Genomic DNA, 72,089 nt, shown 5'->3' with positions numbered 1-72,089 from the left:
TAATCCTTAACTATGACCGCTACTATAAATTTCTTCTTAAATGTCTTAGTCTCCGTTCATCTAAATTTACGTTGTTCTTATAAAAAAAAAAAAATCATAAACATAAACCCAAAAAATCTAAAACATTGTCTCTTATCCATATTATTGACCAATAAAATTCAACTATTGTTTTGAGCACCAATGGCCAAAAATCATTTACACTACCACTTCCAATAGTTTCAAATACCTTCAAGCTTGCCTTACTTTATTTGTTAAATTGCTCTATTGAGAGTCATAAGGTTTACCTCATGTTGAATTAGAAATGTTGGACCAATCACAAGTTGTTACGTCATTTATTAAATTAATGACAAAATTTTAAATCATTAAATTTGGGTCCAATTAGAAATTGATATATGTACCAAACTAAAGTTGAAGACAAATTTCGGTGAGCCACGTGGTTTTATCATGACCGTTGAATTAGATAAAATTAATTTGACCCAGTTTGATATTATTATTTGGGTCAAAGTCCAACTAAGCCCAAAAATAGGTTGAATTTGACCCAAATGTCAAATCAGACCTAAATCTAATTAATTGGGCCCAAAGGCCATGCCCATGGACCAATCAAGCCCAAACCCATGGAGTAACCAGGCCCAAGCCCATGAAACCCATCAGAGAGCCCTATAAATAGAGGCACTCTTCTCATTTCAGGGGAGGATTTTTCTACATTCAGAGAGCCCAAAGAATTCATCAACAAGCAGAAGACTCCCAAGACTCTTGAAACTGCACTCTTAGAAGACAAAAGACCCTTGAAGACACAAAGACTCTTCCAAGACTTCTACTTCAAGAACGTTCGGTGCTTTTCTTCTTTAAGTCAAACACATTCACCCAACTGAGAGAGAATCAGAGGATCAAGTACTAGAGATTGAACCACATCGCATCAAATCAACTTCAACATCAACACTAACTCCAGTTCAACTCCACGAAACGCATTTCTTAAGAAACCTCGTGTGAATAAATTGTCACGCTCGGTGGGACATCTCTACCTCTCATCTCTCTCTCAGCATCCAAGCAAGGCAAATGACACCTAAGAAGATGACATCCAAGGCTTCCTCCACAAACGGCTAATATATGGGACCTGTCACTCGTAGTCGCTCATGAGAAGTCATGCAGGAGCAAGAGCAGAGCTCCCTCATCGCCCACAACATCTTGAGGTAAATGATGGAATCCCCACAAGGCTGGATTATCATCAAGGAAAACCCCCTATTTGATAACTCTATTTCCGCCTCCAGTAAGCCGAAAAGAGATTCACCGCCAGACGTGATCTCTGTCATGATGGCAGATGTGACTGCAGAAGCGGCCATGGCAGAAATGGAAAGGAAGATTAGCTTTCTGATGAAATCCATCGAGGAGCGAGACCATGAGATCGCTGCCCCGAGAGAACAAATGCAATCTCGAGAAGCTACTGAATCAAGCCAAGCGCCCATGGTCAAAGTAACTGACAAGGGGAAGACTGTGCTACAAGAAAATCAACGACAACAATCAGACTCGGTGGCCTCTTTGTTGGTCCAACAACTGCAAGACATGAACATGACCTCCATAAGAGCTCAATATGGAGGGCTGACTCAAACTTCCTTCATGTATTCCAAGCTATACACCCAGAGGATTGACAATCTGAGAATATCTGCAGGGTACCAACCCCCAAAGTTCCAACCATTCGATGGAAAGGGCAACCCAAAGCAATATATCGCCCACTTCGTAGAAACATGCGAGAATGCGGGAACAAGGGGAGATCTACTAGTCAAACAGTTCGTCAGAACCCTCAAAGGAAACGCATTTTACTGGTACGCAGACTTAGAGCCTGAGGTGATTGACAGCTGGGAGCAACTTGAAAGAGAATTCTTGAATCATTTCTACAGCACTAGGCGCATCGTCAGCATGATGAAGCTGACAAACGCCAAACAACGGAAAGGAGAACCGGTCGTCGACTATATCAACCGATGGAGAGCTTTGAGTCTGGATTGCAAAGATCGACTCACCGAATTATTTGTTGTAGAAATGTGCACATAGGGTATACATTGGGAATTCCTCTACATCCTGCAGGGAATAAAACCCCGTACCTTTGAAGAATTGGCGACCCGCGCTCACGTCATGGATCTAAGTATCGCCAATAGAGGAACGAGGGACTTCCTGAACCACGAACTGAAGAAAGACAAGAAGGAGGTTAAGGGCACCAAAAAAATTGTGAAAGGTGCCACAAAAGAATCAATAGTCGTTAATACGAACCTGTTGAAGTTCTCCTTGAAAGGGAAAGAGAAGAAGATAGAAAAGAAAGACGAGGGAGGTGAAAGACGTCGCCTAACCCTGAAGGAATGACAGGAAAAAGTCTACCCATTCCCCGACTCTGACGTTACGGATATGCTTGAGCAACTACTAGAGAACCACCTTATCCAGCTATCAGAATGTAAACGACCGGAACAGGCCGGCAAAGTGGATGATCCCAACTATTGCAAGTATCACAGGGTCGTTAGCCACCCAGTTGAAAAATGTTTTGTATTGAAGGAATTGATCCTCAAATTGGCCCATGAGAGGAAAATAGAGCTGGATCTAGAAGAGGTAGTCCAAATGAATCATGCTGCGGTGACAGTAACTTCAAGCATGACAGCACCAATCATATATTATGAAAAAAGAGAGAGTTCGGTCCAGTTTGGGACCTTCGAACCTGTGGTAGTGCGGTTTCAGCAGGAGGTCGAAACTACAGATCCTCAAAATGGAGGAGAGTGCGTTGACGATGACGATAACAAAGGCTGGATCCTTGTGGCACGTCGTAAGAAGGAAAGACTGAACTCTACCCAAAAAGAGCTACGCTCTCATAGAAGCTACAACAAAAAAGGAAGGGTAGAAAAAAGGCTTGGAGGCCCAAGGCTGTTAACGAGAGAGATGAGGATGTTCCTCGTCCCAGACGACAGATGACGTTAACAGATTTCTTCCGAAAGAACTTCTACAATTGAGGTTCAGAGGAGATACCAGAGGCTGCTGCATGTCATGCTATCAGTATCAGGGAGGAAGAAGATACCATTCCAGGCCCATTAAAGTCGACAAGAGAACTAAAGGGTTCGTCACCATTCAACATAGACGATCTGCTTTCACTCTCGCGAGAAGCTAAGACGACTCTTATTGAGGCACTGTTAGAGTCCAACACCTCTGGTGCATCGACCTCCGCAGCACGTGCTTATGCCTCGTGTTGCACATCCATAGGCTTTTCAGACGAAGATCTGCTACTGGGATCCAAATTTCATAATATGCCTTTGTACGTCTCTGGATACATTCAAGAACAGAGAGTGGGTCGAATCCTCATCGACAATGGATTCGCCATCAATATAGTGCCTAAGATGACTATGAAGCAGTTGGGCATACTCATGGAAGAGTTATCAAACAACAAATTAGTAATTCAGGGTTTCAATCAAGGTAGCCAAAGGGCGATAGGCATGATACGCTTAGAGCTCCTCATTAGCGATCTGAAGGCCGACGCGCTATTTCATGTGATAGACTCAAAGACCACCTACAAGCTACTCTTGGTACACCCTTGGATTCATGGGAATGATGTGATTACATCGACACTACACTAGTGTTTCAAGTTTTACCAAGACGGGATTAAGAAGGTTGAAGCAGATTCTAATCCATTTTCCAAGGCCGAGTCTCACTTGGTAGATGCAAATTTTTACCTAAAGAGTGAGAATTCCGGTGAGACTATGCCTGCAGAGAACTTGTTGGCAAAGAAAGCAGGTGAATCCCGGTCAAGGTCGCCAATAGACACAAAGAAAGGGGTGGGTGGCAAGGTACAAGCCTCCAGTCCAAAAGAGAGTAAAACATCCCTCGACATTGAAAAAACACCCGTGGTGAGGGGCGAAAAAGCCTCAAAACCTCTGATTTTGTGCTATGTCCCTTTGTGAGACGAAAAAAGGGTGAGTCACTGTTTACGAAATGCTCAAAAGGTTTGCAGGTCGATGACATAGAAATTCTAAAGGAGAGTTTCGTCATACCCCTCGCACCTATAACGAAGCAGGAAATCCATAAGCCGGAGGCGGAAGTGACGGGGTTAAAGCTGCACGAGAGGTGAACTGAAGACGGAATTGATCCCAAGGCTTACAAGCTGTTGGCAAAGGCAGGCTATGACTTCACAACTCACACTGAGTTCAAGAGTTTTAAGATTTATGAGCAACCCCGACTCTCGCCGACCCAAAAGAAGCTTTTGTAAGAAGGACATGCTATACCCATGTCGAGGGCGAGACTTGGATATGAACCGTCAGAGCCAATTCGCATAATCAGAAAGTCGAAGGGGAAAGTGGACAACAACAATCATATCACTGAAGAAGAAGTCGATGATGCAGGAGAAAAGAAGGGCAAAGATAAAAGAGCCTCAGCCTTCGACCGTATTAGACCGTCGGCCGTATGCGCCTTGATCTTCGAGAGGTTAAGCATGACAGAAGCAGAAAGGGAAAACCCACATACTATTCCCAGAGTTACTCGATGTTCAATTTTTCGAAGGTTGACTCTGCCGAATGAAGGAAATGAGAAAATCATCTGTCAATCGCCGGTGGTAGAGCGACCGTCGACCTTCGGGAGACTAGGCGCAGTTTCAACGGAGAGCGAAGGAAAACCCCACGCTCCCATTTTTGATCGCCTGAAGCATGAGAGGGTTGAAGATCCCCTCGACCAATATGTCCTAGTAAGAAAAAGGAGAAGGGAAAAGCCTACGCTGATGCCCCCGAAATGACTATAAGAAAGAGGGGGCCGATACCCTAAGCGTCCATCTGGCGACGAATTGACCTTTAAAATGCTGAAGCATCATCGAACCAAAAGCCATCAGGAGAGGCAAGAAGTGATAGAGAAATCCGTAGTACCATCCCCTCACGCATGAAGAGAAAGACCTTCGTTACTCTAAACACAAGTGAGGGCACGCTCAAAGTAAAGAGGCACGACATCGTTTTCACCAATCCTCAGAATGGAAATTAGAGCAGGAGGAAGGCGAAACTTTGTGCCACCACATCACCATCACCGAAGAATCTGAAGAGGGTATGACTAAAGAGGAAGTGGAGGACATTCCGTAAGGTTTAGAGGACGGTGGTCAATCCACGGTGAACGAGCTAAAAGAGGTGAATCTGGGCACCGTAGAAGAGTCGCGTCCGACTTTCATCAGTGCATCCCTCTCGAAAGGGGAAAAGGACGAATACATGAGTTTACTCACCGAATACAGGGATGTTTTCGCCTGGTCATACAAAGAGATGCCAGGACTAGATCCAAAAGTAGCAGTCCACCTTCTCGCGATTAGACAGGTGTGTCGACCCGTTAAGTAGGCTCAACGACGCTTTCGGCCAGAACTTATCCCCCCGGATTGAGGTTGAGGTTAATAAACTGATTGAGGCCAGGTTCATTTGCGAAGTTAAATATCCAATATGGATAGCCAACATTGTCCCGGTTAGAAAAAAGAATGGACAACTTCGTGTTTGCGTAGACTTTCGCGACCTAAATAGCGCATGCCTAAAAGACGATTTTCCATTGGCCATCACAGAGATCATGGTTGATGCGACAACGGGACATGAGGCCTTATCCTTCATGGATGTATCTTCTGGGTATAACCAGATACGAATGGCCCTCGCAGGAAATGGCGATATTTCGAACCCCAAAAGGGATATATTGTTACAAGGTAATGCCCTTCGGGTTGAAGAACGCCGGTTCTACTTATCAATGTGCCATGCAGAAGGTGTTTGATGATATTTTGCACAAACACGTGGAGTGCTATGTTGATGACCTTGTGGTCAAGACCAAGCGACGAAAGGACCATTTGAAAGATCTAAGAACCGTGTTCGATCGCCTGTGAAAGTACCAGTTAAAGATGAACCCCCTCAAATGTGCATTTGGCGTAACTTCAAGAAATTTTCTGGGCTTCGTTGTGAGACATCGAGGGATAGAGATAGACCAATCCAAGATTGATACCATTCAGAAGATGCCAAGGCCAAGGAATCTACATGAGTTGAGAAGTTTGCAGGGACATCTGGCCTATATCCAGAGGTTTATTTCTAACCTGGCAGGGCGGTGTCAACCCTTTCAAAGACTAATGAGAAAGGGAGAGAAATTCAAATAGGATGAGGCCTGCCAGAATGCTTTTGATAGCATAAAGAGGTACCTAATTAGCCCTCATGTCTTAGGAGCCCCAGTAGCGGGCAAGTCGTTGATATTGTACATTGCAGCACAAGAGAGATCACTGGGGACACTATTGGCACAAGAAAAAGAAAAGGGAAAGGAGCGCGCTCTCTATTACTTGAGTAGGACCTTGAATGGAGCCAAGAGCAATTATTCCTCTATAGAGAAGACGTGCCTTGTGCTCTTTTTTATCATAGATAAGTTGAGGCACTACATGTAGGCCTTCACAGTCCACTTAATTGCGAAAGCCGATCCCATCAAGTACGTCCTGTCCAGGCCGATCATCTCGGGACATTTAGCCAAGTGGGCAATCATGCTTCAACAGTACGACATTGTTTATGTACCGCAAAGGGCAGTTAAAGGGCAGACATTGGCTGACTTCCTGGAAGATCACCCAGTTCCATTGGATTGGGAGTTAAGTGAAGACTTGCCTGATGATGAAGTTCTCTTCACAGAAACCTTAGGGCTGTGGGTCATGTTTTTTGATGGTGCGGTACGAAAAAGTGGTGTAGGGGCATGTATCATCCTCATTTTGCCAGAAAAGCACATGCTGCCTTATAGCTTCGCACTCGCCGAGTTATGCTCAAACTATTGGATTTTATGTCCTAAAACTCATAGTTTGTAAATTAATAAACATATTTTGTTTTGTTTTTTTGATAAAGTTGTTAATGAAATTGTAATCTTGAATCCAATAAAATAAGGTCATGAGGCTATTTAATATAGTTTGAACTTTATGTAGTGACATAAATGTGGATCAAGTTCAAATATATAGCCAAAATGGTCTATAGTATATGAATAAGATTAGGCGCCTTATTCTGGGGACACTATGAATGCGACCCACTTTGTAGTTAATACAAACGATGTGATCCTGAATCGTTTATATAGAGATATGTGAGTAGGGGCATCCTATGTAATGAGTTTGCATAAGACTGAACTATGAATAGTAACTTTTTATGTTCTAAATGCCGTTTTATGTATAAAACTGACTATTTCGTTAATTGATAACCTAGGTAACTTAATCTTAATCTTGAGCTAACTATGAACTCCTGTTCACTCGAAATTATCCTTAGATCTGCATAGGTGAGGGCAGCTCATCGTCCTTGGCCCAATAAGCCTCCCATTTCAGGGGTAAGATCGGGTGGATAGCTGGGAACATAGGGTGCAAGATGGAATTCACTCCTACCCGTTATATGGATAATAGATAGGTTGTTCCCTTTAGTACTGAATCCAGGTCTTGAACAAGGGGCCTCGCCCCTCGCCCTTTCCTTGGTCCGAGAGGGATTCGGTTTATAGGTTGGACCTTAAACCAATTGTTCATTAGAGAATCAGTGGAACTTAAGGAACAAGATGTAGTCTTGGGGGTAAAACGGTTTTTATGACCCAGCCGAGATTACGAACAACCTGTGAAGGATTAGCTTACTAATCATGGTTATATCAAATGGACGCAAATATATCTATAGTGAAGGGAGTGCAACTACGGGACTATAGTGGAATGACCCATTAGTTAACGAATGTTGATTAGCTCCGTCTAAAGAGTTTAGCTAGTTAATCTCGGATCGTTGGAGCCCATGATCTATAGGTCCATTAGGTTCCTTTACTAGCTCATATGGAATAAACTTAGAACAGTATGATAGAATGATTCAAATTGTTCGAATTAGGTGAAGAGAGAAAAACAGGCAAGTATATGTGATATAGTGGTTGGATTTTCAGTTTAGAGATACAACTTTAATATTTAAATGTGATTTGAATATCAAGAATATGAATACGTTTATATTCGGAAGCTCGGAAATAATGGAAATTGTCAAAGATGTAAAAAGTCAAAGAGTTGACTTTTGACTTTGAAAAGTAAAACTTTGACCGACCTTATATTCAAATGTGATTTGAATTTCAAGAAAATGAATGCGGATTCATGCTCGGGAGGTCAAAATTAGTCCATACGGAAAAAATTATAAAAAGTCAAAATGTTGACTTTTTGATCAAAGTTTGACTTTGACCAAATGACTATTTTGTAGGTTTGACTATAGTTAGCGGGAAAATCCAAACTTTTGTTGGATAATTCCACTAACAAAATAGTGAGCTAGGTGTTGGTTTATCGTTGAGACATTAATCCCACTAAGATAGTGGATTATAGGTGTTGAGTTTTTATAGATTTGGTTCATGCAATTGTTGCATGGTTTTTTTTCTATAAAATGGGCTTTCATTTTGAATGAAAAGTGTTTTGCCAAATTTGCCAATTTTTGTTTTCAAAATTGGGCTAAAAAAACAAACCCAAACCCTACCCAAATTCCATCTTCATTTCAATCTTTTTCTCTCTCTCGGGTTCTTCATCTACCGGGTCCCACAACCCGGTTCTGAGTCTAGAAGATAGTAGGTCAACTCTAGTGATGGTCCGTGGGTGTTCGGGTCGAGATTCAGCGAGGAAAAGCAGGTTTCGGGAGCTTCAAAGGTAATTTTAATTACTGTTTTTCCTTCAATTGCATGCATTATTTCCTTTAAATTAAAAGCAATTAGAGTGTAATTAGGTCCTAATTTCGCTGCGTATGTCTCGTGTTCCATCATGTGGTATCAGAGCATGCTAGAATTACGCTCAATTTCTTTTGGTGGGTGTTTTTTTCCCTATTTATTCAAGTGTTGAATGAAATGTGGACTAAAGTGGATTTATTATGATTTTGGCATTGTTTTTCTCTAAATTTCTTGTGGAAATTTGTAATTACTCACATGTTTATGAGCATTAATGTGTGAAAAAGGGTCTGTAAATTTGTTGGAGTTATTAGAGTTGAAATTAGGCTGTAATTTCTTGATTCCGGGAGAGAAGACAACATCAAAAGTTGAAGAAAAATACTTACAGACTCGTTTTTAGTCTCTAGACCCGAGAAGTGCTCCAAGACCCGAGAGCCGACCCAGTTCGAAGTAGCCCCGCAAGCGCGTCTGGCTTCACGGAACACCTATTGCCTGGAGATTGAGCCGGAGTTTGAGTTAGGTTAAATCAATTTTATGAGCATGTGTGAGCGATGTGAGATAATAAAATTTGTTTATCACCTAGGCATCGTAGGTTAAAAATCCAGTATAAAAGTTATACTCGGATGAATCACCTAGACTTAGGATATGTTTAGTTAGCCGAAATGTATCGCTAAGTATTTTATACCCTAACCGTCTAGAACACTTTAGCTAGAGAGAAGTAATGTACTTTTAGCTTTAGCGTCCCTAAGAGTTCACACCGTGAGATTCATGCTTGGCTTTGGGCCGCCCTGGGAGCGGACTCCATTCGAAGAGTGTTTGTATGAGTCAATACCAAGGTGAATAGGGGAAGTTGTTCATAGTAAGTGGGAGAAGGAAGTGTGTCAACACATCCTACGATCTCTTCCATTAGGTCACACTGCACTCATATGTTAATGCTACCGTTTTATTCTCCCTAATCTTTCTCTTGTTGGCAAGTATGTCCTTGAGGAATTTCACATAGCTCGACATTTGCTCTAAAGCTTCTATTAAGGGAATTTTGATATGTAGTTGTTAGAGAACATCCAAGAACCTCTGAAATTGTTTACTATCATCTTTCTTCCTCAGCCTGGACGGGAAAGGTGGGGGGTCCCACCGTACTTTCTGTTCAATTGGCTGTTCATTGGGGTCCTGTGCTTGCTGTGTTTTAGAAGCTGGAGGTTGCGGTGATTTTGAATTCAAGTCTTGCTGAGATTCATTCCTTGTAGATGTACTTTCCTCTGAACTGGTAATTCTGTCATTAATGGTTGATTAGTCCTCGTTGATGGTTAAATCTCATGGTCTTGTTACTAAATCTGGTACAGGTGACACAGGGACCGTTGTTCAGCCACTTCTCAATGTCACCGCTTGACATTGCTCTTTACCGCGTGACTCCGATGCTCCCGAACTACTGGGCAGCGTACCAGGCGCTTTATTCTTAAGTTCGTTCGCAAGCTGTTCAATCTGCTCCTCCAAGTTTCTAAGGGAGGAAGCTTGTGATTGCTTGATTGCCTCATTCTTTTCAATATAATGTTTCAATAACGTTTCCAAAGACGAGGTACTGCAAGAGGTGACAGAAAAGAACGGTTGGTCGTAGGGTGGTGTACCCTAAAGATTACCTGGACTTTGATCCTGATTAATGAAAATCGGAGGGTTGCCTCGATTCCCATGATATCTGTTCTGATGATTACCTTGGCCTCCATGGTTGTGATTCCCGCCTCAACTGAAAGTTGGGTGATTCCGCCAACCAGGGTTATAGGTGTTGCCGAATGATTCGTTATAAATCGAGTATACGGGTTGTTGATCCAACGGGCAGACTTCCACTGAATGTCCCTCTCCACTTTGAACGCAATTTATGCGGCCATGTGTGTCAACGCATTGACTTGCGCTGGACCTTGAGAGAGATGTCCTTGTTGAATAGCCATCGTATGAAGGAGCGAGGTCATTGTGGTCATCTGGTCTACTAGGGTGTTCATTGGACCAGCTGGTACAATGGCACCTTCTACTCTTCTTTGTTCCGAACCTCTTTCCTTATACCCGTTATCTAACCACTCATATGTATTTTGTGAAATGCGATCTAAAATGATCTTTGCTTCCGTATACGTCTTGTCCATTAATCCTCTTGCCGTGGAGGCATCAGCAACTGCTTGCGTTGGTCGATCCAAACCATTATAAAAAGTCTCCATCAGAACGCAATCGAGAATCTCGATGTGCGGATAGTTCTTCACTAATTGCCTGAATCGCACCCAGGTGGTGCTCAAAGTTTCATAACCCTTACGTTCAAAATTCAACACATCCCTCTATCTCCTTGTGTTGATGGTTGTAGGGAAGAATTTATTCATAAATCTCTTGACCAACTGATCCCATGCGTTGATTTCATTGGCTCTAATGACTGAGCCCACCTCCTTGCCTCATCCCGCAGTGTATATGGGAAGAGAAACAATCTAATTCCTTCTGGAGTCACACTACGTATGGAGAATGCATTGCATATTTCTACGAAACGGGTCAAATGGGCATGCGGGTCTTCTCCTTATAGATCTTCGAATTGTCCTGCATTTTGAATCATTTGAAGCATTATCGGCCTTATCTCAAAACTTGCATTCTCCTCAACCGTGGTTCTTGAAATTCCGGGCGAGAAGTTACAAAAAGTTGGCGCCGCTTAGTACCTCATTGGGTTGTTGCGATCGGCAGCAAGAAATACAGGGTCTTGCATTGTCCAATTTACCCCTTGATTCCTATCAGGCCCCTCATTATTATTAGCCATATTTCTTCTCTACCTAATTCGGTTCTGATGTGCTCTTGCACGAAAAATACACCTGATCTCTGGGTTAGCTTAGAATTTCTGGATCAATTCCAGTACTCATAAACCATCAAACTGCTCTTCGCGATAAACAACCAGTACAAAGAGATCTGTCCTGCAAAATACCACAAAAGTATTCAACACTAACCATTACCAATCCCTGGTAACAGCGCCATAAACTTGTAGCGGTAATTTATATCTTTAGTCTTTATGCAATACTACTTCTAAATATGCATTGTTAATGATATGCTTATAGTACGCGATAGAGTAATGCGTGTCACAAGTTTCCTTGTGCTGAAACCAAGTATAATTCCAACGCAATTTTCTCAGAATAATCTGAGGTCGAAACAGGGATTGTTTTCATTAATGCGTTACTTTTGTGATACATGCGACCGGTTTTTACAATTAATAAAGAATTGGATTTATACAGGAATCCAAAGTGCGATGAAAATAAAATTGCATTAATAAAATAAAGTTACGTTGAAAATAAAATCCTAAACTAAGATGATACAAGATACAAGATACATAATACTGAGTTCGAGACTGATTGTGAAGTTATACAAAGGATCGTGGTATGCGATGACAAGTTTTTATGGATGAATCAGAAAGAAAAAGAGTAAATAGTATAAACAATGCAAGTTTGTCAATTGCGTTAAAGATGCAAGTAAGGTTCCGCTTTCCCTTGGCGTACACCTCTCGATGATCAGCCGCGTTCCCATATCTCTATGGTGAAACAAGGATGAACGTGATGAACGCAAGGTTGCTTCCATCTCTGGAAGTACTTCTCGCTTTAGATAATGCATTCTTCCAACCTTCTCTCGATAGGCGGAATAACATCTTCACTTCTGCTCTCACAGGTGAAGATACCGTCGAGCATACTTTAGCTAAACTTAATTATTTCCTTAACACGAATTAATTAACTTGCTTAATTCTTGCTAATGACCCAGGGAATTAGGAAAGCATAATGGAGAAAATGGATTATGGATGAACAGAAATAGACAGAGAGATGATAATGGTAATGATCATAACATTTAATACTAAGATTAAGCGTTCGATACATGGTGTGAACGAAAGATTAAGAAGATTAATATAGATGATGAAATAGAGATTAGAAATGAATAAAGAAAGAGTGTCAACATCTTGACACAGATTCTAAACGGAGGTTGTGCTTGCTGGTGTGTGGAAGTAATGGAGAGGAGAGCTTCCCTCTCAGGCTTGCTCTTCTGGTAGAAGTGACCTTTGCATAGAGCTTTAACGGCGGGGATTGGAAGGATTCTTTACCCGGAGACTCACCTCTCGGCCTTGTCTCGTAATTATCCCAGATCTACTCTGGAAATCGCTTCAGACCAGTCTCTTTCTCAGATCAGTATATGCACGTCTCTATGTATTCAAGTATACCTTTCAATGAAATTGCAGAAGCTATTTATAGGCGAAGCTTGGCTCTTTGACATTGTGGTCCCCACTTTATGGTTAAGGTAGTTCCTGAAATGGTGAAGTGAATATTCATTTTGTTATGCAATCCACCCGTCAGAAATTCACAACTGAAAATTGTACACGTGTCAGAAGCCTCCGCAATTGTGTTGCTTTTTACATCTTCGATTGATCACCGCATGAGGTGTTATTTTTTATTACCGCATGCGGTTGAATTTGCGTCGATCGCTAAGCTCTTGATCGATTGTCACATGCGCCGTCATTGCGTTGATCATCTCTTCATTTCTTAATGATGGGCGCAATGCGACGTAGATGCGTTGTTTCTTTTATCTTTGAGCCATTAACGCATTCGATGACTGATTTCTTACAAAACAGAAACCGCAACATTCTATTCTACCATTGCAATGGTGTTAGTGGGTATATTGACGACAATTTATAATTCTCGCATTTCTTAACCAATTTCTATACTATCGATGCAAATTTTCTTTCTTTTAGCCACAATATCTCAATAAAACAGTATAAATAGCTTGTATTTCTACAAGTTATCACACTCCCAAATTTAGATATATGCTTGTCCTCAAGCATATCTTCTACTAAGGCAATATTGTTCAGTTCTTATCCTAAATTTTGCGTCGATTGGTTGCTCCGAATGCTTCACCTAGGCAACATTACTCAACAACACAATTTCTTTCTATCCTTGATAATTCATAAACAAGTCCTATTTTATTCTTCTATACAACAAATCTCTACTAAAAAAATTCCTTTCTTGCTTTGAAAAGAATGTTTACCTCTTCATGCAAAAACAACTTGGTACGACTTGAATGCAGTGATTGGGTTGCGTTATTTTATTAGAGACTGTTGATCATGGTTACACCCTCCGTTTTGGCTTGTTCCCACAGGTGTCATGCGAACATCCAACTACGGTTGTGTGCCAATTTCAACTTCAACTCTTGATTTTTAGCTAAATATAACTTTTGCTGGTCAGAGAAGTTGTCCCTTATATTCTTATTTTTTTTATTCTCATTTCTCTTTCCTTTTATTTTCATATTGCGTCGATCTTGGAAACTCACCTTCGTTTTGGCTTGCTCCCCTGGGTGTCATGCAAACATTCAACTATGAGCAGGTTCCTTTCACGACTTAACTCTTATCAGGTTGGGATTTTGATTTTCCTTTGTGCTGACATTGGAGTTTGTATGAAAAAAAAATATATTTTTTAATGAACGAATTTTCTTAATGACCGCATCTACTTGATCGCATCTGCTTAGACCTTTCCTACCCCCAAATTTAGAGATGCACAAGGTCCTCATTGCGTTGTTTTGGACAGAATGGACCCACACTTAGTCAAAATTTTGAAAAGAAGGTTTGAGTAGAGTTTTGAAGGATAAAAGGTAAAGCAATGCTATTGCTACGAATTATCTAAGTGTTAATCAGAAAATACAAAGTGTGGAAAATGTTTCTAAGGTAATGCATATAATTCATCATGGCAGCACAATGAATAATGTAAAAGAAAGGATAAAGAACATCACAATAATTGACAATGGATGATAAAGAAGAGGCTAACGCATACAGAAAGAATTGTTACTCAGTTGTATTAAAAATTAACCATGTATGCAAAGAATTACAAATAACGCAGTACAACATTTTAGCATGTAAAAGAATCAAGTAATAGCTTCTATACATAGAAATGAATAATGAATGAAATTATTTTTTGTATTTGATTCAGACGGGTGCACGATTAAAAAAAATTAACACCACACTTCCATTAACGCAAATGCATCTTTACAGAGGATGGGCAACAACGCATGTATTAGCGCAACACACCCCTTAACTCAGTGCATTTCTAGAGGACGGGCACACAGTATTTTTACTGGCGCAACACTACCTCAACATAGTGCGTTGTCGCTAAGAACGGGCGAAAAAATACACACGAGCGCAACATACCCCTCAGCGCAATGCATTTGAGTAGGATGGATGCAAAGTGTATCTTATTATCATAAGATGCACCCATCATCACATTGCATGCCAATCTTTACTTTTCTTTTTAATTCATCACACACGTAAGTCGATAAGACTTTGCGGTGTTCATCGTTTTATTCAGTCATTCACAAAAACTTTAAGAACAACGCTACTAATGCATAAAAGTAAAGAAATTAAACATGACATGGAAATACACAATTGAATTAAATCAAAAGTAAACACGTAAAGCTAGTAAAGATTGATTCTAATAAGCAGTAAATAACGCAATTTAAAAATTCAGTAGATGAAAGCTGTAAAGAAAGAACTTAAACATAGATATAGGGATGCTAATCGAAAAAAGTTTGTCAGAGTTATCGCAATAGCATCCCCGCAAGCGGTCAATCCTGCTTGCCTAGGTCGATGGTCTCCATGCGTCGTTCCACATCACCCCCATAGTAGGGCTTAATTTGTTGACCATTGACTCTAAATGCATTGTTCCCTTCTTCAGATGTTAGCTCCACTGCACCATGGGGAAAGATAGTCTTGATGCGGAATGGCCCAGACCAGCGGGGCTTCAACTTCCCTGGAAACAATCGCAAACGCGCGTTAAACAAAAGTACCTATTGACCCTCGAAGAATGTCCGGTTGTTTATGCGATCATTATGCCATTTCTTGGTTCTTTCCTTATAGAGCTTGGCATTTTCATAGGCGTTCATTCGCTACTTGACCAGCTGGTTCAATTGCAACTTTCGGACTTTCCCCGTGCTCGCTAGATCAAAGTTCAGCTTCTTGCTTGCCCACATTGCCTTATGTTCCAACTCGAGAGGTAGATGACAAGCTTTTTCGAAGACCAGAGCATATGGGGACATGCCAATTGGAGTTTTCAAAGCAGTTATATATGTCCACAATGCTTCATCGAGCTTGGGTGACTAATCCTTCCTAGAGGTACTGACTACCTTCTCCAACATAGTCTTGATCTCTCTGTTAGAAATTTCTGCCTGCCCATTGGTTTGTGGGTGATATGCAGTTTCAATTCTATGGCTGATGTTAAATTTGGTCAACAGGTTGGTGATGATGCGGTTGATGAAATGTGAGCCTTCATTGCTAATTAAGGCCCGGGGCGTTCCATATCGGGTAAAAATATTCTTCTTGAGAAACTTCGCCACCGTGACCGCATCGTTCTTAGAACATGAGATGGCCTCAACCCACTTCGATACATAGTCAACCGCGACCAGGATGTATTGATGACCTTCTGAAGGTGGGAAATGGCCCATAAAGTTGATTCTCCATACATCAAATAATTCAATCTCCAAGATTGAAGTCAAAGGAATTTTCATTTCTTCTAGACATGTTCCCCATTCTCTGGCATCTATCGCACTGCACAACGTAGGCATGGGCATCCTTAAACAGTGTTGGCCAAAAATAGCCACTTTGTAGGGCTTTTGTGGCGGTCCGCTGCTCCCCAAAATGTCCTCCATAAGGGGACTCATGACAAAGCTTTAAAGTGTGATTGGCCTCATGCTCAGGAACGTATCGACGTAAAATATGATCAGGTCCAAGTCGATACAAAAAGGGGTTGTCCCAGAAATAAAACTTGACGTCATGTCTCAGCTTCTTCTTCTTCTGGTATGTATTGTCTTCTAGTACTCGGTCGCAACTATGAAGTTTACAATGTCCGCGTACCATGGAACATTAACGCATACCGGCATCAGCAGCTCGTCAGGGAATCGTTCTTCAATGTTTTTTTTTCCTCCTAAACCTCGCAATTTTCTAATCTTGACAGATGATCTGCGACTTGGTTCTCGATGCCCTTCTGGTCCTTGATCTCTAAGTCAAATTCTTGCAGGAGTAGTACCCACCTTATTAGTCTCGGTTTCGCATCCTTCTTTGTCATAAGGTATTTGATCTCAAAATTATCAGTATACACCACAACATTTGTTCCAATCAAGTACTGTCGAAATTTCTCCGGCTCAAATACCACAGCGAGCATTTCTTTTTCTGTGGTTGTATAATTTTCCTGCGCATCATTCAATGTTTTACTACATAATAGATAGGATGCAAAACCTTATCTTTACGTTGACTTAAGATTGCTCCCATTGCATATCCACTAGCGTAATATGTTAACACAAATGGTTGCGTCCAATCTGGCACAATCAGCATAGGTGCGGTGATGAGCGCGTTTTTCAGTGTGTGGAATGCTTCAGTGCACGCATCATCAAAATCATATTCACGGTCAACCTCAAGGAGCGCACTTAGGAGCCTTGCGATCTGAGAGAAGTTGCGGATAAATCTTCGATAAAACCCCAATGTCCCAGAAAACTCCTAAGTGTTTTCACATTGACTGGTGGTGGTAACTTGGAAATTGCGTCGATTTTCGCTTGATCAACTTCCAATCCTGCCTTTGATATTTTATGACTTAGCACAATTCCTTCTTTAACCATGAAGTGACATTTCTCCTAGTTCAGAACAAGATTAGTTTCAATGCATCTCTTTAAGACTTTTTCAAGATTTTATAAACAAGAGTCATAAGTATTGCCAAAAACTGAAAATCATCTATACATACCTCGACTGACTCCTCCAAGAAATCTGAAAATATTGCCATCATACACCTTTGGAAGGTACCTTGTGCATTACAGAGTCCAAACGGCATGCGACGGAATGTAAATGTGCTGAAGGGGCACGTGAAGGTTGTCTTATCTCGATCCTCCAGTGCAATTGCAATTTGGTTGCACCTGAGTAGCCGTCAAGAAAACAAAAGAATTCATTCCCAGTAAGTCGGTCTAACATCTGATCAATAAACGGGAGTGAGAAGTGATCCTTCTTAGTGGTCAGATTTAATTTTCGGTAATCAATACGGATTCTCCACCCCGTAGTTGTCCTTGTAGGAATTAACTCATTCTTGCTATTGGTGACGACCGTCATACCCCCTTTCTTTGGAACACATTGCACTGAGCTTACCTAGCTGCTATCTGATATGGGGTAAATGATGCCTGCATCAAGCCATTTCACTATCTTTTTCTTCACAACCTCCCTCATGGCAGGGTTCAATCGATGTTTCCTTTCTATCGATCCTGTTTTTCCTTCGTCCGTCTTATACATGCAATACGAATGACTGATCCCCCGAATATTCACTAAGGTCCATCCCAAAGCTTTCGTGTTGTTTTTCAGGATTTGGATAAGTGCATCCTCCTTCTCTTTGCTTAGTGAGGCCGATATAATAACCGGTAAAGTGTTATTGCCTCCTAAATAAACATATTTGAGGTGCATTGCAATGACTTCAACTCTAACATGGGTGGTTCTTCTAAAGATGGCTTAGTACGTTACGTTGATCATTCAGATGACTTGATTGTTTCAAAATCTGACTCAACTTGAATTGCGGCGCAATTCTCCTCCCATATTGCGCCAATCCTAAAATCTTCTTCCTCCAATTCTTCTAGGGGCTCGTGCCAAGGTTCTTCCTACAATTCCTCAACATATTGACAATTTTCCATATCACTCGGGTATTTCAACGCATTGAGAATGTTGAACTTAATTTGCTGATCGTCGACCTTGATGGTAAGTTTTCCTTTCTGTACATCGATCAGTGCTCACCCTGTTGTAATAAGGGGCGACCCAAGATGATAGGCACGTCAACATCAACTTCATAGTCTAATATGATAAAGTCAGTAGGGAAGATGAACTTATCTACTTGCATAAGTACATCCTCTATTTTGCCTTTGGGATGCGTTATTGATCTATCAGCCAACTGCAATGTAATTGTGGTTGGTCTTTCGTTGCCGATATTTAGCTTTTTGAAGATTAACAAGGGCATTACGTTTATACTTGCCCCTAAATCACACAACGCATTTCTGACCTTCTTTCCCCTTATTGAGCAGGGCAATGTGAAACTTCCGGGATCTTTCATATTTATGGGGATGTTGTTTTGAAATAGCGCACTGCACTCATATGTTAATGCTACTGTTTCATTCTCCCAAACCTTTCTCTTGTTGGCAAGTATGTCCTTGAGGAATTTCACATAGCTTGGCATTTGCTCCAAAGCTTTTATTAAGGGAATGTTGATATGTAGTTGTCGAGAACATCCAAGAACCTTTGAAATTGTTTACTATCATCTTTCTTCTTCAGCCTGGATGGGAAATGTGGGGGGTCCCGCCGTACTTCCTGTTCAATTGGCTGTTCATTAGGGTTCTGTGCTTGCTGTGTTTTAAGAGCTAGAGTTGTGGTGATTTTGAATTCAAGTCTTGCTGAGATTCATTCCTTGTAGATGTACTTTCCTTTGAATTGGTAATTCTGTCATTAATGGTTGATTGGTCCTCGTTGATGGTTAAATCTCCTGGTCTTGTTACTAAATCTGGTACAGGTGACATGAGGACCATTGTTCAGCCACTTCTCAATGTCACCACTTGACATTGCTCTTTACCGCGTGACCCCGATGCTTCCGAACTGTTGGGTAGCGTACCAGGTGCTTTATTCTTAAGTTCGTTCATAAGCTGTTCAATCTGCTCCTCTAGGTTTCTAAGGGAGGAAGCTTGCGATTGCTTGATTGCCTCATTCTTTTCAATATAATGTTTCAATAACGTTTCCAAAGACGAGGTACTGTAAGAGGTGACAGAAAAGAACGGTTGGTCGTAGGGTGGTGTACTCTAAAGATTACCTGGACTTTGATCCTGATTAATGAAAATCGGAGGGTTGCCTCGATTCCCATGATATCTGTTCTGATGATTACCTTGGCCTCCATGGTTGTGATTCCCGCCCCAACTGAAAGTTGGGTGATTCCGCCAACCAGGGTTATAGGTGTTGCCGAATGATTCGTTATAAATCGAGTATACGGGTTGTTGATCCAACGGGCAGACTTCCACTGAATGTCCCTCTTCACATTGAACGCAATTTATTGAGGCCATGTGTGTCAACGCATTGACTTGCGCTGGACCTTGAGAGAGATGTCCTTGTTGAATAGCCATCGTATGAAGGAGCGAGGTCATTGTGGTCATCTGGTCTACCAGGGTGTTCATTGGACCAGCTGGTACAATGGCACCTTCTACTCTTCTTTGTTCCGAACCTCTTTCCTCATACCCGTTATCTAACCACTCATATGTATTTCGTGAAATGCGATCTAAAATGATCTTTGCTTCCGTATACGTCTTGTCCATTAATCCTCTTGCCGTGGAGGTATCAGCAATTGCTTGCATTGGTCGATCCAAACCATTATAAAAAGTCTCCATCAGAACGCAATCGAGAATCTCGATGTGCGGATAGTTCTTCACTAATTGCCTAAATCGCACCCAGGCGGTGCTCAAAGTTTCATAACCCTTATGTTCAAAATTCAACACATCCCCCCATCTCCTTGCGTTGACGGTTGGAGGGAAGAATTTATTCATAAATCTATTGACCTACTGATCCCATGCGTTGATTTCATTTGGCTCTAATGACTGAGCCCACCTCCTTGCCTCATCCCGCAGTGTATATGGGAAGAGAAACAATCTAATTCCTTCTGGAGTCACACTAGGTATGGAGAATGCATTGCATATTTCTACGAAACGAGTCAAATGAGCATGTGGGTCTTCTCTTTGTAGATCTCCAAATTGTCCTGCATTTTGAATCATTTGAAGCATTATTGACCTTATCTCAAAACTTGCATTCTCCTCAACCGTGGTTCTTGAAATTTTGAGCGAGAAGTTACAAAAAGTTGGCGCCACATAGTACCTCATTGGGTTGTTGCGATCGGCAGCAATAAATACAGGGTCTTGCGTTGTCCAATTTACCCCTTGATTCCTATCAGGCCCCTCATTATTATTAGCCATGTTTCTTCTCTACCTAATTCGGTTCTGATGTGCTCTTGTGCGAAAAATACACCTGATCTCTGGGTCAGCTTAGAATTTCTGGATCAATTCCAGTACTCATAAACCATCAAATTGCTCTTCGCGATAAACAACCAGTACAAAGAGATCTATCCTGCAAAATACCACAAAAGTATTCAACACTAACCATTACCAATCCCCGTAACAGCGCCATAAACTTGTAGCGGTAATTTATATCTTTAGTCTTTATGCAATACTACTTCTAAATATGCATTGTTAATGATATGCTTATAGTACGCGATAGAGTAATGTGTGTCACAAGTTTCCTTGTGCTGAAACCAAGTATAATTCCAATGCAAGTTTCTCAGAATAATCCAAGGTCGAAACAGGGATTGTTTTCGTTAATGCATTACTTTTGTGATACATGCGACCGGTTTTTACAATTAATAAAGAATTGGATTTATACAGGAATCTAAAGTGCGATGAAAGTAAAATTGCATAAATAAAATAAAGTTACGTTGAAAATAAAATCCTAAACTAAGATGATACAAGATATGTATCATGATACTGAGTTCGAGACCGATTGTGAATTTATACAAAGGATCGTGGTATGCGATGGCAAGTCTTTATGGATGAATCGGAAAGAGAAAGAGTAAATAGTAAAAACAATGTAAGTTTGTCAATTGCGTTAAAGATGCAAGTAAGGTTCCGCTTTCCCTTGGCGTACACCTCTCGGTGATCGGCCGCGTTCCCATATCTCTATGGTGAAACAGGGATGAACATGATGAACGCAAGGTTGCTTCCATCTCTGGAAGTACTTTTCTCTTTAGATAACACATTCTTCTAACCTTCTCTCGATAGGCGGAATAACATCTTCACTTCTGCTCTCACAGGTGAAGATGCCGTCGAGCATACTTTAGCTAACATAATTATTTCCTTAACACAAATTAATTAACTTGCTTAATTCTTGCTAATGACCCAGAGAATTAGGAAAACATCATGGAGAAAATATTATGGATGAACGAAAATAGACAGAGAGATGATAATGGTAATGATCATAACATTTAATACTAAAATTAAGCGTTCGATACATGGTATGAATGAAAGATTAAGAAGATGAATACAAATGATGAAATAGAGATTAGAAATGAATAAAGAAAAAGTGTCAACGTCTTGACACAGATTCTAAATGGAGGTTGTGCTTGCCGGTGTGTGGAAGTAATGAAGAGGAGAGCTTCCCTCTCAGACTTGCTCTTCTGGTAGAAGTGACCTTCGCACAGAGCTTCAACGGCGGGGATTAGAAGGATTCTTTGTCCAGAGACTCACCTCTCGGCCTTGTCTCGTAATTATCCTAGATCTACTCTGGAAATCGCTTCAGACCAATCTCTTTCTTAGATCAATATATGCACATCTCTTTGTATTCAAGTATACCTTTCAATGAAATTGCAGAAGCTATTTATAGGCGAAGCTTGACTCTTTGACATTGTGGTCCCCACTTTATGGTTAAGGTAGTTCCTGAAATGGTGGAGTGAATGTTTCTTCTGTTACGCAATCAACCCGTTAGAAATGCACAACCAAAAGCTGTACACGTGTCAGAATCCTCCACAATTACGTTGCTCTTTACATCTTCGATCGATTGCCACATGCGGTATTATTTTTGATTACCGCATGCGGTTGAATTTGCGTCGATTGTTAAGCTCTTGATCGATTGTCGCATGCGCCGTCATTGTGTTGATCATCTCTTTATTTCTGAATGATGGGTGGAATGTGACGTAGATGTGTTGTTTCTATTATCTTTGAGCCATTAACGCATGCGGTGACTGATTTCCTACAAACTAAAAACTGAAACATTCTATTATACCATCGCAATGGTATTAGTGGGTGTATTGACGACAATTCATAATTTTCGCATTTCTTAGCCAATTTCTATACTATCGACGCAACTTTTATTTCTTTTAGCCACAATATCTAAATAAAACAGTATAAATAACTTGTATTTCTACAAGTTATCAATAAGCTCTGTTTGTCAACTTGCATCGCTTGCATCCTAGAGATAGGTATGATATTTTGTGGTCGCCTTGTTTGTGTGTATGCCATTTTGTCATCTTATAAATAAGAATAGAGGCTTATGTGTAGGTCCTATAGACTTATCACATATATCGCATGCGTTCTAGCATTAGAAGCCGTAGCATTCGCATCGAGAGATAGTTTACTATTGTATGTGTGTTGCATGATCGCATAGCATGAACGCATCCTAAGAGGTGTTAGTTGAAACCCTTCTCAACCCGTTCACCACATACTCATCGCATCTTCCGTTTATCAACTCTTTTCAAACTCCGCCGCATTTATTTATTTTTATTACCGCAAACAAATTCCCAACAACTGCTTGATTTATTTGGTTACCGCCAAGTCTTCTGAGAAATTACCACCGCATATTGTTTTCCTAAGTCCTTGAGTTCGACCCTAGACTTACCAGAAAACTCAGTGGGGTTTACACTTGGATTCCACTGAGAAAACTTGAGTGCTCAACGCATTTTCATCCATAATTCCACATCATAAATTAACGCATCAATCCTCCCTAGGGTGAAGCATGAGAGAGTTGTAAACCTTGCAGGGTCCTCCCATGACAATCAGGATATGTGAACGATGCTACAAGGTAGACCTTATCGGGATCCTCCCTAGGGTGAAAGCATGGGAGAGTTGTAAGCCTTACAAGGCCCCTCCCATGATGATTAGGATATGCGAACGGTGCTACAAGATAGACCTTATTAGGATCCTCCCTAGGAGTGAAAGCATGGGAGAGTTATAAGCCTTGCAGGGCCCCTCAATGATGCTACAAGGTAGACCTTATCGGGATCCTCCACAGGGTGAAGGCATGAGAGAGTTGTAAGCCTTGCAGGGCCTCTCCCATGACATTCAGGATATGCGAACGGTGCTACAAGGTAGACCTTATCGAGATCCTCTCTAGGGTGAAAGCATGAGAGAGTTGTAAGCCTTGCAGGGCCCCTTCATGACAATCAGGATATGCAAACGGTGCTACAAGATAGACCTTATCGAGATCCTCCTTAGGGTGAAAGCATGGGAGAGTTGTAAGCCTTGTAGGGCCCCTCCCATGACGATCAAGATATGAGAACGGTGCTACAAGGTAGACCTTATCGAGATCCTCCCTAGGGTGGAAGCATGGGAGAGTTGTAAGCCTTGCAAGGCCCCTCCCATGAGATTCAGGATATGCGAACGGTACTACAAGGTAGACCTTATCGGGATCCTCCCTAGGGTGAAAGCATGGGAGAGTTGTAAGCCTTGCAAGGCCCTTCCCATGACGATCAAGATATGCGAACGGTGCTACAAGGTAGGCCTTATCGGGATCCTCCCTAGGGTGAAAGCATAGGAGAGTTGTAAACCTTGCAGGGCCCCTCCCATGACGTTCAGGATATGCAAACGATGCTACAAGGTAGACCTTATCGAGATCCTCCCTAGGGTGAAATCATGGGAGAGTTATAAGCCTTGCAGGGCCCCTCCCATGACGATCAAGATATGCGAACGATGCTACAAGGTAAGCCTTATCGAGATCCTCCCTAGGGTGAAAGCATGGGAGAGTTGTAAGCCTTGCAAGGCCCTTCCCATGACATTCAGGATATGCGAACGGTGCTACAAGGTAGACCTTATCGGGATGGTGAAAGCATGAGAGAGTTGTAAGCCTTGCAGTGCCCCTTCCATGACGTTCAGGATATGCAAACGGTGCTACAAGGTAGACCTTATCGGGATCCTCCCTAGGGTGAAAGCATGAGAGAGTTGTAAGCCTTGCAGGGCCCCTCCCATGACGATCAGGAAGTATGAACAGACATATAGTAGATAGACTATACCAAGATCATCCTAAAAAAGAGTAAGAGGGACAAGTTAGTAAACCTACACAAAAAAAAAAAAAAAAGGTAAGGGGGCAAGTAAAAAAAAAAAAAGAAAGAAAGAAAAAAAGAAGGAAAAAAAAGAAAAAAAACGAAATTTTCTTTAAAAAAAATGAAAGAAGAAGAGGAAAATAAGAGAAAAGAAAGATTAGAAGAAGAGGATGGAATGGAGATAATGGAGGGGTTTGGGTCCTATTTATAGAGGTTCCCTAGGTTCCATAACAAATTAAGAAATCCAAATCAAATAAAAGATTTGATTTAAAATATTAGATTTTTTTATCAGATTTCCTAATTTGATTCTATCCTAATTTTAAATTAAATTAAACAAATTTTCTATTTAATTTAATCTTATTATATTTTATCCTCAAATTTATCTTCAACTAAGATTTGGACATATTCCAAATTTTATTCAAAGTCAAATTTAAATTGTGGATAAAATCAAAAATTAAAATCTGACCATATTCTAAATTTTATTCAAAATCAAAATTGTTCAACATTGAGATTAAATTGTAAATAAAATCTCAAATTAAAATTTAGGCATATTCCAAATTTTATCCCAAATCTAAATGATGAGACTTTTATCCTAAGCCCAATTATTAAGGATAAAATCTCAAATTAAAATTTGGGCATATTCCAAATTTTATCCCAAATTTAGATCACCAAATCACCAGACTTTTATTCAAGCCAAATTATTAAGAATAAAATTTCAAATTAAAATTTGGGCATCTTCCAAATTTTATATCAAATTCATCCAAATTTAGGTTCTTATCTCTATTTCCAAATCAAGTTAGGGAAAAGATGTAAAATTCATCCCAAATTAAAATTTGACCATATTCCAAATTCAAGTTATTCAACGTTGAGTTTTTATCTTCAACCAAAATAAATTGTGGATAAGGAAAAAAATCTCAGTTGATCTTTTATTGAAATTTAGGCGTCTCCCAAATTTTATCTTAAATCCAAATCAAATTAAATTGGGACAAAACTCAAAAATGTGTTCGTAAATTTGGCCATATCTCAAATTTAATCCCAAACTCAAGTTAAACTTATGTACTAAACTCATAGTTTGACCGACACATCAATTGAGATCAAATTCAAGAACAGATATATTTGGATTTTGATTCCAACTTTATATTTTTTTCGAGATTCATCCACCCATATATGTGCATAAATCTCGAAAGGGGAATTTGTTGAATGAGAAATTTTGGACCAATAACAAGTTGCCACGTCATTTACTAAATTAATGACGAAATTTTAAATCATTAAATTTGGGTCCAATTAGAAATTAACATATGTCCCAAACTGAAGTTGAAGACAAATTTTGGTGACGCCACGTAGTTTTATCATGATTGTTGAATTAGATAAAATTAATTTGGTCCAGTTTGATATTATTATTTGGGTCAAAGTCCAACTAAACCCAAAAATAGGTTGAATTTGACCCAAATGTCAAATCAGACCTAAATCTAATTAATTGGGCCCAAAGGTCATGCCCAGGACCAACCAAATTCAAACCCATGGGCTAACCAGGCTCAAGCCTATGAAACCCATCATAGAACTTTATAAATAGAGGCACTCTTCTCATTTCAGGGGAGGATTTTTCTACATTCATAAAGCCCAGAGAATTCATCAACAAGTAGGAGACTCCCAACACTCCTGAAGCTGCACTCCTAGAAGACAATAGACCCTTGAAGACACAAAGACTCTTCCAAGACTTCTTCTTCAAGAATGTTCGGTGCTTTTCTTCTTCAAGTCAAACACATTCACCCAACTAAGAGAGAATCAGAGGATCAAGTACTAGAGATCGAACCACATCGCATCAAATCAACTTCAACATCAACACCAACTCAAGTTCAACTCCACGAAATGCATTTCTCAGGAGACCTCGTGTGAACACCTCCACTTGTCCAAAATCTAGCAGATCACAAACAAATGTATGGCATTTGTTGAGCTAATCTTGTGTTACAATGATCGCCTCCTTAAATTTCTTGTCAATTTTTTTTCGCTTTCGTTCATCCAAACTTTAATCGTCCTTATAAAGAAAATCATAAGCCAAAACTAAAAAAATTCCAAAACAGTATCTCTTATCCCTATTCTTGGCTAATAAAATTCAACTCTTGTTTTGAGCATCCAAACTTTAATTAGTCTTATATAAAGAGAATATTCATAAAGGCATCTTAAATACACTTTGTCAAGGAAATATTGTTGATTCTGCCATTCCACATTCTAGGCGTTTGTTTTAATCTGTACAATGCATTCTTTAATTTCAAGATTTTATCTTCTTGACCTTTCACAACATAGCCAAGAGGTTGTTCTAAGTAGACTTCTTCCAAATATCCATTCAAGAATGTTGATTTAACATCCATATGAAATATCTTCCATTTACTTTGAGCAACAAGTGCAATTAATAACCTTATGTTTTCTAAGCGAGCAACAGGAGCACATACTTCATCGTAGTCAATGCCTTTTCTTTGAGAGTAGTGTTTTGCAACTAATCTTGCCTTATGCCTCTCTACCTATCCCTTTTCATTTCTTTTTGTCTTGGATACCCATTTGACACCGACAACTTTCTTCTCACTTGGAAGAGTAGAAAGTTCCCATGTATCATTCATGGCCTTTATCTCTTCATCCATGGCAGTCTTCTACTTTTCATCTTGTAAAACTTCGTCAAAATTCAAAGATTCACTGACACCAAATAGAAAAAAAAAGAGTAAGATTATTAAAACTTTGACTTTGACTCTTCTGTCTCATCATATATGTCTTGTAAACTTCTTATGCCACAAGGTTCTTCACTTGAACTTGCAGATGATGAAGGTGTGCTTTGTTGTGGAGTGATTGGTGACATTAGTGGCGTTGATGGAGAAGAAATGTCGCTAGACTCATCCTCGTCATTAGGAAAAAGTAAAAACTTATAGTCTTTTGGTTCATCATTCCAATTCTATGTTGCTTCCTCATTAAACGCAACATCTCCACTTACTACTGTCTTTTTTGTAGCAGCATTATAAAGCTTGTAGCCTTTTGAGCTTGCATCATAGCCAACAAAAATATGTTTCTCACTTTTATCATTGAGCTTCCTATGCTTTTGATCGGGTATATACTTCAAAATTCTCTCAAATGAGCAATGGATAGTGTTCTTCATGTCCATGCTTGTTGAGGCATTTTGTTCCACAAGCTTCTAGTAGGAGAACGATTGGACAAGTATACAACACATTCAATAGCTTGTGCTCAAAATTCTTTTGGCATCTTCTTACTTTTCAATACGCTTTTAGCCATATTGAATATCGTTCTGTTCTTCCTCTCAACAACACTATTTTGTTGAGGAGTCCATGGAATTGTCATAAGCCGAAAAATTCCATTTTCTGCGCAAAATTTTTTGAATTCATTTGAAGTGAATTCTCCTCCCGTGTCCGATCTCAAGAATTTTAGGTAATATCCGCATTATTTTTTGACAAGAGCTTTAAATATCTTGTACATGCCAAATACTTTCGATTTCTCCTCGACAAAATAAACCCAAGTTTTTCGGCTGAAATCATCAATAAATAATAAGAAATAATTATTCTTACCGAAAGAACATGGTTTGATCAGTCCACAAAGATTAGTGTGAACTAACTTTAGCAGTCTCCTTGCTCTTGAAGATGATTCTTGTTGAAAACTTTTCATTGCTTACTTGCCATAAAGACAACCTTCACAAAATTGATCCGAATGTTTGACATATATCAGTCCTTTCACCATGTTCTTCCTTGCTAAAAGTTTCAAGCCATCAAAGTTTAAATGCCCAAGTCTCAAGTGCCAATTCCAAGATGAATCTTTCTAATATGACTTCAAACATTTAGCAACATTAGTTTGAATGTTTAATAAAACATTCTATTCTTTGTCATTTGCATTTTAACAATTATATTATCATAGTTATCCCTTATCGAAGGACTATAATCCTTCATCAAATATTATAGCCTTTGTTTAAGAGTTGTCCCGAACTCAAAATATTGTTTTTCATATATGGCTAGGATTGGCAAAAATCCCTGTGGGGCTGGGTCCCTGCTTCGAATCCCCGGTTTGACCGAGGATGGGAGTTAAACCGGGGATTATAACTAGGTCTCCAGTCAGGGAGTGGCGGGGATGGGGAGGGTATCCCCACCCCGTCCCCGTCCCGGCCTTGACCTCGACCCTGATTATATATATACTGTATAAATATATATCAATTTTAAAAATATTTATATAATTATATATAATTATATATATTACAAAAAAATCGAGGATGGGTCCCCGACGGGGAATGGGGGAAAATACCTCCTGCAGGGATAGGGATGGGGAATCCCGCTTGGCCTGATCCCGTTGCCAATCCTATATCAGACACATAATAAACATTAGAGATAAACTCATGCTTCCCATTCTTCAAGTTGATCAAAATCTTACATTTTCCTTTAACAGAAAATTTTGTGGCATCACCAAATATGATATTACCACTAACGAATTCATCAAGTTCCACAAACATTGACTTACATCCACATACATGATTGCTATTGGAAATGTCTTAAACTCGCAGTTCGTAAATGTTGTTAACATATTCTATTTATTAATAAAATTGTTGTTGAGTTTTTTATTCAATAAATTACTATTGATATTGCATCCTTTTATGAAAATCCAATAAACGAATCCATGGCTATAACATGAATACTTTAACTTTATGTGACGACATAAAAGTGGATCAATTCTTAGTATGTAGCCAAAATGGTCTATAAGTATACGGATGAGATTGAGTACCTCATCTTGATGACACTATTGGATGCGGTCCATTTTGTATACTGATACAAATGATGTGATCCAAAAATCATTCATATAGAGACATGTGAGTGGAGGCATCCTGTGCAATGATTTGCATAAGAAATAGTCACTTTTCTTTATAACAACCGTTTATTGTTAAAACTGACTATCTCAAACTCAATGACTTAGGGTAACTCGATCTTAATTCTGAGCTAACTATGAACTCCTATTTATTTGGGATTATCCTTTGATATGCATAGGTGAGAGTATTCCAACAACACTACTCAATAAGCCTTCCATTTTGGGATAAGACCGGATAGACAGTTGGAGACATAACTTTGCAATATGGAATTCACTCCTACCCGATTTAGGGTTAGTAAATAGATTGTTCTCTTAAGTACTGATGCCTTGTCTTAAACAACGGACCCCACCCTCTCATGATAATTTATAAGTTGGACTATAAATCAATTGTTCAACGGAGGATCAGTGGGAGCTTAAGGAGCAAGATGTATTTACAGGGGTAAAACGGTAATCTTTGATCCAGCTGTAAATACAAACGACCTGTGAAGGATTGATTTACCGATTATGGTTAAAATGGAAAGAAATATATCTACAGTGAGGAGAGTACAACTATTGAGCTATAGTGGAATGTCTTGGTAGTTAACGAATAGTGATTAATTCGGTTTAAAGAGTTCAACCAATTATATTACAAATCATTGGAGCTCATGATCTGTAGGTCCATAAGCTCCCTCTACTAGCTCGTAATTTGGTTAATAAACTAAGTAATCTTGATGAGATTTGAAATTAAGATTTAGAATTTGAAATGTTCAAATTCAATTAGGGTTTCTATTAATTGTATTCGATACAATTGAAATGTTTAATTTTATCGAAATTAAACGAAATTGGAGAATCAATTATTGTTTAAATTATGATTTATATTAATAATATGAAATTAAATTTATTATAGTGAAATTAATATTTTGTTAATTTAATATTAGATATTAAATTAACAAAATTAATTAAAATATTTAATTAATTAGTTTTATTTAAAAATTAATTAATTGAATTAATTTTTTTATAAAACTAATCAAACAAATAAAATTAGTTTATTTGGAAATTGGTTTTAGAAATCAATTTTAAAACAAAATTTGAAAATACAAAGTGGAGATTTCCAAAAGTTGGCAATCTCCACTATGGTGCAAAGCACCTTATTCATCAAATTCCACTTAATCCATGAAGAAGGAGCGGGCCTTTATGCAAGCTTTGAATTTGCATGATGAAAGCTTTATAAATTAAAGTGTTGGGCTGAATAATGAGATTAAGCATTCATAACTTCTTCAAGAACTCTGCAAAATTCGAAATCCTCAAAACCCTCTTCATATCTTCATCAAATCCAACTCAATTTAGTGTTTCCACCACACAATCCTTGTAAAAGAATAGTAGAGAAGATCTTCATGGTGGTCTACTTGTAGATTGAAGCATATTTACATAGAGCTCAGCTGGTGTTGAAGAGGTTTCATCAAAGGTATTGTGTTCAATAAACCATCTTCTGTAATAGTTACTTTAAAGCATGTTTTAAACTCAAAATAAGTATAATTAGAGTGCTTATTGATTATGATTTTCTCCGCTGCATGTTAATATATTCTATCAATTGCTTGCACCGCTATCAAGATACCATGCATTGTTTTCACATGTCTCTTCACCTTTGAATTCAAGAAGCAAAGATGACTCATCACTTTTTTCATCTTTCTCAGCATAATTTGCGTTTTTTTTACTTTATTTCTGCATCCCCAGGAATAATGGCCAAATTTATGATAGTTATAACATTCAACCTGTTTTTTATCATACATTTTTTCATTATTTGATCTTTCTCCATTTGACCTTGAATAATTTTGTCTTCCACGACCTCTTCATGAATTAAAGTTTGAATTACTCTCATCAAATTTTTTTTAATCATAATTTCCTTGACCTTGACCTCTGAAATCACCACGTCCATGATTGTTATCACGTCCTTGATCTTGATTGCCTTTTTCTTGGCTATCTTCTTTATCTCTCAATTGCAACTTTGACTGAAAAAGTTACTTAGTTGTTTGTTTGTTCTTCTTGAGAAGCTTTTCTTCATGGGCTTGTAAGGAATCCATAAATTAATCAATGGACATTGTACTCAAGTCTTTTGATTCTTCAATAGCTACATTGATGAAATTGAATTTTTCATCCAATAAGTGAAGTATCTTTTCTATTACATGATCATCATTTATTGTCCCACTATATCTTTTCATTTCATTTACTACTGCTAGTAATCTTGAAGTATAATCTGAAACCGATTCAGACTCCTTCATATGTCATGATTCATATAACCTCTCAATTTTTGGAGGTGAACCTTCTTAACTCGATTTACTCCTTTGTATGTGTTCTCCAAAATTTGCCATGCTTGATATGCAATAGTTGCTCCATAAATCTTCTCAAAATTTGGATCATTGATGGCTTGACGAATGATGGTGAGAGCCTTTTGGTCTTTCTTTCTTGTATTAACAATGTCCCTTACATCTTGTGAACTAAGTAGAGCTTTCATACAAATACATTAATTGCTATAATTTTCTTTAGTAAGTCGTGGCACTTGGAAGGGAACCAAATTGTTATTTACCATTTGCAAAAACAATTCTTGTTTTTCAAACTCAAGCTCTGATACCACTTTGTTGGAAACGTTTGATGGACACTCACAAATAAATAACCAACAAAATATTATTTGAGAGGAAACAAAATCACTTTTATTTGAAAGATTCTTCAAACTTGGTTCACACTTTTAATTGAACTCTCTTTGTGTGTTCTTCTATATACACTTGGTTACATCAACAATGTAAATGCTAATCCTATTTATAAGACTTTCATAACCAAATTTAAATACATAACACACACCCTAATAAAACATATATGAAACAATTAAAGTCCTACACTTAATTCATGTGAAACTCTACTAAATTAACTCTTACATTAACATACTTAATTAACTCTCATCCTTTAATTTTACCAACTCACAAATTAATTCATCTATAACTTATCTAATTAAAACATATTTAATTATCAACACACTTAGGATAAGGCACACAAAAGTTTCCACAATCGAAGAGTTTAGGATACCCATTTCGTATAACTTAAGAAAAACTTTAAATAAATATTATTTTATCAGGGGCCAATTCACTAGATAGAAAGCCATTGAGAAACCATCAGGACCGGGGATTTAGAACTGTCACAACCAAAGACCATCATCTTAGTCTCTTTTAAGGAGAAGGACACACATAGACCCTCCTACTCTCTTTCACTAATAGAGTGCTAATCAATTCTTTCAACAAAGGGTTTAGGAAGAACCTTTGGCCAGTATAATGTAATGAAGAAAGAGATAATCTCCTCCTATACCTTTTTATTGTCTTTGTTAACCTTCCATTCTCGTTAGCTATTATATGAAAGAGGGAAGTGTTGCCATCCCCATCCTTGGCCCAAGCCACCTTTACATCTTTCCTCTAACTATAGGTTTCCTTCCTAATCACCTCGGCAAAAAGGAGCTTAAGGGAATCTCTTTCAACTTTCAATGCTTCATCCAACCTACCCTCCATCTCCAACTCGTCAAACTCTTTTACCTTGGCAAAATTTCCTGTTTATGCATTCTCACATCTAAAAAAAAATCTCCCTAGTCCACATTCTTAGCTTCCCCATAATGTGGATCCCTTCCTACCTCCCATGAGTAGGGAGATTCCACCAAATAGGGATTTGGGATTTAAGAGAAGGGCGTCGGAGCCACATATTCTTAAAACGGAGGGACTAGACTCCCAACACCATGCAGTGAGAATGATAGGCCAATGATCTGACGTAATTCTCGGCCCCAACATCTACTTGACCTCTCCAAACAAGTTAACTTAGTCTATAGATAGTAAGAACCTGTCAATCTGACTTCTCGCCCTGCTATTAGCCCAAGTGAATCTCCCATTCAAGAGGGGGAATTAACCCAATGACCCCCTTCAATAAACTCAATGAATAACATGGATCTATTTCCCCTCCCCTGAGAAGCTTGTTCAGTAAGAGAACGAATTATGTTAAAATCTCCCACAAGGCACCACTTCGACCCACAAAGGCCAAAAAGGTCACCCAACTCATTTAAGAATTGAATCCTTCCTCTAGGTCTAGAAGGGTTGTACATATCCATCACCCAAAAGCTCTCATCCTTTCTCCAAAAAAACTGTAAAGAAAGCGAGAAAAAACCATTAATCACTTCTAAGGCTGACAGAGTTCTACTGTCCACATAACCAATATGCCTCCGACCCTCCCCCCTAAGGAGTCAATATTCTTCCATTCCACCTTTCTAGACTTCCAGATACTACTAATAAGTTGAAGCTTAAAATCACAATGCTTAGTCTCCGATAAAACCACAATATCCGGGTTTTCTTGCCCAAGAACTTCCTTTATTAATCTCTCCTTCTTCCTTCCCTTCACCCTCTAACATTCCAAGAAACAATTTTCAACATTGAGAAAAAATACTACCTACTTCCATAAAATCCTTCCTCCTTTTGTAACTCACTGAACTTTCAAGTTTCCTCAGCTCACGCTCCATCCTATTACTCCCTTCCTCGACCACTTTCCTTCCTCCCGTTCTTTTCCTTTTAGAACTCAACTCCTCACTAGGGATCTCCACTTCCACCCTTTTAATGCCCACTGACCCTAAAACTGCCCAGTCGCACGACCAACCACCTAAAAGCTCCCCACTCGACATTGAACACGGAACTAATAGAGGATTAGCTTGGGAATAAGGATAACCCAAAAAGACCTCGTTAGACAAATGCATAGAGTCTTCTATTGTCCCAACACTCATTGTGTTTGACCAAACAATAGTCTAGAACCTCCATTACCTAAAGAATAGATTGGCCAAAAAGGTAAGGCCCTTTCGACATTGTAGATGTCATTTGCAAAAGAACCAAGAACAAGACAAGACTCACTACATAAAACGTTTGTCACAACAGATTGCCCTTAGCTGAAGGTGTTAGATCTGACCTTGTAGGGATTGAAAAAGATGCCCCCCTTCTCTCCCAACTCCCAAACTTCTCCCGGAGGATTAAGGGATGAAGGAATGTGATGTAATGTAGGAGTACCAAGAGCTTCTTTTTTATTTTTAAGTAGCTTTGTTTTCAATTCTTTAGGATAGAAGCTTGTAATTACCGAAATATTTAAATTCTTTATGGTGTAGTCTTTAGTTAGAAATTTGTTAGAATGTTACTGTTGGTAACTAACGCTCACTAGGCTGTCAAAGGATTCAATATTTAAACTGAATTCCTTTTCCTTTAGTGGAATATTTGAAGCATTTTCAGAATTTGAGAGTTGTTTTCTTTGTGTGTTACATCAGAGTTGGTATCAGAGCCCTACATTGACTGGGACTTCATGGATGTTAGAGGCATTGGCAACATTGGCAACACCAGCAAGGGGAAGATCGAATGGGATCTTCCCGATCAGGTTGAAATTCTTTCTCTAGTGACATTAAATGGCTTGATTGTTGGTTGTGGAGGAGACAATCAGAGAGATGAATACTTGATTGGATGAACTAAATAAAGGAAATCAAATCGAGATTTCCATGAGCAATGGAAAAAGAACATTCCAAATCACAATCATGAATGAACATCACATATTATAGTCGTCTATAAAACATGTTGTTAGTTTTAGTCCAAGTGGGAGTATTGTTGGATTTTATGTCCTAAAAACTCGCAGTTTGTAAAATGATAAACATTTTCTATTATCAATATACTTGTTATTGATCTCATAAATTGTATGAAAGTCTAAATCCAATAAACTAAGACCCATGACTATTGTATGAGTACTTGAACTTTATGTGGAGACATAAGAGTGGATTAGGTTCGAGTAAATAGTTAAAATGATCTATGGTACATGAATAAGGTTGGGTACCTTATTCTGGTAACACCATTGGATACACCCTACTCTGTAGTTATTACAAAGAGTTGTAAAGTGCTACATACGATGCGATCTTAATTCGTACATATTATGACATGAGGAGTGAGGGTGTCCTATGCAATGAGTTTGCATAAGATTAGGACCAAGAAATAAGTCACTCTTACTTTATAACGTTATTTACTGTTTAAGACTGACTATTTCACCTAGATGACCTAGGTAACTCGATCTTAATTCTGAGCTAACTATGAACTCCTGTTTATTCGGGATTGCCCTTAGATTTGCATAGTTGAGGGTTGACTCAACAACGCCGGCTCAATAAGACTCCCATTTTAGGGGTAAGACTGGATAGATAACTGGGGACATAGGGTGCAAGACGGAGTTCATGTCTACTCGATTTAGGGATAAGAGAAAGGTTGTTCTCTTAAGTACTGAATCCAGGTCTCACTGGGCTGAGAGAGTTCGGTTTGGTGATTGGATCACAAACCAGTTGTTCATTAGAGGATCAGTAGGGACTTGAGGAATAAGACGTAATCTTGGGGGTAAAATAGATATTTGACCCAGCCGTTATTACGAACAACCTGTGAAGGGTCGACTTGCTGATTATGGTTAAATCATGTAGACATAATATATATCTACAGTGAGGGGAGTACAACTATGGGCTTTAGTGAAGTGATCCATTAGTTAACGAATGGGGATTAATTTGGTCTAATGAGTTTAACCAATTAATCTCGGATCGTTGGAGCCCATGATCTGTAGGTCCGCGAGGTCCCCCTACTAGCTCGTAACGGACTAGCTTTAGAATAGCATGATAAGTTAATTTGAAATGTTCAAATTAGAATTAAGGGAATTAGTAATTATATGAGATATAATTATGTTTAATTTTAAAATTAAACGAAATAGGAGAATTTATATATTTTAATATGATTTAAATATATAAAGATGGACATGTGTTAAAATTAATTTAATATTTGATATTAAATTAATTAAGTTTTATTTTATAATTAATTTATGAAATTAATTAAAATTTTCATTTTTAAAAATCAAAATAGATTTTATAAAATCAAAATTTGATTTTTAGATAAAATTGAAAAATTGAAAAATCAAAACACAAAATGGAAAAATGAGTTTTTCTATTATCCATCTTTGAAGTAGCTCACACATGAAGCAACATCTTGGCCTTGTCTTCTCCTAGCATGAGCTGCAACTCATGCAACTCTTCTCTTTGTATGTTGATCTGCAATATAATGAAGAGATTTGAGTGAAAATCGGGCATGCAATCCATAGAGTTTTTGAGAGAAAATTCAGTTTGAAGAATGGTTCTTCAACAAGGTTGCTGCAGTGAGCTTTTCTCCTTCATCCTTTGATTTAAGCTTGTTTTGAGTCTCAAAACTCAATCTAGAGAACCAAGAGAATAGTGGGGAAGATTTTGAGGTGGTCTACAATAAGATATGGAGAAGATTGCAACTAGAGAAGAAGCTTTGAAGAAGTTCTATAAGAGGTATGTCTTGAAACCCATTTTTTTTGCAGAAGCATGCTTTATATTATGCCAAAATTAGTGAATTTGAATGCTTAGATGATCCTTGTGCTTCCACTGATATTGATACAATCCTACAACAAGGACATTTGTCCAACGAATGCCCTAAACTAAGGGCAGTAGCATATGCTAAAGCAGGGGACTTTCAGCAAGAAGAAGAAGAACAACAGTCTGAAGAAAATTTCAATAAGATAGAACCAGATGAAGAGGAACGACTGTCTTGTGTCTTACAAACAATTTTGCTCGCACAAAAAACAAAGAATCACCTACAAAGACACTCTTTGTTTCAGACAAGGTGCACCATCAGTAAAAAAGTGTGCAACATGATCATTGACAACAACAGTGAGAATGTTGTATCTACTAAGCTAGTGCAAGCACTTCATCTTAAGCTTGATCCATATCCATAACCCTACAAGATCAATTGGATTAAGAAAAGCAGATAGGGTCAGATAAGTTTTACTTGCACTGTTTCTCTTTCCATTGGTAACCTTTACAAGGACCAAATAATTTGCGATGTTATCGATATGGATGCATGTCATGTGTTATTAGGTCATCTATGGTAGTATGATGTCAATGCAATCCATAGGTGTAGAGAAAATACTTATGAATTTACTATGATGGGGAGGAAAATTAAATGTCTTCCTAGTAATAACTACTTAGAGAAAACAGAGTCTAAACAAAAAACTAGCTCCAAGAAACAACTTTTCTCTATTATCAACAATGGACCTATTATCCATAAGAAAGATATTGAAATTTGGGCAATATTAGTAAAGAATCCCTTACAAAATGATATTCCTTTGACTGACAATAGGGAGATCGAGAGTCTCTTTGAAGAATTCCCAAGGTCATTAGAGACTCCTACTACCCTACCTCCATTAAAGAGACATCCAATCCCATATTGACCTCATTCCCCGATCCATTCCAAACCTCTCACATTATAGGATGAGCTCTAGGGAATATGCAATTCTACTAGACCAAATCAACGCGCTATTAGAAAAGGGCCACATTAGACCAAGCCTAAGTCCACGTGTCGTTCCAATCCTTCTAACTCCAAAAAAAAGATGGACCTTGGAGGATGCACATAGACAGTCGGGCCATTAATACAATTACAATAAAAAAAAGGTTTCCAATCCCTAAAATACCTGATCTCTTAGATCAACTTGGTGGAGCCAAAATCTTTTCCAAGATAGACTTATAAAGAAGATACCATCAAATTAGAATTCGACCTAGGGATGAATGGAAAACGACTATTAAGACAAACAAGGGTCTTTATGAATGGCTTGTGATGCCATTTGGTCTTTCCAATGCACCAAGCACATTTATGAGACTAATGGCACAAATCCTCCGCCCTTTTCTTAAGAAGCTCCTAATGGTTTACTTAGATGACATACTAGTCTATAACAAATCCCTAGAAGAACATATTTCCCATTTACACACATTATTCAATACTTTGTCCACAAATGAATTGTACATCAATCAAAAGAAGTGTGTATTCTTAGTACATGAAATTCATTTTTTAGAATACATCATAAATGAGCATGGACTATCTGTGGATTCAACTAAAGTTCAAGCCATCCAAAATTGGCCCGGGCCTAAATCAGTCCGTGTCAGAATGTTTAAAGAAAGGAAAATTTTGTTAAACAGAAGACCAAATAAAGAGCTTTAACATACTAAAGAACAAACTAACCAATGCCCTTCTTTTAGCCTTGCCCAACTTTAATAACCCATTTGAAGTGGCAGTTGATGCCTCTGGTTATGGAATAGAGGTTGTCCTCTCCCAACACAACCATCCAAGAAATATTTTAGTGAGAAACTTAGTGAATCTCGCCAAAAGTGGAGTACCTATGAACAAGAACTCTACTCTTTAGTTAGGGCATTTAAGGTTTGGGAACATTATCTTCTAGGACATGAATTCATATTATTTTCTAACCATTTTCTCTTAAACATTTGCAAACACAAAAGACTATTAGTCGAATGCATGCATGTTGGTTATCTTTTATCCAATGCTTTGATTTTCTCATTAAACACAAAGCGGGAAATACTAAAATTTTATTCCAGTTTTCATTATCTCGTTTCTGTTACTGATACATGTAGTAATCATTGATTTAACTATTTCACAATATGAATGTAAGATATAACCGTATTTAGTGCTTAGTTGGCTTTCTGCGATTTAATTCTCATTTGATGCCTATGTCTATTTGCTCTTCTAATACTGCAATGGGTGCTCTCTCCAAAATACTTCAATTTTCCTTTGCCTATTACATTAACAACATAACATAAAGGATGGGAATGAAGAACGGGCGCCCAACCCATGCATCCCGACAGAGAGCTAACTTGGAATGGGATGCATTTGAATAAAAGAACAAACTCAACCGAAGAACTACAATTGAAACAAGACCGAGGAATTTGAACTAGTATCCACCTAGATACACAGATGAAAAAGTAATGCTTGAAGTTCAATCTCCTCACATTCTATCTCCATCTGGGCTATTGACGGCTATCAACCCCCGCTCTATCTCTTCTCAGTCATCAGGGGTGACCCGAACTTCAGTGTCCAGAGGATTCATCTCTTCGACGGGTATAAAGGCTGGTTGCAGTGCTCCAAACCTTATCCATGTTGGTAGTCGCTTGTCTTATGAGTGAATCTTGATTTATATCTATGGCCTATTTGATTGAAGCTGAAGGTCTATTCATCAGATAGGCGGATGGAAGCAAGAAAATGGCTGGATTGGCTGGCTAGCTCGTGCAATAAAAGTCCTTCGCCTTAGAAAGCTAGCTTTCTAAGCCCGATAGAACGTGGATCGATCATGACGAAAATGGACTTCTCCATAATGTAATAGAATAGTCACAGTCCCTTCTCGACCAGACGAAGGAGATATGAATTCCATTATGGCTTGGCCCTCTTGTAGGTGCAAAGTTCATCATTCAGTGCTTTTGGACTTAGTCCTTCATCGCAAGCTTGCTCACAGGTTGGGTTGGTGAAACTTCCAACTCATGAAAAGGAAAGTGAAAGCCCGATTAGTTGCTTTTGAGAGAAGTGGTGACAGGCTTGTGATCTAGCTCGATCCCTAATAGGGAAACTCGAGCTAAAGAAAATCTTTTTAGTTTCATCCTCGATTATTTTTCTTTCTCGAACCGAGAGATCCATGAATCGGGATCCTAATGCATATAGATACAAATGGTCCAATGGGATCAAGAATTTCCAGGAACATTTCATTTATGATCAGAAAAGCCATTTTCATTTTCAAGTAGTGTTCGATCGATTACGTATTAATCAATATTTGATTGATTGGTCTGAGGTTATCGATAAAAAAGATTTGTCTAAGTCACTTTGTTTCTTTTTGTCCTATTTTTTTGTCCAAGTTTCTTCTCTTTTTGTCTAACTCACTTTTTTTTCTTTGTGAGTTTCGGGAATATCCCCATTCATAGGTCCGAGATCCACATCTATGAATTGAAAGGTTCGAATGATCAACTCTGCAATCAGTTGTTAGAATCAGTTTGAAAATTGTTCATTTGAAAAACAGAAATCCCTAAAAATCGAAATTCTTGATCAATGGAGGAATAATATCACCATTTTTGTTTAATTCAATAAGATACCCTTTGACGTCAGAATAACTGGTAAGGAATCATGCCTTGAAAGAAAAAGAAAATCATTTGATCTTAATTCAAAAGTACTGCAACGATTGAGTCAGGTTATAGGTCAAAATCAAACTATACCTTGCCAAAACCGTCATGGCCCAATTATGTATAAGCCATACCAAGGCCTGATACAAGGGTGAGCCAATAGGGAATAACCTTTTCTTCCCTACTTCCTCTCCCTTCATTCCCTTACTGTAGCCAAACTGATAGCGGCTATAGCATCCACTGGTAATGACTGGAAGAGGGTAAGCTTTCTATGTGGATGGGACGTATCAACACCTTTTGCATCTTTTAAAGAAAATATCGAGGAATAATATTGATTGTGTTGGGTTCTGAGGACCAGGATGGCCGAAGATCAAAACCTAAATGTGCTATGGGTTGACCATCGAAGCCAGGGCAATAACTCAGAAGGAATTTGAGTGCTGATGTAGCTAACAACCACCTTTATAGTCGATTCATTAGGGTCGTCACCTTCTACCCTCTCACTTGTTCTACCTCTTTAGGGGAAGTATCAACTGTTTTCTTCGTCTCTTAAGCCGGGACTTCCTAAAGAAAACTGCTATCGTAGTTTATCAACCACTCACAAGACCACCGAGATCTTCGACTTAGCTCTCAAAGGTAATCCACTCGGCCCTTACCTAACCTATACAAGGGGAGCAAAAGATAATGAAAGGGAGACAAAGTCCTAACTAAATCATAACACAAGCTAACCATTCCATCTATCATATTAGTCGAGTCGATCCGAATTATTCTCATCTCTCGATAATGTAAGAGAGAACTTATGACTTCGTGGATGGAGAGGGATTCGAACCCCCGATATTCCTATCAATACTTTGATTTTCATGACCGACTCTTTCAACCGCTTAGACATCCATCCCCTTCGCACTTTGCCCACCCTATCTATCCATGCACTGGTAGGTAGGGGCTTACCTATGTGATTCGCTACGCTTGTTTGTGCCTATTGGCGGACTGACTCTATTACCTGCCAGTTACCTAAACTTTTTCGGTAGTACGGATCTCTATGCTTCACTTGTTTCTATATGATAATATGCACCATGGTTGTTGCGCTCCTTACGGGTAATAGCAATAAGAGAGTGAAGAACAAATGATCCTCCAAAAAAAAAAAAAAGAGTGATTGAGTCTGACTCAAGTGAGTGAGTGAAAAGTGTGGCAAGAGAGCGAGTTCGACTCGCGAACGATCAGCAAGTGAAGGACCGATTCTTTTGCGGCAATACTGTTGTGAGACTGGTACTTGGCAGCTCATGAGCAACATATAGACTGACGGTTGCCCATCACTCACTCGCTCTCTTTTGAAGGCCCTTTCTATTCTCTTTCTAGTAAGGTTCCCATATAAGAACACTGAACGCCCAGCTTTGCAGAGCTGCTCTCTCCCTAGCCCACAACATAGTGTGAAATCAGGATCGTTTCATCGAGCACCATTTTCTTTTATCTCGAAAGGTGTTCTGACTCTATTGGATCAAGTCATAACCTACGCCTTCTACTAGTATACTACTTTGGAGAGACTAAGCTCTATTTCAGAGATTGGACTATCTTCCCTTACTATTAAGTAAGGATTAGCCCCTACTATTAAGAAACTATTCCCGAGCCAGGTTCCCTGGATCCACGTGTTCCTAGTTGTCCCTAAATGGATCAATGAAGAAGGGGGCGGGTAGCACTATAAAGAAAGAAGCTCGGCCATACACACCTTTTTTTAACCGACTAAAGTCGGATCCACTACACGACTAGAATCAGAGAAAGATTGAGAAAGAAACCCCAACCCACCTTGTTTGTGTACTGGAACCCTATCTTACTAATAATAATAAAGCGGGGCGGGCAAGGGAAGGGATATAACTCAGCGGTAGAGTGTCGCCTTGATGTGGTGGTTCCCAATACGAACGAGTCGCTTCTAGCCCTTTCCTATTCCTTCCCAATATGCCTAGCTTTTTGAATGCCGATTTTCATAATATTAACTTTGCTTCTTATTCATACTATGAAAGGAGACAAGCTATTCCATTGGCTTATCTAAAGTCTTAACTGTGAACTAATAAACTTATGTACCGAAAAGGATTTTAGTCCTAATAATCAAAACCAGTACAACCAACAATTAACAATCGATCGTCTGTGCGGGAAGAAAGACTATATGAATGGAGGCTTTGAAAAAGGGTGGTAAACCTCTTTTGAATAGTTTCTTGTAGTATAAAAGCTTTCCGTTGCAGTGCCAGTTAAAGTGAAGGTTGTGCCTATCATGACGATTCCAATGACTAGCTCGAGTGAAGTTCAGGCTTTGATTCGTGTTTGCCTAGTTCTTGGGCTGACAAGGCAATGTCCATTATTTCCAGTGATTATGATTTCGGTTACGACGACAAGGCTCTCTTTGAGAAGACCTACTGCTACTCCGCATACCAGGCTTTTAGTGTGCCTTCTCCTCTTAGGGGTGGGTTCAACCACTGAAGACTGTTAAACTCGTTCTTATGTTGGCTTTTCTGTCTATTGCCTTCAATGGCTTAGTAAGTCCGTGTGCTTTCTACCTATTTCTTCTCCATAAACAATGTTCATTGCCTTTTGATGTCCATTGCCACTACTATACCCACTAGGCTCATTGGTCCAGTGATGAACAACTTCTCTTTAAATAATGGATTTCTTCATGAAACTCGTTTTGGCGCAATAAGGGAATTCATTCTTCTAGACGTAAGCCCATTCCTTGTGAGAAAGTCACCAATATATTAGGATTTCCAAGATCTTCAAAGACGAATATGAAAGAGGTTCTAGTAAAGGGAATTGATTATTGACCAACCTTTAAGAGAGAGGGGGATTAGCCCCAATTCGATGATGAAGGATAATATGACTGAGAAAACCACTATTGCAACTTTCAATGAGGCCATTCGAGATGACCATCGAAATAGAAGTACTTAAAGCTGAACCACACACTTTTGATCAAGCCATTGTTACTGCCCATAAACAGGAAAATCTTGAAGTCAAGCTTGGACTGAAGACTTTTAAGGGTTGCAAACTCCCAAACCCTAGCCAGAACACTACTTCTAAAAACCTTGTGAATCTTGTCTACCTAAACATTGCTACTGTTAACACCCAAAGAGAACCTAAGAGACCTAATCCTCAGAGTGTGCAAAACCCACCTCATATTGACAAAGGTAACTAAGGGGGTAGAGGCCATTGTGAATACCGTACACCTGCCACATTTGCAACCTTAGTCGTAGAATAAAGATCATGCAGAGACCCTTAACTCAGCCTATAATTAGACCTCCACTTTATAGGTTCCGTCAGTAGCCAAACCTAGCCCAACCTACTTAAACACGACTTTATGATTTGCAAAGTACGAATGACTTATACATAAATTATAAGGAACCTTATGTAAATGGTGAGATGTACCAACCATATAATCCTCCAACATTGTTTGGGTTGATTATCCTAGATATAACCAAAACCATACGAGACCTATACACAACCAAAAATCTTTGGTGCCCCATCCAACTTGGACTCTTGCAAAATATGAAAAGAAAAATAGTTGGTTGAAGATGACACCTCTCCCTAGTTGCCTATTCACCCAGACAACCAACACTTAGGCATTTATAGGGAACCTTTCCCTAACCATAGCCGTGACAACCCACGAATAAACTCAAACCTTTCAACCAACTATGCCCAAGCTAAGTCAGTTGAGAAATTAAGATTGAATAGCCTAAACTCAGGCCCAAACCCCTTAGAGAATGGCACGTAGAGAACCATCAGCCACATAAACTTCTATATTCCACCCGATTCGCCCCATGCTGTCACTTGAAACCAAGCTGTTCAAACTAATGCTAGTTAGGTTGTGAACTTTTAAGGGGTAGATAGCAATCCAAGCCGACTACCCTCACCAATAGAAATGTTGCAAATAACTTGAGAAGTTCCTAGAACACTTTTCTTTAGTTAACTCTTCGAGATATTGATACTTGACTCTATACTGCCAACGTACTTTAAACTTTAGGCAAAATACTCTACTTTACTATACGATCACTGAAAAAGAAGCGTTTTATATAGCTGTGAAATCTTGCAAGTCACTTTCTGCCCCGCCCAATTCCACTTTTTTCATCTCATATAGCTGTCAAATCTGTCTTTTCTATTTTCCTTCCGAATTCAATGAGATTTTTTCATACTTCTATAGACACAAAAGCTTACTTTGTTCCATTGGCACCGAAGCAAGAGAATGGACCTGAATTGTCCTTCATTAAACGCTCATTGAACTAATAAAAGGAATAAAACAACTATAGAAAGTTCGCTTAGCTTGTAATAAAGCAAACCTAGTTCCGCTGATGAAAAACAAGAGGAAAAGTTCTGGGTAATTTGTCTAAGCCAGGCTACAATCCATATTCCATTATTTAATTAGTGAGTTCTTTTTGTAGGAAAATACTTCTATCCGCCTATTTGCCATACTCGATAGGAGCTCCTGTAGTTCACTCTACTTCCCTAGACAAAGGGAGTAGGTCGAGGTCAAGTAAGCAATAAGTTTAAGTAGGTTTTTTGACTGCGAGTGTGGGTGTGGACTAGGAAATAAGGATGATTTTTCAATCCAGCGGAAGGAAAAGCTTTCGCATGTAGTTAGGCAAATTCTTTATTCTAGGGCTCGCGTATGGTTTAAACCAAGGTGCTCCTAAGCAAAGATTCTTGGGTAAGGCTTTCAATCAAATTTCGTTCGATTGTAGGGATGAAGTGGCTTAGTGAGAAAAAGGGACGGTATGCTGAAATGGTGAGTTGTGCCTATGCCTTCATTACCTACTTTTTCCAATCCTAGCTTACCATACGAGGTGCTTGGGAGACTTTACCCTACAATGGCCAAGAATGCCAGTTCCCGAGGCAGCATGAACCCTCTTTATGAGGGGGACAAGGAGGAGTCCATTGTATTTAACCTTAACCATCAGCGAATGGTACCATTTAGAGTAAAGTAAATTGGCAACGATAAAGTAAGACACCTTGGATGAGAGGAAGGATAAGATAGCCAACACGTCATATAAGATGATGAGGAATTCTTAGACTTACGGGCTGGAATGTGCCACTTCGTTTAGTCGACTGAAAGGAGAGGGTTGATGTAATTGAGTAGAGGCACACTGTCAGCCCTAAGATTTTTGGCAGTGAGTTCCGATGAAGAGCCGTTAGTCGATGAGTCTGAAAGAGATGAGCTTTATTCCCGCGTTAAGTACGGTTACCCTATTCCCACAACTAATGGTAAGTTGTAGCTACACAGGAGTATATACACCCATAAGAAGTAGTTCAATCCTGGTGTTCATTCAATCCTCGAACAAAAAGTGAGCTGATTCTTCAAGTTCTTTAGGGCATTTTATCAAACACGTTGTACTCACATCTGTAATATGTAATTGGATTATGTGGGTATTGTTGTTATGAATTAAAACCCTTCACTCACGCTAATGTATTGGCAAAATGAAGGACAAATGTCCTTATTTCTTTTATCGTGAGATAAGTTTGCTGAAAGAAAATGATTAAGCTTACTTTCTTCGTTGACGAGGAAAAATGAGCATGTAGAATCAGAGATGGAGATGTTGATCGGTAGAAAGAAAGGGGAAATCACAAGTAATAGGGGGGGGGGGGGTTGTATCTAATAAAGTTTTAATTTTGCTATATAACCTTATGAGTTTTAATAATTTGTTGATTACTTTGATTTTAGAGTTAAACTATCATCCAATTCCTTTTTCATGACTTATTATTAGGGATTTGTGAAAACAATTAAGATTTTATTTTGTGCATATACAAGTAAAAATATTGATTTGCACGTGCATAAGCAACAAAAAAGTAGGAAAAAACTCGACATTGAAGATAATGCACAAATCCTTAATATCGGACAATTACCGACAAAAAAGTAGGAAAAAACTCGACATTGAAGATAATGTTCAATGTCGATTGAAAACGGACATTGAAGATAACTGACAATGAAATCTTGGTTATCTATAATGTCGGTTTAAAACCGACATTAAAGACAACCGACATTAAAGACCTTTTATAACACGATCTTCAATGTCGGTTTCAATCGACATTGTACCCCTACAGTGTCAGTTTTAAACCGACATTAAAGCCCAATTTTGTAGTAGTACTAAAAAAAATAAGCCAAAGGGGGAGATTGTTGGAGAATTCATTTGATTGACTTTATATTTTTTTAATGTCTTGGTTTCTGTAGATGTCTCACAAAATGCCTTAACATCGGACTTTGACATCAAAATATTTTCCTACAAAACATTTCTTTCCTTATTTGGAAAAATCTTACAAATTGTTTTTGTCCGATATTTTTCTTTAATGTGGCATGGATTATCTTCTCCTATTTGAGAGTTATTTTCTTTTCTAAATTTGTTAATAAAAGGTATGGTTTATTGAGAGCCATTTTTTAAGAAGCCAAATTGTAGTTTTGAGAGCAATACGCTATCTGTATCTTAGCTGAACTGTTCTACATTTTGTATACTTGCTCATTATTCATTGTTCTGTTGTGCAAGTTCTTCGTCCATTGATTGCAACACTTTGAAGATTAGGCTTAGGGGCCAGAGCCTAAGCCTTAGCTACCAGAGAAGGGACTCTCAGTCTTAGAGGAGCCTAAAACTCAGCTTCAGAGAGGGGGTTCTCTATCTTAGGGGTTCTCCATCTTAGAGAGATCCTAAGATTTATCAATGAAAGATATTCACTAACTCGAAGGGAAGATATCATCATGAAAGGAGTCTCATCACTAATATCGTCAAGCTTAGGAGGAGCCTAAGTACATTTGAGAGAGAGTTTCACATCTAGGGGTGCCTACGTGACTTGAGAATTGAGTTCTATGTGAGCCACTGTAGTAGTTGGTGTATTACACATAAGTATTACGTTATAAATTGCTTTACTCATCAACATTAGTGGATTATCTTTCCGGAGCACACTGTCCCTAGATATAGGTGATTTATCACCAAACTGGGTTACCAATTCTTATGTTCTTTTTCTTATTTTATTTATTATTACAATTCTTATTAGTACTTTCTGTTTAACATTCGGATTTCGAGTGGCAAATCACTTTAATGTTTTTTTCAAGACCAAAATTGGGGAAAAAGGGTTTTAAGGAAGAGGAAGAAAGGACCTGTTTCCAAAGAAATAGTCAAACAATAGCAAAACCAAAATAAACTGCCGGATTCATATCGGCGCCGGAGATATTTCCAACGTCAGAGATATCGACACTCCAAGCTTCAAGACTTGCCGCTCGGCTCAATGCCGCAGTCACCTCCTCATTCCTTTCGTTAATGAATGCTCCTCTATTTTGTTGATGGCATTACCAGTCACCGTCAGTTTTCCTTGTACCTTCGAGCTCAAAAAAAAAAAAAAAAAAATCCAATTTCTCCGGTGCCGGCGCCGAAGGTGGTGGTAGAAGACTAGGTCTGGGTTTGACACCGTTGTTGAAAGTTGAAAGATGGAGAATGAAGTTTGACTGTTGACTAACTCTAGGTTTCGTGTTATCCAAACCTTCTCACTAATATTATATATTAATAAAAATATATATTTTCGTAACGGTCCAAAATGGTCGCGTAGCTCCATTTTTCATCCATATTTTTAGTATAATATTTATACGAGAATATATATTATATGTTTTTTCTCTCAACATTAATAACAATCCATAATGATATTGTTGGGTTAAGTTTATTAATAATGTAGTATATTGATTCAGAAAAATGTAAGTTAGTCTCTAAAGTTCGTTTTTATCAAATTTGATTGAATTTTTTATTATTATTATCATGTAAGAATATACTACATACAAATATTTTATTTTTTTATAAATCTTTATTACACAATAAATTTTTTTATTATCAATATACACATATGAATATTTTATTTTATAATTGTTTGTTAAATACTTATTATATCATTTAAGATTATATGCATATGAATATTTTATTTTATAAATTTTTATTAAATTATTATTTTTATAAAAGTACTTTCTACTTTTGGAGTATAAATATTTTTAAATACTTTTTTATATTTAAAAAAGCCCCTATGAATATTTTATTTTAGAAAATTTCATTAATTAATTACTATTATTATCATGTAAGAGTATACACATGAATATTTTATTTTATAAATTTTCATTAATTAATTACTTATTATTATCATGTAAGAATATTATATGAATATTTTTATTTTATAACTTTTCATATGTTCTCAGTGAAAATCCTTACAATTCAGGATTACGATTGATTGACTTGACAAATATTTTGTTGAAAATTTAGGGTAAAAAACATTAATGGAAATAATTATAAAAATCCAACTTTTACTCATAGCTCACAAGTCACAAGTCACAACTCAACATTCATTTTTTAATTTTAAGTTAAAATATGATTTTGGTCGATGTATTTTAAAATTTGTTCAATTTTAATCAATGTATTTTCAATTATTTAATTTTAATCTACGTACTTTATATTATAACTCTGAACCTTTAATGTTGTATTTAATAGATTTGAAAGTTTTAAAATAAATAAAAAACATGAGGCTTAAATTTTTAATTTTATAAGTCTAGAGACCAAATAATATGCAACCAACTCCCTCAATTATTGAAAAACTACAATTTAACTTATTTATTTGGTATAGTAAAACTAGACCATTCGGCATTCACTACCTAATTTAAGAGAACGAATAAGATATTACCATGTTTGTTTTTAATTAATATCATCATATATACTAATCAGAATTTTACCTAGTTCACTAATTGTATAATTGAAAATCGAACTATCGATTTTAAGATGATAATTGATGTCTGTTATTTACTAAGTTATGCTCGAGTTAGCACTTGAATTATTTTGTTTATTACCATATTTTTTCTATGTATAAGATGTTTAGATCAAGAGAATTTTGCTATATGATCAAACACCAGATTAAAAGAGGCAAAGTGGGCATAGCAAGAAAAGGAATCCAAAAATTCTTACTACAAACAGCTCGTAGTGAACTTATTATACATATTAAAACATCATGAGGTGATTACACAAGGCAAAAAGAAACATGTTGCAACTCAATTCTAATTTCTGTATACACTGTAACTTCTAAGCCATCCCACTCACTTTCCGTCGTCAAAGAAAATGATTACTGTTTCATGTTATCAGTATCACGCACAATTTTCATCGACGGAAGCACAATTGCAGCTACAGGCTTATCGTTTAGTCCGCCACCTTCATCAATGATGAGTCTTAAGCCATCTATATGAAGTTTGCCATGGTGTCCACTTACGACGATTATTGGCTTCTCAGATAGTTCCTGCAAGATACAATCCAGACGCGTCGATTTCAGTAAGTTTTTACCGTGTAAGGACGAAAACCATTTCAATTCAACTGAGTGAGGAATTCAATTTCATTTTCATTAAAAGAACAACACAACTGATATGTGTACGAATTTGAGTTCTCACATTTGGAATATCCCAAACATTTTTCCTCCCACTAAAACATTCTATCTTGGGCACTTTGGTGTCTTTGGCTTTCAAAGAATTCAGTTGCTCTTGAACATCTTTCCCTCTCTCTAACCCAGCGTGGACAGAAATCAATTTATAGTGTTTGATGCCATCTTCTGTCTCCAAACAGACATCATCCTGGAATCAATTACCAAGATCATCCAATAGATATTAGAGACGAACGATATTATTTCTGGCCATTCATTTAGCTAAATATTTTGATATGTTGTTGCTCGAGAGTGGAAGACTTGCCTCTTCATGTACCCAAGCCATATTGGAAAGGAACTTCTTGTGTTCATCAGGCACCGCCTTGACCAAATCTGAGAAACAATGTTACGTTACTTAATTAGATAACTTATGAAACAAGAACAAACTATAGAAGGTATCATTTAGCATGTTAATTAAACATAATTTCATATTCAAACAACTATAAAAATCCTAGTCAAATACAATGTCCACAATGAAACACGGAAGTCTATCCGATGTCTTTGTTATGCATTGAAATTCAACAATCTTCCCAATTTTCTCTGTCAATCGTTAAGTTTTTTGTAGTATCAATGGCCGGTGCTATCAAGGTCCATGGAATCCCCACTTCCACAGCCACTGGTAGGGTTCTGGCTGCCCTTTACGAGAAGGATCTTCAATTCGAGCTTGTGAATGCCAAATAACATGAAAGGGAACACAAGAGAGAGCCCTTCCTCTCATTGAAACCCTTCCGTCAAGTTCCACGGTTACAAGATGGAGATCTGACGCTTTTTGAATCTAAAGTGATTATGCAATACATCTTGGGAAATTCTGCTAGTAATGAAACCCAGTTGATTCCTCAAGATCCCAAGAAAGGGGTGCTCGTATTAATGTGGATTGAGGTGGAGAGCCACCATTTTGACCCAGTAGCCATGAAACTGATGTTTGAGCTGTGCTTAAAGCCAGTTGTTGGGTTGGGTGAGGCAGATCCTGCAGTGGTTGAGCAAAGTGAAGCTGATTTAGGCAAAGTTCTCTTATATCTGTGAGAAAAGGCTGTCTGAGTCAAAATACTCAGGAGGTGAGTTTTTCAGTTTGGCTGATCTGCACCATCCCCCTGTTTAAGGCTACTTGTCGGCCACACAGTCCAAGAAGCTGTTTAAATCTAGACCCCATGTTAATGCTTGGGTGGCTGATATCATAGCCAGGCCATCTTGGGCTAATGTTCCTGAACTTTGCAAGTAATGGAATCTTAGACTTTGCAGCTGAGTCCTTCACTCGATGTTATGCATTTGAGTTGAATTAGTAAGTTGGTACATGCAGAAGACTGTAATGAAAGTGCCCACTCTTCCTTCACTGTCCCTTTTCAACTTCCCTTACCGGGGGAAGTTTGTTCTACTATTCTAACTTTTATGGAGCTCTTCCCTGCTTTTTTAATGGCGCCCTCAAACCTTTTTGTTCAAGTTCATATAAAATAGAGGTCCTTTGGTGCAATTCCATTAATGCTGCACTTGAACTAATTCAGACAGAATGCAAAAGTGATTAAATTCGCTCTCAGTCCATTTGCGTGTTGAATCGGTAATTTCATAGCACGCTTACGTCAATAGAAGACTAAATTTCATTTGACTTCAAATCGTGGGCCAAATTTCATTTATTCCCTTGAAAAAGGACCATCCATCCAGCAGAACCTTCAAAATCCTGTTGAAGACATGTGGGGATAAAAAGAAATCTAAAGATTGAATTATTTGTTTTCATTTTCCACTTCCTTGTGAGTCTGTACCTTTTTTACCATAAGTCATAAGTCTCTTTTCATTACTCAAGCAACGTCTCATTTTCTTGTAAAAGAAAAAAAAGAGTGAATTATCAGTAACGACTAGAGAACACTGATACAAAAATGCAGAAGAAAAGTGTTAAATCACCAATCTTCAACACTCTCGTCACTTGTAGGCTTAGAAAATGTCAAATAAGAGGAAATTAATTTCAATGACTTGGACACGGAATCCCTACTCTGAAACCATGTTAAATAACCAATCTTCAACAGAAAGATACAGAGACATCCTGCTATCATGTCCAACTACACAGTCCCCTGCCCCCAATAAACTTTCTTTTTATAGTTTAACAACGTAGGGTTGAGGTAAGCTGAGCTTATCAATCACTAATGCTTTCATTTTTGTCATGTTATCCTAGTTCAGATTAATCTAATGAAGTGGTTCTAAAGAAACATATGCTTAACAACTTTGAAGGGCCAAAGCTAATAGTCAATATCCAAAACTTCCTTCACCAAGACTGAAAAGGAAAACATGACTCAACCACGAAATGTAACTGAAAATTGAAAATATAATGAATTCAAGGCAACATCCCACTAATAAGTAAGAAAAGGAAAAAAGAAACTGTACCAGCAGATCCATGAGGAACACCATAGGACTCAAATGTCGGTCCAGCATCATAAATAGAACCCTGATAATCAGTCCCTTTCGCCAAATTAGTTTTCACCGTAATTTTCCCAGCCCATCTCCTCCCTTGCACATGCATATTCTCATACCCCTCGCCTCTGAACCACCCTTCTCGCTCTTCGTTCTCCTCGAACTGCGTCCACGTATCCGAAAACGGCGACCCATCGGCCGGAGGAGGCAAAATTCCCAGGAAAGCGGCGAAGGCAAAATCGTGATTTCCGGTGAGGAAAACGTGCTTCTGATTTGGGTATCTGGAGGGTAAATTGACCAAGAAATCAATCACTTCTCGGGTATTCGAACCTCTGTCGCAGTAATCGCCCAAGAAGATTATGAGAGCGGAGTTGAAATCCGATGGCTGAATTGAGGACTCGAGATTCGACCATAAGTTTTGGAGCTTGGTGATGTATCCATGGACGTCGCCGATGCAGCAAACTACTCTGGTTTTGGCCGGAATTTGATCGGAATGTGACATTGGATTGACGACAAGACGATGTGGTGAATTGTGTATAGCTGAGCCAGCTGCTATGATATTTGATTTTGGTTGGATCCCATAGTTTGATTTTTTAATTTAATTTTTCAGTTAAAAATAAAAATAAAATGAGGTCAAGTGAAAAATTGAAACTTTCAAAATGAAAATGAAAATAAAATAATTCATGAAAACGTTAGTTTCTTTCTCCTTCTCTAGTGGGTTAAAAATCACTTTAGTTTTGATACCTTAAGTTTGATGAAATTAACTTTGATTTGTAGTATTATATCACAATTTAGTTCATCAATTGCAAAAATTTTCTTAAAATCAGATATTATATATATTTTTAATATTTATAAAAATTGAGATATCAAGTTTCATAAAATCAACCTTTGAATCTATAAACTTTAATTTGTAGTATACAAGTATGTAATAATTTAGTTAATTTACTTTCACAGTTGTAATAATTTAATAAATTTCAAACTAGGGTATTAAAAAAAATCTCTTTCATAATTTTTTTTACTGTTTTCAAATAAAAAAAGAACCAACTTATTTATAAATATAGCAAAATATTATTATTTATAAGTGATATCGCGATAAAAATCTATCAGTGTCTAATAGATATCTATTGCAGTCCATCACTCATCAATAGATGTCTATTGCAATCTATCATTGATAGATAGTGGTGATAGACAGTGACATTTTGCTACTTGAAAATATATCTAGTAGTTTTATCATTTAAAATAATTATCGTAAAAAAGTTCATTAAAATTATATATATAACAATTTAGGCTATGTAACTTATAAACCTATCAAGCCCCTAAATAGTTTAGAGCTCTGTCAAGGTAAGAAATTTCATTAAAACTTAACGCTAATTTTTACAATAAAGACTAAATTATGATAAAATCTAGTATATATGGATTAAATTGTAACAAATATAAAAATAGCGGGCGTTTGGGTACTAAGTTGGTTATTATAGTTTGTGCATTATTATAGTCTATAGGTTATAATAGTTTATGTTTATGATGCAAAGTATTTTAGTCGTTTGAGGTGCTAGTCTAGGTAGGAAGAATGAGTACAAACAATAGAACACAGAAAGATTTGAATAGTAATACTCTAATTAATTATATGTTATAACAGTTAAAAACACAAACTATTATGAAGTCCTAAATATGGAATGATTTCTTCATTCATAACGACTAAATTGTCACTTTCTTGAAAGTTCAGGAACCAAAAATGATTTTTAATATTTTTTCACCCACTATTGCAATTATTACAAGGATGAAGATTTAAACTTTAAGGGACGTTTGGGATAAGGATTATCCTAAGACTATAATAATTACTCTTGTTATAGTAAATACCATATTGTACTCCCCAATTAGCTATAATCAACACTATTTCAAAACCTCATTTGCTATAGTATTTACTTTTTCTTTTACTATTTTACATTCATCATTTTTTTTATTATTTGTTACAGTGTTTTTACTTTTTCTTTTACTATTTTACATTCATCATTTTTTTTATTATTTGTTACAGTGTTTACTATTTTTTTTTCAAACTAAAATAATTTACACCTCAAACACATATTATTATAACTCAAACTAAAATAATCTAACCCAAACACAAACTATTATAATCTGACTATAATAATCTATGACTATAATAACCAACTTATTGCTTCAAAAGTCCCCTGAACAGTTTTACAAAATGGTTATAACTATTTTGTAACTATCAAATTAAATGTAAGTTTTCTTTAGACAAAAAAAAAAAAAAAAAAACCAGAAAAACTAAAAAATAAAGGAAAAATCACAAGCAAACTTCGACACAACCTATAAAGGGAAATTTGAAGTCCATAAAATGCTTGAACCAGCAAATCCCTCTTTAACTAGAAGATGAGCTATTACGTGGGATGCACACACTACAAACTAAAAAATAAGCCTATAAAAGAGGCACAAATGTTGGGTTTTATGTCCTAAAACTCGTAGATAGTAAATGTAAATAATTGGCTGTCATCAATGAAGAGTTAACGATGTTATTTCAATAAGTTTTATTGATTGTGTTATATTCGTTTTATCTTAATAACCCTAAATCTAATAAACTAACATTATTGGTTGTCCTATGAGTCTTGAACTGTATGTGGATACATACAAGGATCAATGTTCAAGATACAACCTAAATGGTCTATAGTATAGGGATAAGGTTGGGTACCTTATCCTTGTGACACTATGGATATAACCCACTTTGAATTTGATACAAATGCACTGGTCCAACGTGTTTGTGTAAGTAAATGCAAGTGAGGGTATCCTACACAATGAGTTTGCATAAGTCTAGACCGCGAAACAATAACCACTAGATGTAACACCGTTGACTAGTTAGGTTTCTATTTCAATAGGATGACTTAGGCAACTTAGTCTTAATCCTGAGTGTATTATAAACTCTTGTTCACGAGGGATTGTCCTTTGATTTGTATGGGTGAGAGTGGCGAGTTCGCTGACTCAATAAGCCTACAATTTTGGGGACAAGATCAAGTAGGGAGCTGAGAACATAATAATACAAGATGAATTTCACTTCCTCACGGCTTTAAGGTAAGTAGATGAATGTTCCCTAAGTGGTGTCTTTATGACTTGAATAAAGGGCCCTACTCTCTCACTAGCCCGAGAGGAGTTTTTGTTTAATGGTTGAACTATAAACAGGTTGTTCATTAGAGGAGCACTCCTACCTAAGGATACAGAGGTAACCTAGGGGTAAAATAGTAATTTGACCCAGTTGGTGTTACAAACACTCATGAAAGACTAACTTGCTGTTATTGGTCTATATCCACAAACACAAAAATATTTGTACACTAGTGCAGTTGTAGGTCTTTAGTAGAATTGAATTCATATTAAAACCATAGGTTAAAATTAATGTGTATTTGATGTACATTAAAACTATAGGTTATGAGAAAAATACAATTGAATATGATTCAAATGGAGGTTAAATTAATATTTGATATTTAATTTAGTAATTATTTTATTGGATAATTATATAATTATATAATTTAATTTAATTAATTGAATTAAAACGATAGGTTATGTGAGAGATGTTTCATTTAAATATGATTTAAATGAAATTATTAATTAAATAAGGTATAATTAATTCTTAATTATTTGTTTATTATTTATTAATTTTAATTAAAAAGATAACTCCTACGTAGGAGAGTTATCTGAAACGTGGGTGATCCCACATCCCTATTTCTCTATTGATCAAAAGCACTATGTTTTTTATCACAAAGGAGACACAACACACAGAAGAGTTCTATGATTATTTTTTCTCTCAATTTCCCATTCTCCAATCTCAATCTTTTTTTGGTTTCCATAAACCACACCTCAAATCTCAGAGAATAGGGAGATCACTCTTATGGTAGTGTTAATTTTGATCAAAGGGAGATTTGACCATTTCATTTGAGTCGTCAATGTAAGTAAGGTTTCCTATCGCTTTTCTCTATATTCTTTAATTGCATGATTAACCTAGGGTAATTTTATAGTAGACAATTTCTTCGTTAGTCTCTGTATAATTTTCTGGAATTTCCCAAGTATTTCAGAAATCCCAAATTAATAACGAGTTTGGTTCTATGATTTTTGCTACGTTAGGGCTTTCATCCCTTCAATTGGTATCAGAGTCATCTCATTATATTAATTTAGGTTTCTGAAATTTGCACAGGTTGTTTTTGTGGGATTAATTGCATTGTGAATGTCAATTTTGCGAATGAATGTTTATAGTAATTTATGGCCATAGATTTTCATTGATTCGATCAAATTTGTAAAAGCCTCTATGTTTTTTGGACATTTTTAATGAAATTTGATATCTTTTGGAAGTTCGTGTTTAGAATTAGGACTGAATTTGATGAAGACCGAGACTAATTTTGGCCAAAACAAAGAACAGTCGAAGAATTTGTCCAGAAACGCAATCTGGTATTGCAACGCTGCTCACAGTGTTGCCACGCTATGATAATGCAACGTTGGGGCTGCGTTGCGTGCGATTTAGCAATAGTCCAGGTTGTTTCGATTGGTTCGGTCGGTTCAAAGTGATTTGGTCTACTTTAGCATTGCGTTGACTTAGTTCGTGGTTTTGGGGCCTGATTCGAAGCGGGTTGGGTCGGTTCAAGTTGGTCTGGTCCAGTTTTAGAGTGACAAAAGCTTATTTTAGGATAAAATTAGCATAATAATTGTAATTTATTGCTTTATTTTATCCTAGAGGCCAAAATTATAGGTTCATTTGCTATTTAAATACTTTATGGATGTCATTTAGATAAATTCCACCATAGGTTACGCATGAGCATGCATTTTTAATATGTTATAAGTGTTATAATGTATGATTTTAATGCATGATGTGAATATGATTTCATGAGTTATTTAACGTATTATAATATGTTAAATATATGAAATAGGAAAAGTATGATGCATGGCATTACTTAGGTAAATATAAAGAGTTATATTTATTAATTCTTATATATGCTTGGTAGATTTTCATGAATTTGTTTAATATAAGTGTTATATTAATAAAATTGAAAATCAATTTACATTGAGCATGACACATCCATAGTTTTGTATAATTGTTATATTAAAGTCATAAAATGCATGTAATATGGTTTTCTTGTTAATTAGCATTTGATTGTTACTCAAGTAAACCATAGAAAGCATGATTATAGGGCTAATAATTAATTTAGTAATAGTTATAAAACTAATATTTAGTAACCGTCAACATATAATAAAAAGTTGCATGCAAACTTAGGATCTTAGGAAATTAGATTTAATTTTAAAATTTTTAAAATTAATCTAGACCTTAAATCACATTAATTCTAATAAGATTAGAATTTCGTCCTATTTGTTTTATAGATTTAAAATATGACTGATAGGACAAACAAAATTTTAGGTTATAAGGGAACTCTACAAGTGAAGTTCTGTCTAGGTTAGGGGATCTTAATGAAGGATTCCATTGAAGGGGAAACCTTGAGCGGAAGCGGGATCGTCCTAAATCCCATTTTTATATAGAACTAAATTTTATAGAAAAGAAATACAGTTTATGCATTTACAAAATTACAACATGCTCATTAACAAAAAAAACTTAGGGTTTCAGAAACCCTTTATCTTCGATTAAAAACCCTTGAACTAGAATTAGGCACTACCACGAAGGAGTCCTTGGTATTCTCAGGCTGAGAATCCAGGAGATGTGGGCTCTGGTGATTTTGGTGAGGGAATGGACGTGATTGAGAGACATGAAGAGATGAGAGCAATCAAATTTTTCTTTTTCTCAGAGAAGTCACAGAATCGTTCTGTGCTATATCAGGATGATGAAGAAGATAATTCAATATTTGCCAACCACCGACTATATAAATGAGTGGAGAGAAAAATGGGGAGGGAAGTTAATTCCCTCCCATTAATTCAAATTAATTAAAAAAAAACTTAAATTAATATAATATAATTATATATAATAATTAATTTATTATATATATAATTATATGTTATATCATATATAACATATAACCTATAGTTTCAATATTGTATCATATACAATATAATCTATAGTTTCTTTCCTCTCATAAATGGTATTTAATATAAATCACGTTTACATTAAATTCAATTATATGAATCCAATTCACATAATTAATAATTGGATCATATTCAAATATTTATTTTCTCTCATAAATAATATAATGTATCTAATACATTATAACAATTATATCATATATAATTAATTTCCTCAATTAATTTGAACAATTCAAACTAATCCAAAAATTGATTCTCATTTAGTCCTATTGAGCTACCAAGGGGACCTTATGGACTTGTAGCTTGAAGCTCCAATAGTACGTGAATAATTAATCAAACTCTTTAATTAAATTATTCACCATCCGTTAACTGTCGGGCACTCTACTAAAGACCGACAGCTGCACTCTTCAAACTACAGATATATTTCTGTGTCCATTGGATATACCCAATCAACAGTACATTCATCCTTCACAAATTACTTGTAAGTATAATTGGTTCGAAATTACTATTTTGCCCCTGTAGTTATATCTAATTCCTTAAGTATCACTGATTCCTCTAATGAACAATAGATCATAGTCCAACTATGACTAAACCCCTCTCGAGCCAGGAGAGGGTGTAGCGCCACATTATTTAAGCCCCAGAATCATCCCTTAAGGGAGCAATTTATCTACTTACCCCGATCTCGGGGAAGGAGTGAATTTCTTCTTGTGTAGTTGCATTCCCAGCTCTTCAATTAGACGAATCTCGAAAATGAGACTTATTGAGTTGGCGATCTGGCCACTCTTACCCATACAAATCAAAGGACTGCCCTCATAGACAGGAGTTCAAAACTCACTCAGGATTCAGATCATGTTACCTATGGTCATTATGGTGAAATGTAAGTCTTTATTATGAACGATGTTATATAATGAGATTAGACATTTCGTGGTCCGGTATTATACAAACTCCTTCGTATATAATATCTCCGCTCACATGTCTACACATGAATGATCAAGATCATATCATTTGTAGCACTTTACAACAATTGTAACACCTACAAAATGGGTCATACTTGTAGTGTCACTAGGATAAGGTATCTAACCTTATCCATCTAAGATAGCTTGTAGAAATACAAGCTATTGCAGCTTTTTACTTAGAATTATGAGGGTTGATGAGCAGAGTATTCATTAATATGCTATGGATTCATGTGGAATAATGAGCTTATGTCGATCAACATTGAAAATTCTCGCTAACCCTATATCATGCGTTATTTTGCGTCAAAATGTCTATTTTCGTAGCTATCACAGGAATCGGCCGCATGCATTGATCCTAGACCATAAAAAAGTTAATCACATGTGTTGATCTTCATGAAGACCAGTTCGTCGCATGGAATGCTACAACTACAGAGTAATAACCGCGATAAAATGTCGATCGTAAAGTGGGTGGATTGCGTTGATACTTCAGAAGAAATAATCATGAACGCATACCTTAGGAGTATCAAAGTGATAAGATAATGAAATTTCCTCTACTGCGTAAAAAATGGCAGTGATTCAGAGTGGGATTACCAATGTTGTTAGTGTTTGAGCTCTATAAATAGAGCCTTAGAGCCCAAATTCAAAGCATCTAAGTATCTGCCTTAGGCAGATTCTTGTGATCAGAGATGAGAGCATGAGCAGACAGTCTTTGAGAGTTCTTCATTCTCACAACCCTTTTCGAGTGACGACCGGAGCTTCACCAGAGATAAAGTTCGAGAGAGACTACTCCACCCCCCCATCCATGGTACCACTAACAACCTTGACATACATCTGATGGAAGCAAAAGATTGCCTACATCTGGCCCTCCACCTTTCTTCTTATCTCTGTATTGTATTACATTTTGGCTTAAGACATTAATACATTTTGTAGTCAATGTATCTCTTTAGTTCCTTCAACACCATCTTCATCATCTTCTTCTACTTTATCATCTTTCACTCTCATCGTAATTAGTTAAGTGTTGATTGCAAGAGTTATCGCATACTCAATCATGCAACATAGAAATATGATGCATGTAGCAAACCACTAAGAGGTGTGCGTAGCGCGAGTATAGTGAGTCAATCCTCTTTGCTTAGTGCAAAACTATTGCAATGCTTGTCTATGAGCTGAGCAGCTATAACCAACTACCCGAAAGGGTAAGTGATGAAACTCACTAAGCAAAGTAAGCAGTGTTTCTAGTGAAGGAACTATTAAACAAGAGAACCATTGAGTGGAAGCAGATTGTTCCAAACCCATTGTGAAGGAACAAAGCATTTACAAACAAACAACAACAGTTATACATCATCGAGTAAATTACAACATGCTTTTAAGTTAAATACACAAAGAATCAAGTGACATACCTTTGAAGAACTATTCTTCGAGAATTTCCCTCGATCAGCACCAATCAAGCATCCAAGCAAACTCGATCAAGTGCACGAACACAACGAATAACTAGTGAAAATCACGAACTTTCAGATCCTCGAACACAATTGAGTAAGACTCAATCCTCGACCCTTGAATAGCAAACTTGATACTACCAAGAGGTCACCTTGGTATTCTTAGTGTGAGAATCCAGGAGGTATGAGCTTTGTGTGGATTTGGTATAGGGAAGAAGAAACTAAACGATTGAGTAAGTAGGAGAATGAGAAACGTCTATCGTATAGAGTTGGATACTCGATCGTATAGCAAACGAGGAGTTATCGTCTAGTAACGAGGAGCTTGATCGTTTACTCTCTCAAAGGCTATCGTATAGCTTTTCTTTACCCAATCGAATGTGTTGCGATTTTGAAAAATGAAAACAATTTTCATTTTTATCCTTCAGTTATTAAAACTGATAATAACTTCCCACTTGATTGGTTAATAGAGAAAAAATAACCAACCACAATTATCTTATAATTGTTTATGTTATAAATAAATATGATAACTAATTTATCATATTATATTTATAACCTATAGTTTTAATATCACATCATATGTAATATTTAAACCACAGTTCTTTTTTCTCCTTTATGACATTTAATATAAATCATATTTATATTAATTCCTCCAATTAATATATCAAACACATCAAATCAATTATATCACATATAATTGAATTAATTGAATTATATCATATATAATCAAATTCCCTCTCGTTAATTTGAATATTTAAAACTAACCCAAAAACTTCTCAACATGAATCCATTGAGCTACCAATGGGACCTTATGAACCTGTATCTTGAAACTCCAAAGGTACGTGAATAACTGACTAAACTCTTCAATCACGATATCCACCATCCGTTAACTGTTAGACATTCCACTAAAGACCAACAGCTGGACTCTTCGCACTACAGATATATTTCTGTGTCCATTGTATATAACCAATCAACAGTACGATGACCCTCCACAAATCGCTCGTAAGTACAGCTAAACCAATTTACCATTTTACCCTATAGTTATATCTAACACCTTAAGTACTATTGATTCCTCTAATGAACAATACATCATAGTCTTACTATGAGTAATCACTTCACGGGCCAAGAGAAGGTTGAAGGATCTCTTAATGAAGAGCATCCATGAGCGCGTTCGGATCTTTTCAATTTCACCATGATCGAAATACAACATATACATTCTAACATACAGTTATGCAAATAACACTAATTAAAGGCATGCTTTGAACAATAAAAAAATACAAGGAAAGAGTTCTCATACCAGTTGAAGACCATCTTCAAGTTTGGAACTCAGATGCAGCGGAAGACCTTTACGCGATCTCTATCGCCCAACAAACAAGTCGTCTGCAGCAGCACGAACTATCACAAACAAGTGAACAACAGCGGGGACGACACCACCAAAATGGAGCCCTTGGTATTCTTGGAGTGAGAACCCAAAGTGTGGTCTTTGGTGAGTTTGGTAGAGGTAGAAGGAAGAACAAATCATGTAGACGATAAGCAAGTGGGAGAGAAAAGGAAGCTATCATATAGCTAAATGCTTATTGTTTAGAAGAAGCTACACGATCGTGTAGGTTTTACTAAGTGATCGTTTAGTAAAAGGTGGACGATCATTTAGAAAACACGGCACACTATGTGATCGTTTAGGAAAGCTAAGCGATCGTTTAAAGACTAGTGCGTGATCGTTTAGGTGTGAGATGTGCGATCATTTAGGCGCTGAGCGACTATCATATAGGCTCTCGGCTATGCGATCGTTTACGTTTCCACACCGATGCCAATTTTTTTCGAACTTTTTGCAAAATGAAACAAATTTTCATTTTATTCTTCGGTTACCATAACCGAAGCGGTTGCTCTCACTAATGCACGCCTGAGAGAAATTTTAGGCCAATTATCATATAATTAACCAATTAAATGATTAGTAAATATAATAATATTATATTCTTATCCTATATTTTGATATCACATATCTACTATAGTAATTTCTCCTTTACTTGATATAAATCATATTTATATCTAAATTCCTCCAAAATAATATATCTCATACATTTAATTAATTATATCATATATAATCAACCAGTTCAATTATATCCTATATAATCGAACTCTCTCTTGTCAATTTGAACATTTCAAACTAACCCAAACACTGATTCTCGACTTTATCCAAGCTACCCAGGGGACCTAATAGACCTGTGGCTCGATGCTCCAACGATACGTGAATAGTTGACCAAACTCTTTAGCCACAAGATCTACCATCTGTTAACTGTCAGGCATTTCACTAAAGACCAACAACTTCACTCTTCTTACTACAGATATATTTCTGTGTCCATCGGATATAACCAATCATGAGTACGATGACTCTTCATAGATGCTTGTAAGTACAACTAGGCCAATTTATCGTTTTGCCCCTATAATTACATCTCACTTCTTAAGTACCACTGGTTCCTCTAATGAACAATATAACATAGTCAACTATGTGTGAACACCTCTTGGGCCAAGAGAAGGTGTGTGGTGCCATATCGTTCAAGCCTTGGAATCAGCCCTTAAGAGAGCTATCTATCTACTTACCCCTGCCTTAGGGAATGAGTGAATTCCATCTTATGTAGCTGAGTTCCTAGCTCCCAAATCAGACGAATCCCCAAAATGGTAAGTTTGAATCGGCTACCTGGCCACTCGCACCCATACAAATCAAAGGACCGCCCTCAATGGCAGGAGTTCCCAACTCACTCAAAATTGAGGTCATGTTACCTATGGTCATTCTAGTGAAGTGAAGTCTCTGTCATGAAAGTTGTTATATAACGAGATGTTAACACTTCGTGGTCAGGTCTTATATAAACTCTTTGTATCGGATGCCCGCTCGCATGTCCCCAACACGAATGATCAGGATCAGACCATTTGTGACAAGTCACAACACTTGTGACCATTCCACAAACCGGGCCACATCCGTAACGTTACCAGGATAAGGTTTCCCTCCTATACCCATATACTACAGACCATTTTGGTTCACTCAAGACATGATGTATTTGTATGTCACCACATACATGCTTAAGGTACATACAGATAACCAGGGATTTTATGTTTATTGGTTTGTGGTAAGGCAAATAAAAAATATAACTGAGCAAAAAAATAAGATGTGAAGTAAATATCATATATTATACAACACAAGCGTTCGTACAAGCTATTTATAAACTACAGGACATAAGACTTTAGGGCATCAACCCCAACAATCTCCCACTTGTCCTAAAGCGAAGTGGGGTGTACATAAAACTAGTACAAAACAATAAACTAGGGCATAAAAGTCAAGTACAAGAAAATCTCCCACTTGCCTTAGTCCAGCCGCAGGCGGTCCTGTAGACCCATACTCTATGTGTTTGCTGTGCCTGTGAGTCCTCGGCTTCTTGAAGTTCATCACTGCCCCACTATTATCACAATATAGGGTAATGAGCCTTGACATATTTGGAACAACTTCCAGTTCTATCAAGAACTTCCAGAGCCAGACGACCTCTTTAGCAGCTTCGCAAGCCGATATGTACTCTGCCTCCATAGTGGAGTCGGCGATGCACCCCTGCTTAGTGCTTCGCCACACTACAGCTCCTCTGCTAAGAGTAAAGACTGACCCTGATGTGGACTTGCGAGAGTCCTTATCAGTCTGAAAGTTAGAATCCGTGTATCTAGTAAGGATCAAATCCCTAGAACCATACACGAGCATGTAGTCCATCGTTCTCCAAAGATACTTGAGAATGTTCTTCACTGCGGTCCAGTGACCCTGGCCTGGGTTAGACTGATACCTACTGACTATGCCCACAACGTAGTAAATGTCTGGACGAGTACAGAGCATCGCGTACATCAAACTGTCAATGACAAACGTATATGGGACTCGTCTCATCTTTTCAACCTCTTGATGGCGTCTTATGACACATATCTTTAGATAAAGTGACTCCATGGCTGAATGGTAGTAGGCCCCTCTTAGAGTCCTGCATCGAGTACTTGAGCAACATCTTGTCAATGTATGATGCCTAAGACTATGCTAACACTTTGTTATTACGATCTCGAAAGATCTGTATACCAAGAACAAACTGAGCCTCTCCTAAATCTTTCATTTGGAATTGGGTCGCTAGCCAGTTCTTAACTACAGTCAGTAGACCTACATCATTCTCAATGAGTAGGATATCGTCACGTACAACACTAAGAAGGCTACTGAAGCGTTGATAATATTCTTGTAGACATAAGGTTCATCAACATTTTGGTCAAAGCCATACGACTTGATCGCAGAATCAAACTGTATGTTCCAAGATCGAGATGCCTGTTTCAACCCATAAATGGACCGATTTAGTTTGCAAACTTTTTACTCTTGACCTTGGGCTATGAATCCTTCAGGTTGCACCATGTAAATTGTCTCCTCAAGATTGCCATTTAGAAAGGCTGTCCATTTGTCAGATCTCATAATTATAATAAGCTGCAATGGACAGGAGGATGTGGATCGACTTTAACATGGCAACTGGCAAGAAATTCTCGTCATAGTCGACTCCCTCTACCTGGGTATAACCCTTTGCCGCAAGTCGAGCCTTGAAGGTCTGTACCTTCCCATCAGCACCCCGTTTGTGCTTGTAGATCCATTTACAACCTATAGGTCTCACCCCATCAGGCTGATCTACAAGGTCCCATACTGAGTTGAAGTACATCGACTCTATCTCGAGATCCATGGCCTTGACCCATTCATCTTGGTCAACATCTTCCATTGCCTTCTGATAAGACAACGGATCCTCAACGTCGCCATCTGCTACCATAGCAAGGATTTTCGTGAAACCCAGGTAGCGAACGGGTGGGTTTGCAACCTTCCCACTACGTCGAGGTTCCCTTAACTCTTGAGGTGGAATCGACCTACTAGATGAACTCCCATCAACAACTCTTACTGATGTAGCAGGCTCTTCAACAACTCTTGTTGAAGTTTCAGTAATTTCATTGGAAAGCTCATGCAACACGACTTTACTTTGTGGACTGTGCTCTCTTATATGATCCTTCTCCAGGAAAGTAGCATTCGTTGAAACAAACACCATATTTTCCGTCGGGTCATAAAAATAACCCCCTTGTGTACCTTTGGGGTAACCTACAAAGGGGCATAACTCGACCGTGGTTCCAACTTATTGGGATTCGCCTCAAGCACATGTGCAGGGTAACCCTAAATGCGAAAGTGATGTAAACTAGCTTTATGCTCGTTCCACAACTCCAAATGTGTTCTCGTAACACTCTTGGAGGAACGCAGTTGAGTATGTATACGACAGTCTCCACTACGAAACCCCAAAACGAGTCTGGTAAGGAAGCGTAACTCATCATTGAGCGAACCATATCCAATAAGATTCTATTTCTCCTCTCCGGTACACCATTTTGCTGAGGTGTACCCGACGCTGAGAGTTGGGAAATAATTCCATATTCTATCAAATAGTCCTGGAATGTCGAGTCCAAAAACTCTCCACCTCAATCCGATTGAAGTGTTTTAATCCGTTTATCCAATGCATTTTCAACTTTAGCCTTGAACCCTTTGAACTTTTCAAAGGACCTGGAGTAATCATCAATAAAACTGATAAAATACTCATAGCCACCTCGGGCTCGACATTCATAGCACCACAAAGGTCAGAATGTCCTAACTCAAGAGACTCTTTGGCTCTATAACCTATTCTAGTAAAAGGTCGTTTAGTCATCTTACCCTCAAGGCAAGACTCGCACACTGGTAAAGAATTTTCTTCTAACTCACATAGAAGTCCATTCTTCACCAATCTCTCAATCCTATTAAGATTGATGTACCCTAAAAGAAGATGCCAAAGTTGGGCATTTTATTTTGGAGAAACACGTCGACGTTTTGTTTGAGTTACGGTAGTTCTAAACAATTCAGTATTATGGAGGAAATTAATGGCTAACAACCTTAGCACATATAAATTTGACTCCAGATTTGCAGTACAAATAAAAACACCATCTTTATGAATAAACACTTTATCCATATTAATGAGACAGTATATTTACATTGCAATAAACACTTTATAGAAATGAGGTTCCTTTTTAGTACGGGAATGATAATTTGTAGAAATAGAAGTTATTTATACCATCTTATTTAGAATATGCGACAAAAAGAAGGAAAAAGTTGCGTTGAATGTATAGAAATTGGCTTAGAAATGCAAAAGTTGTAAAGTGTCGGAAACACACCAGCTAACTCCATTGCGATGGCAAAAAGGGATGTTCAAGTCTTTGTTTTGCTGGAAACAGGTCACTGCATGCGACGATTGCTTGAGGACAAAAAGACCAATGCATTCGCACTGCATGTGACGGTCAATCGAGAACGAAAAAGAGCAACGCATTTGTAGCGCATGAGACGATCGATCGTGGACGGAAAGATCAATGCCTTTGTAACGCATGCGGCGATCGATCCTAGATAAAAAAAATCAACTCATTTGCACCGCATGCGGGGGTCGATTGTAGATGAAAAGAGCGACGCATTCGTGGGGATTTTTGAAATTGTACAACTTTTCTGTTGTACGATCTGACAAATTGAATGTGAGCAGAGCGGACATTTCCACCAAGCCGTGGCAGAAAAAGCAACTTTTCAGAGCGAGACCACTGATGAAAGAGGTGCCAAGGTCTATAAATAGCTACATAAATTCCAAAGAAAATGAGACTGGTCTGAAGAGACACTTAGAGAAAATTTGGGAGAAAGACGAGACAAGACCGAAAGGGAAGTCTTGGAATCCACAAATTCATCCACAAGCCCGAAGGGAAGCTCTGTGCAAAGATCATTTCTACCTGGGAAACCAGCATGAGAAGGAAGTTTCCCACCTCATTCCTCCTACACGCAGGGAAGCAAATCGTCTCTGATCTAGATCTGTGTCAAGACATTGACATACTTTCCTTATTTGTTCTCACTTTCTATTTATCAACTGTTATTCATTTCTAATCTTCCATTCATTGATTTGTAACAAACGCTTATCTTTATCTCTTAATATCATTATTGTATTCATCGTCATTTCTCTGTTCTCCACCATACATTCCTCGTCCATATCTCTCATCATGTGTAATTAATCCCCAGGGTAAGGGAAAGGATTGAGCGAGTAAATTAATCCTTGTTGAAGAAATCAACTAAGTTTAGCTAACGCATGCTCAACAACATCTTCACCTGTGAGAGCAGAAGTGAAGATATTAATCCACCTCTCGAAAGAAGGTTGGAAGAATGCGTTAATAAAGCAAGAAGTATTTCCAGAGATGGAAACAACCTTGCATTCGCAACGTTCATCCTTGATTCACTATAGAGATATGGGAACGCGGCCGATCACTGAGAAGTGTAAGCCAAGGGAAATCGGAACCTTAGTTGCATCCTCAACAGGATTGATGAACTTGCGATATCCTTTCCCCCAACCCATTCTCTTTCTGACACATTTCACAAGACTTGCCACCACATTCCATTAGATACTTGCACATCTTCACAGTCAGCCATTTATTTGTTTATTTATTTGTTATTCATTCATTTTGTCACCGCATTTTATTTTGTCATCTCATTTTATTTTATCATCGCATTTTATTTTATCATCGCATTTTACTTTGTCATCGCATTTTACTTTCCCAATACAATTCATTATTATTTTGTTTTCAGTTGCATATATCACATTAATATTGCATTGATCATCGCAATCCCCGTGTTCGACCTTAGATCACTTTGTGAAACTTGCGTTGGAATTATACTTAGTTCCAGCACAAGAAAACTTGTGACACGTGCATACTACATGAACGCATACTATAAACGCATATCAGTAGCATCACATACCTTATTTTAGACGTAGTATCGCATTTATTATCGAGAAGCGTGATTCATCATCACATCCACACGTCATCGTCCACATCATCCATCACCATCCACAATCCATTTCCCCATCTTTTCGGCGGCATTACATTACATTTACATTCCATTACGTTCTGTCCGCCGCAATTAAAAATTCATTTCAACAAGTTTTTGGCGCTGTTGCCGAGGATTGACAATTTTTAGAGCTGAATGATTTTGTGATATTTTGCAGGACAAATTTCTATTGTACAGTCTATTTACGGAAGAGTAGGCTGATGGTGCATGAGTACTGGAACAGAGCCAGAATTCAACGCCGACCCAGAGATCGAGAGAGCTTTTCGCAGAAGAGCACGTCAAAACCGTACTAGGTGTAGGAGAAATATGGCAAACAACAATGGGAGGCCCAAGTGGAATCAGGGAATGAATCGGCCACCGCAAGACCCAGTCTTTCTGGCTGCTGATCGCAACATCCCCATGAGGAACTATGCGACGCCTAATCTATACGACTTCTCGTCTGGTATTGCAAGGCCTATAGTAGAGGAGAACGCCAAATTTGAAATTAAGCCTATCATGCTCCAAATGATTCAGAATGCGGGTCAATTTGGAGGTTTACAAGGAGAGGACCCGCATGCACATCTGACCAGTTTTGTAGAGATGTGACACATTCTCGGCCCTGGCGTGACTCTAGAAGGCATTAGACTATATCTTTTTCCGTATACACTTAGAGACGAAGCAAAGAGGTGGGCTCATTCGTTGGAGCCAAATGAGATAAATTTGTGTGATCAGTTGGTTGAATGATTTATAAAAAAATTCTTCCCTCTCGTTGTCAATACAAGAAGATGACAGGAAGTGTTAAATTTTGAGCAAATAGAAAATGAAACTCTGAGCACCGCATGGGTGCGATTTAGACGATTGATGAAAAACTGTTTGTATATCGGGATTCTCGATTGGGTTCTCATGGAGACTTTTTATAATGGCCTGGATAGAGTGACACAAGCAGTTGTAGATGCCCCTGCAGCATGAGGATTTATGGATAAAACGTACATTGAAGCAAAAGTCATCTTAGACCGCATCTCGCGAAATACGGATGACTGGGTTGATGATGGGTATGGAGGAAGAGGCCCAGAGCGAAGGAAAATGGAGAGCACCATTGTACCAGCTGATACAATGACCACATTGGCTGCCTAGATGGCCGCAGTCACCTCGCTCCTCCAGACAACGACTATAAATCAAGGAACTCTCTCGCAGGGTGCAGCGCAAGTCAATGTGCTAACGCAAGTGGCAACAGTGAGCTGTATATAGTGCGGAGGGGGTCATTCAGTGGAAATCTGCCCGTCAAATCAACAGTCAGTATATTCTATCCAAAATAACCCATTCAGCAACACGTACAACCCAGGTTGGAGGAATCACCCCAACTTTACTTGGGGAGGGAACAATGACCAGGGGGGGGCCAGAGAAATGTACAGAACAATCATTCCAGGAATAAAGGCAATCCTCTAGTTTTTCACCACCAGGGTCAAGGTCAGAGTAACTATCAGAACAGGCAATCGCACAACCAACCCTCTTCATCTAACACCTCATCCAATTCGTCGTCCTTGGAAGCTCTGCTTAAATAATATATAGAAAAGAACGATGCGATCATGCAATCGCAAACATCTTCCATCAGGACTTTGGAGGTACAGGTTGGGCAGCTTACGGCCTAACTTAGAAATAAAACACCTGGTACGCTGTCCAGCAACTCGGAAGCACCTAGACCAAGTGCGAAGGAGCAATGTCAAGAGGTGACATTGGGCAGGCAAGCCTGATTGCCTACGGGGATGCGTTTGCGGTAACAGTGAAAACCCTTTTTAAATAGCATCCATATCAACTATCTTTACCGCTTTATTTACCGTCTTATTATTGCTTTATTGGAATTAGTATATTGTTTTATTGAATTAGTTTCCCTGCCTACTTGAATTTATTTCCATTTCAATCTCAGCTCGCGTTGATTTTAATTTACTATTGAATGAATGATTTAATAGAACACCACAATGCCTTATCATTAAGGTTTTGGGATAAGCGTTGCGATGTTGGTGATACAATGACATGTCAAGTATGCATTGCGTCGACAGGTGTATCTTGCATTAATAGATACACTTTGCGCCCGTCCTTCAAAGATGCATTGCGTTGACAGATGTGTTGCGCTAGTATATACATTGCACTCGTCCTCCGCAAATATGCATTACGTTGACGGATGTGTTGCACTGGTAGAAATACTTTGCGCCCGTCCTCCGCAAATATGCATTGCGTTGATGGATGTGTTGTGCTAATATATACATTGCACCCATCCTCCAAATATGCATTGCATTGTCGAATGAGTTACATTAACAACTAAACATTACGCCCTTCCTATAAAAAAAAAAGATAAAATATTCGCGGAGAAGGTAATCGAACAATTGTTTCAGCTCCTGAGGTGAATTATTACACAGCAGACGAAATGACGTCCTTTCCTACTATGTCATAATGGGAGAGGCGCGGCAGGCTTTTTGGATTACCAAAGCCTGCCAACACACCGATTGCGTTGGGCCCATCAAGGCCCAACCTATAAATCCCCCCCTCCTTGCCTCCTTTTGGAGCTCACTTGCATTCTCTTCGCGAAAATCCTACAAAAAAAAAAACCTTTGCATACCTTGACCACCATCCACACTTTCTTTTGAGAAAAGAAAATTACCATCTTCTTTCCCTTCACCGCACTTATGGCCGGACAGTCATCTCATTACTCTTCCCAACCATCACCCCCTTCCCATGCACCTGTCACCGCGTGGGAGGTGGCTTTCCTCGCCACCTCGTCGCCCAGCCCAAGCCAACCCCTAGAGTCGATGCAAAACCCAGACGAAAACCCTCTGCGACTGCAACACCATCCACCTACCAAGAGGGGACGAGCGCGGAGAGTGCCCTTGCCACCAGACCTGAGTTGGCGCTCCCTATACCTTCAACCAAGAGTGAGCTGAAAAGAAAAGATGACAAAAAGGTATTTGAGAGTATCCTGAGCCATTTGGAGAGGATGTGGGGTTGCTGGAGGCCGGAGTAGTAAACCAACCCCTGTTGTTGGAGGAGAAGTTAGCTTTAGCTTCGCGGAGGATGGCCCTCACCATCTCAGATCCTAAGGAGACTACCTCAACAGACTCTAATGAGGGACCCATAAGGACTATTCTAGAGGTTATGGAGGCGAAGAAGTGGATGGAGAAGTCTGAAGAAAAGAGGGAGGAGAGAAGAATTGAAGAAAAACAGGTAGAGGAAGATGAAGTTGCTCGGCTGGAGAAAGAGCATAAGGAAAAGCGGAGAAGTGAGAGAAAACAATTCAGGCGAGAAAAGAAGCGCCTGAGGAAAGAGAAAGAGAGAAGGAAAAGGGCAAAAAGTGTGGATGTTGACGGAGAATCAACCACCGCAAGGGTGGAAGTGGGGGTGTCGGTACAATTTAAACCATCAACGCAACTACAAGCTTCATGGCCACATTCCAGACTAGTTGCGTCGGAGGCTCAAATCCACGGTTCAGACGACAAGAAAGACCCTGACATCTCCCCATTAATGCGGCGTTGCAAGCAG

The 72,089-nt window shown here is 38.1% G+C and overlaps 1 protein-coding gene and 1 pseudogene across 1 annotated transcript; one reads left to right on the top strand and one right to left on the bottom strand.

Moving 5' to 3' along the window:
- Positions 1-49,319: 49,319 nt before the first annotated feature.
- On the bottom strand, positions 49,320-53,004 carry LOC120092143 (tyrosine-protein phosphatase RLPH2-like). Its single transcript, XM_039050357.2, has 4 exons — positions 52,222-53,004; positions 50,117-50,184; positions 49,823-50,002; positions 49,320-49,674 (listed from the first exon to the last, which is right to left on the bottom strand). The coding sequence occupies exons 1-4, from the start codon at positions 52,748-52,750 to the stop codon at positions 49,504-49,506; spliced, it is 948 nt and encodes a 315-aa protein (XP_038906285.1). The 5' UTR covers positions 52,751-53,004; the 3' UTR covers positions 49,320-49,503.
- Positions 50,422-51,174, top strand: LOC120092144 (glutathione S-transferase pseudogene; annotated as a pseudogene).
- Positions 53,005-72,089: the final 19,085 nt, after the last annotated feature.

Source organism: Benincasa hispida, chromosome 11 (genome assembly GCF_027475165.1).
Source record: "Benincasa hispida cultivar pf3 chromosome 11, pf3_genome.v1.1, whole genome shotgun sequence".
Taxonomy (NCBI): domain Eukaryota; kingdom Viridiplantae; phylum Streptophyta; class Magnoliopsida; order Cucurbitales; family Cucurbitaceae; genus Benincasa; species Benincasa hispida.
Note: the sequence above shows the minus strand (reverse complement) of the source record. Positions and strands in the feature narration are given on the sequence as shown.

Bases quoted from the DNA above. Each gene is read 5' to 3' on its own strand.
- LOC120092143 (XM_039050357.2), bottom strand. From the start codon at position 52,750: ATGTCACATTCCGATCAAATTCCGGCCAAAACCAGAGTAGTTTGCTGC. The intron at 50,185-52,221 runs GTACAGTTTCTT...ATTGTTTCTCAG, and splicing joins TGTTCCTCATGGATCTGCTG to ATTTGGTCAAGGCGGTGCCT. The intron at 49,675-49,822 runs GTGAGAACTCAA...TGTATCTTGCAG, and splicing joins ATGTTTGGGATATTCCAAAT to GAACTATCTGAGAAGCCAAT.